We start from the raw sequence: 71,221 nt of genomic DNA, 5'->3' as shown, positions 1-71,221 counted from the left end.
TAAAATGCACGACTGGGTCGCACAAACTTGCTCCTGCATGCTAAGAGTATGTTTAAGAAAGTACTTATATAAGATTTTAAAATATTCCTGTAAAATAAATTTGTCTTCAAACATATAAACGCCATTTGATTTGTCTCAAAAAACTCCTTTGTATATGAAAACCATAGTACTCTCATGAGCCGAAATTTTTAGGGCGACCAGATACCGAGTCGTTGGCGTTAGTATCGAAAGTGGAGAAATTCAGCGGGAGCGAGAAAAAAATATTATTTCCATTCCCATAAGCAGCCAGCAGAATAAGAGAGATAATTAATTTTCGACCCAAAAAGTCTACACTTGTATATGTTTTCACATAAAGAGCTTCCATATGAAAGTTCATGAATTTGTTTTTGTTTTATTTATATCAATGCACTTTATATAACAAACAAAATGGCTTAATATTGTATCTAATAAGGGGATGAAACAAACTTTTGCATGCTTACGTCAGCTGTTTAGGATCTTTTACCCATATTTGTTTTTATATACATTCATAAGTCTGCTTTTACTTGGGTACGATCTTTGTATATGAAAAATGGTTTCTATTATGTATAAAGCTACGATGCGATTCATATAGATTCAACTTGTTCCTTCAAAGCTTTTTTCCTTTAGATAGCTTTATAGTAATTTCATATTAGAAGAACTAGGATGGAAAATAAATAAGATAGAAAAGAGGCAGACCATGAATGTTTAAATTGTAAGGCGATCGCCTATTGGTTGTGTAGTTAGGTAAAACGACCATAGAATAGTTCACTTGGCGTGCTTAGCTTTATGCAGATAGATGGATAAGGACATGTTTATAATGATAATGAAGGAATGTTATTGGTGGCTAGAAGTTACATACTACATTCCTTCTTAAGTTTTCAGCGCAAACATGGAGTTATTACGTTCAGTCTATTTTTTTCACTAAAGTTTTAAAAAACAAGCATACAAACAAGTACAAGAAATTGCTGTTCATGTGTTGCTTACAGTCAGGCTCTTGTGCGTTTTGGATTTTAGTTAAGAAGTGACACGTAAGCAGTAGTTGTAGAAGTTGTACGTAATACCTTTATAAATAGGTACAACGTGTATGCGTTGAAAAAGTGATTCTAATAGAAAATACATATACTCTTTCTGGCCAGTTTCTTTAACTTGTAGGTACTAAGTATTTATTTTTTTATATAGGCGAAGGCCAGTAAATCATGATGTGTGAAACAACCTTAAGCCTAGTACATACTTGTGAACCATCTCGTGAACCCATACAAATTTCAGTTTTTGGTTCACCCGTGAACTTGCTCGTGGAGCTGAGTGGAGAACAAAGTGGAGAGTTTTCGTTCACGGGCAATTCACGTGCAAAATGTACGGGAACTGTTGGTGAAGCTTTGACATTTGGTTTCAGCATTTTAAAGTTTGTGGCTGCTTGCGAGTTGTTCTAAAAAAAAGTTAAAATGGTGTCATATGAAATAGAATACCTATTTGAAGATTGGAGGGTGATACGTACGAAGGATTTATGTCTTCATTAGAGTGTTTTTGAAACGTCAAATGTTCACAACGTGTACTCACAAGTGTGTACCAGTGAGCAATGTCAAAAATTCACTTTCTCCACTCGCGAACGTTCACTTCACGAGGAAGTATGTACTAGGCTTTATTCGTAAAGAATAATATTTCAAAATCACATATACAAAGTTACCAAGATAATATTTCTATAAAATTTTCCAATTTTGTTCTAAAAATATTTTTGGAATGCAGTTGTTTAGTGATTGTAAATATACGTCTTACATTTGAATTTCGTAAAAAATTGTTGACCCGTTTTTGAGATATAGAATTTTGAAAAATAAAAATTCAATATTTTTTTAAAAATCCAAACAATAAAAAATTGCATTTTTGTAAATCAATTATTGTTAAGGCAATATAGGAGCTTATTCAGAAAAAAAATTATTAAAATCAGTTCATAAGTTGCTGAGAAAATTAAAAAACAAAATAACGGTTCTATGAGCAATACAAAAATATGGTTTTCTTATAGAAAGAAACCAAGTTAAAAAATAAAATTTTAGAGAAAATTAAAAAAACATCTATCGGTTTGTTTTTGAGAAAATTCGAATTTTCGGTTTTTGACCAAAAAAATTGTATGGGGGCCACTGTTAGTTTTGATCTTAAAAAAAAAATGAAAAAAACGCCTAACGCGAATTTGCTCAAAACCTTAACTTCCAAGTTTGAACTCAATCGACCCAATGGTTTAGGCTGTAGGAGCGTGGACAGACAGACAAAACCGACCGGACGGAATCGCGGGACCCACTTTTTTCGACTTCTCTAACATCGTAATATCATGTTTGATTAAAATCTCGAGTTCGAAATTTTGCACGAATGCAAAACTTGCCATATAGTTCCAAGTCGCAAGTAAAAATCGGGGGCGGAATCGGTTAAGGTGATAATTGACTATCAAGAGCTTTCCGAAAGTGTTAAATGATTCAACTCAATCGTTTGTGTAAGCGTATATTTCAAAACTACATATGTGTTTAAAAATGACTGTCACACATTTATTGTGATAGCTTTTTAGCTATTACCTTACCTTGATAAAATTCGTTCGTTTTGACTGTCATTTATCAAAAACACCTTAGCTGGTTCCTCCTCTGATTTTGTTTGCTGGGAAATTCTTTTTTTTTAATTCAGGAAAATTGAGATTTAAAGGCTTTTAACAAGCTTTATTTTAAATTGATTAAAATATAGTTTACTTTTGATCTTTTAAGCAACAAACTGTCAAATTCGATTTTATAATGACTAAGACCTCGATGTATTAAACATTTTTAAAAAGATTACGTCCGATATCGATGTATAAGATATGTGACATTTTTTTATTCTTTTCATGCATAGGTAATACATTTTCTGCATCCAAGTTGAATCATCGTTCAATCTGACAATCAAATTGTAAGACTTTCGCCTGAAATCTGACAATCTTGTGAATAGATAATTATTTTTCATCGAAGAACTAGGACCTAGTGACTTACAACATTTTAACATTCATGTGTGCGAGTCATGTCAGGGACGGAGGGGACCTACGCTTTTATGCCAAGTCCGAACGGCTAATTTGAGAATAGTGTGTGCTTAGCTTTAGGAAAAATAATTACATCGAATTCAACTAAATCCGTTCTAGATAGTATTCGAGTAGCTATACAGAATTGGTATTCAAAAAGGCAGAACTAATGTTTTGAATATTTTTAATAAAATATTGCTAATAATACTATTTTGTCATACTTTTTACTTTTTAAAGAGAAACATTAGTTCGGTTTGATTGATTTTCATCTTTTGTCAAATAAATATCATTTATTAAAAATATTTTCTAAAGGTCAAAGGAAGGTAGACTTCATATTATTTCTTAATGAATCTAAAATCAAACAACATAATAATTTAGAACGACCACACTGAATGATATCTCTAAAATGTACCTACCATCCCAAAATTGTTGAAGCTTTCTAGAGATAGAGATAGATAGATATTGTATATTTGAAAAAGCGAACAAAATGATTTAAAAATTGAGTCCACAGATGGAAACAATTGCAAATTGAAATAGGCCACATACAGAATGGTTGGTATATGGAAGCTTCATACTCTACACACCTAGAATACATCCTATGTATTCTATTCCTTAGCATAGCTGTATAGGGTACATCCTCTAAAACATGCATTCAGCTTTAGAGTTAAGCAATTGCGGCGGTCTGTATATGAGCTGAGCAGGAAGCACACATGAGGGTTCGTTATTAGGGTGAAATCGAGTGTTAGGAGTTAGGCTTTGCTATAGATAGAATAGAGTGTTACAAGTAGGTACATACGTAGTTATCGAAACAAGGAAGCTTTCAGACGTTGTTATTGGTTTTGGATTGGAGTATAGGTAAGGTACGTAGGTATACCAATTGCGAGTTTGGTTTGCAGAATTTCCGAATTGGAAATAACCAGACCGCAAAACAAATTTCATTGCAGGATAATTAACTTTTATTGCAATTATTGTTGCAGTTGACTTATGTACATATCAGAAACGTTTATAGTAAATATAGAGAAGAAATGATGATTATTTTAAACAATAACAACAAATTGAAGCTTTGAAGTATCTTAATATAATAATATCAATTTATTTTTGTTTGATGTGAAGACAGATCAATCCAAAAAGTCAAGTCATACACAGTTATACAAGTCGACGGGTGTTCTTGAATCTAAAAGGCTACATATATTTTACTTAAATTATCCTTACAATATCCTTTATTACCAGTACTTCAGCTATTTCATCAAGTTCATACGACCAAGTGCTTTATACACGTATACGTACGAATATGAACTTATCCGAAGCCAAGTAAAAGTAGCTAAGATATACCCTTCCTTTTTACAAATCGTTAGCTTTTAGTGGCTTATTTGTTTGTTTACACGAATTGCCTTCTTCTAACTTCAAGTCTGTAAGGATAATCAGAAGGAAGGATATCACATCATCGTCTCCTCTTTATTGATATAGTGTGTGTGTGTAGAGTAAACAAAATGCAGACAATCGCTACAGCCATCCTGATTTTAAAAACAACTGCGACGAAGAACCATAAAATCAAGTCATTTTGACATCTTTCCTTCGTTATACTCGTACCTAACCTTTAGAAAAACAAAAAAGTTTTTATTTGACCAAAAATGTAACAATGCTTTAGTGAACCGAAGGATTATGCTAATAAATTCTCTGAAGGAACAGATGGTTCTCTATGAGAATAAAAAAAAGTAAATACAAATTTTATTGACATATGCAAAAGGAATCTCATCTGTATGTAAGTTGGTAGTACACAAATGATGCAGTCGAACTTAAACCTTTCCTTAGAGGTATAAAGAGTTTGAATAAGGATGCTGTGGGATTTTTAAGTTTGAAGAAAGTTAACGTTACTTTCTTGATTTTTGGTTGTTTTTTTTTGTTTAGTCTTGTCGGAAAAAATTTGAAGTTGAGACTATACTTATTCCGACAAGAAAGCACGGTGAATGCTTATCTCATCAGTGTACCCTCGAGTCCAATTTTTTCAGTACTGTTAAGTACGGATATTTTTTCTTTTGCTTAACTAACCGAATGTGTAATGCATGGCCACAATCTGTTCTTAGCTTTCTTATCCCAATACGTTTCCATTTCACGTACCACGTATTCTCAGGGACATTAACTTAAATTCTCAGGAATGCAAATGGTTATGCTATAAATTAAATATTACGTAGCTCTTCTAGTGTTTCATTAAAAAGAAATATTAGCAAAATAAGAAAGTAGTATCAGCTGCCAATTTTGTCAATTTTGAACATTTTTGAAGGAAAAGTTCTAAACAAATCTTTGTCTTTAAAAACAAGAGGCTGGGATGCGACCCACACTGATAACTTCCCATCCCGTCTGTCGATTTGTCTTGCTTAAAAGTTTGTCTATATGTATTTTTACCAAATTTGCGCACTATTTTTTGTAGATTTTATTTTTTATGAAAAAAACGGACTGTCGGATTTTTATATAAAAATTACTGAATATTGAAAACAATATTTTCACTAAAATAAAATAAGTTTGAAGCCAATATTTTTAATTTTTGAAAAGCTATTTGAGCCGAAAGTAAATTTTTACCAAGTTTTAGTATTGTTTTTTTTTTAGAGTTTTATTTTTTGTAAAAAAACTGTCAATTTGAATTTTTTAAAAATTTTACCAACTGTTGAAAATAATATTTCTTATAAGATAAAATTAGTTTGAAGCCAATTTTTAAAATTTTTGAAAAGATATTTGAGTCGAAAATCAATTTTTAACAACTTTTGTAAATTTTTTTTTAGGTTTTTAATTGTTTGTACAAAAACTGTCAATTCGATTTTTTTTTAAATTTTACTGAATGTTAACAACAATATTTTTTGAAAGATAAAAGTAGTTTAAAGCCAATATCCACAAGTTTTGAAAGATATTTGAGTCGAAAATCAATTTTTACCAACTTTTATACATTTTTTTTTTGGTTTTTCTTTTTTGTAAAAAAACGTCGATTCGATTTTTCTCAAAATTTGTCCTTATGTTGAAAACAATATTTTTTATAAGTAAAAATTAGTTAGAAGCTTTTATCTCAAAATTTTGAAAAGATATTTGAGTCGAAAATCATTTTTACCAACTTTTGTTAATTTTTTATTCCGTTTTTAATTTTTTGTAAAAAAAACTGGCAATTAGATTTTTATCAAAATTTTACTGAATGTTGACAACAATATTTTTTGAAAGATAATAGTAAATTAAAGCCAATATCTTAAAGCCTTGAAAAGAAATTTAAATCCAAAATCAATTTTTTCCAGCTTTTATTAATTTTTTTTTAAGGTTTTTATTTTTTGTAAAAAAACCGTCAATTCGATTTTTCTCAACATTTTTCGGAATGTTGAAAACAATATTTCTTATAAGATAAAATAAGTATGAAGCCTAAATTTCAAGTTTTTGAAAAGATATTTGAATCGATATTCAATTTTTACCAACTTTGAGTAATTTTTTTTAGATTTTTTTTTATAAAAAAAACTGTCAATTCGATTTTTCTCAAAATTTTATCAGATGTCAAAAACATTATTCTTCGTTGCACAAAATGGTTTTGGAGATGAAATCATATTTTAGTCGTAAAATTTTTGAGGTGACACATTTTTTTTTAGTTAAATGGATTTTTTCAAAAAATATACTTTTTTGATATCACGTTACAATATATTATATACAATTTAATTCAATTCTTTAGCGTTTTTGGTTCGTAAGATATTTAGGGTTAACCAAAATGTTCACCTTTTTTCAAACTGCTGAAACTGAAAACCACCCACGCAATTTTCTTGAGAGCCCTTTCTGTATCTTTCTGCCTTATTATCTGTATAACAAAATTTATTTGAAATCGGTATCTCTTCTGGTTCTTCAGCTATGGACGACGAAAAAAACGTCGCGAACGTACGGACGTACACACGCACGCACAGACATCTTTCTAAAAATCTTTTATTTCGACTCCAGGGACCTTGAAACGGCGAGAAATGTTAAAATTTTCAATTTGTTAAATCGGATCAATTACAATAACTTCCTATGGGAAGTTAGAAATACGAAATGGTGACGTTTAAGCTTCTCAGAATTTATTTTTGAGCTTAAAACACCCAACTATGCATTTCTGCAAGCCAATCATTTATTATTTTATTAATTTTAATTTTTTTTATTAGGAAAAAGAAATTATGAATACCACCATATTTGATTTCGAGGCATACGCTTATTACGTTTATTGCTTTCGTGCAAACACGAAAATTCATTCATAAGGACATATTACGGATAGGTACTTTACATTTAATCATTTTATCTGAAAGTGTAGCCAAATACAAATATTTTATCTTATCCAATTTCCTTTAAGTATCTACAAACTTTAAAATGTCAAAACGGGGTACTAGAAGTTGCTAAAATACAGGATTATGACTATAGCATGAGGTAGGTTAGGTAGCTCAACTACATACATTTGTTTCCTTCTTGATGAATCGCAAACGATAGTTCATGGCTTTTAGGTTAATCGATCCTTTGTCAACAAGAAAAGGATTACATCTTATATGTGCGTGTTTACATGGGATTGAAGAATCCATTTCTCAAACAGAATTAAAATAAAACTATTGTCGTCGTCAGCTGGGTTTGGAAACATGCACGTATACTAAAAGCTAAGCCAAGAATCCAAGTTCCCATTTAAAATGATACAAGTCAAACTTTGGCACACATTTACCACGTTTATGCTTTATTCAATAATGACGAAAGTAATTCACTCTTTCACTCTCTCTCTCTCTAGGGATAGAAAAAGGATTAGGATCCTCCAAGGAACTCCAACACAACTTCCCGATAGCCAATATTTACTTAGCAAAACTTGGAAATACTTAAGTACATATACGAGTAGAGTATGTATCATGTATCATCTTTAGGATGCTTTTCAAATATCAAGTTCATTCGAAGGACTGCCTCTGTCTTGCTTGGGCTGTTGTATACTTTTTGCTTGTTCGACTTCGTTTTTGAACAAAGAGTAAAAGGACGAAACTCAAGAAGCTGCGGATCATAAATTGTACATATTTGTCCTTTGGTAATATTAATCCTCTGACATTGTTATCAATAAGTTTTTGTTAAGAAATTGTACATCATCATCATCATCGTCGTCATCTCATTTTCATCCTCATCCTCATCCTTCGTTGTCCGTGTAAACACTAAACACTCGGTGTTTGATGCACAGAAAAGGGGAAGACCAATAATTTAGCAGGGATGTAGTTTTTTTTTTGTTGTATATTTCATCCCGTTTTTAATGAAAACGGAACACACACATATCGTTATAGCGAGAGGATACGTTTAGAGGGCAGATACAGCTTGCTAAGTTCCGAAGCGGAATCAAGTGGAGATGTCCTTTTCAAGTTAAGAGTTAAATGAAAATGTTAAGTAGCTTTGGGATTTAGGGTCGATGGGTTTTCTTGTTGTTATTATGTTTATTTTTTTATTATTTATATCCTGTTGACTTATCATTGTTGTTGCTCTATAATGCTTTATGTTTATGTATGATGGGTTGTGTCTATACTGATGGTTATTTTGGTTGTGTGCAAGACGCAAGATAAACTGAGTTTGCTGGTGGTGTATGTGCGAGTAGTTGTTTGAAAAAGAGGGTCCTTGAAAGTTTAATTTTGAATTTCAAATTGTGTTGGAAAGTTTTTTTTTCTGTTTTATTTTTAATTCCATTTTTTAATATTTTGCTGTTTTGTCTGGAAGTTGAAGTGATGAGCATTAAAAGTTCATTGGACTAGTTTGAGATGAGTTATAATGATGTGTGTATGTTTTTTTTTGTTGATTTAGAAATAAGCTTAAACTTATAAAAAAATAATTTAGTTGGAACTTGGAAAAACTATACGAAATATTTTGACAGAAAGTTTCGGGGATTTAGGAGACTTCATGTACCTTCTTTTTAGTTGTAGGTGGTATGACGTTTTTCAATTGAAAGTTTGATATCAACTAATTAATTGAAGTGAATTTTTTTTTAAATACATAAACAATTCTGGTAGTGTTATGTGTTTTTTGTTGATTGACAGTACAGAGTACACCTTATCAAATTAAGTTGTTATCACTTTAGAAACATGTTTCTTTCAAGTTGGACAAGAACATGCATTAATTCAATTTCGAGTACATAAGTACCTATCTAATCTTATATCCAGTGAAGTTGTCTTAGCTTTGTATTCTGTACAAATTATACAAATGGGTAATATTTGTCCTACTTTCTTTTTGACAGTTCGCACTCAACGTAACGTATTGACAGCTCACGGAAGTATTGTGTTTTGTTGTACTGTCAAATATCTTCAGTTTAGCCTTTAATTTAACCATTGAATTTTGTATTATCAAAATGCTTGCTCTGTTAAGAAAGTTCATTACGCACTTCTTCCATTGTATGGTCAGTTTAGTCAAACTACTGAGCTGGCTCTTCGGGCTATTGTGACCAAATTTCGTGCCAAATGTACATTGCTCGACAATGGACGATCAACACGCTTATGTTGAATTATCGATTATCGATCGCAGCAATTGGACCTTTTTTACTGAATAATTTTGCAGGTGTGAAACCTTCTTAAATATTGCTGATACAAAAAATGAAGGCGAAAAACCTACCGTCGATTTTGAATGTTGAATGGGCTTTTCAAAAATTGGCTGAAGTTTCACTTATTTATCAAAAACTTGTGTTTAGTGACGAAGTTCCTTTCTGATTGAATGGTTACGTGAACAAGCAAAACTACCCTATTTGGATTCAAGAGCAGGTAGAAGCATAGCAAAAGCTACTAATGCATACCGAAAGAATCATTGGACCGTATTTTTTTTAAAGATGATGCAAATCGTAAAGTTTTTGATAACATGAGCTATTCAGTGCGATGATAATAAACAAAATCAAAGAGCTCGACTTGCATGACAAGTAGTTTCAACAAGACGGTGCCTTCTGTCAAAACAACACGCGTAATAATGGACGAATTGAGATGATTGTTCGTGAACAATTTACAATATTGGCCTCGATCATGCGGCATCGATCATTGAAAAATCACACGTTACTTTCTGTTTCAAAATGCGTCCACAAGGGTTTAGGCTGTGAAATATTTTGTTAGATTTTCACAGGAAATCAGTCATAATATTGAGTATCAACGAAGAAATAATAACAACTTTTAAAAAAGGAGGCTAGGGTGCAACAGTTTTGTATTTGTTTTGTTGGTTTTTGTGTTTTTTAAAAAAAGCCTTATTATGACTCGCGATTCGCAAGAAAAATTTGATAAATGTGACTATTTGGCAATGTCAAAAAAATAGCTAATTCAAATATCGATCTATTACCAATAGCGAACGTTCGCTTTTATCTGTCAGAATCGGTCGAACTGTAATTCTTCGTGACTTGAAGAAATTTAAATTTGAAATCGGTGGTTGTTTTTTTGTTTTATTTTGAGAATAATTTTGGAAAATAAAATAAAATGAGTGGCACTGGAAATAGAAAAAGGTAATGAATGCTTAAAATTAATGAATGCTTAACAATTGCAATAATAATAAAGAATTTTATTTCTATACCTAGCATAAAAAGAACCAACACCAACCAATTTTCAAAGCTGGTTGAAATTATGGAGGCAAACCCCGAAACTGCGAAAGGTATAGGATCTTTCGGATCTTCAAAAAAAAACCAAGCAGAATATTGGGATATGTTTGCCATTGATCTCAACTCCCTAGGGCCTCCTTTACGAGAGGAATAGAGTGGCATAAGGTATGTTAACGAAAAAAAAAATCAGAAAAGCATTTATTAATTTTTTTTTCATAAATGTAGGTTTGGCTTGACTATAAACTAAAATTAAAAAAGAAAATCGTAGACAACAAAAAGGATGTAGTTGCAACTGGTGGAGGGCAGCTTTCTCTATCTCCTTTGGAGCACCCAGTGGACGATCTACTCAGCCTTCAAAAGGCTGTGAATCCTTCAGGAAAAACGTTTGGAATACGTGGTCTTGAAACTGAAGTATTTCAACATATTGAAGAATCAGAAGTTGACGTTCAAGATTGCCATCAGATACATCATTGCAACCTGGAACATTTCATCACAAGAGAAACGTCGAGAACGATAAAATAAAAATACTCAACAAACAAACGAAGACGCAAGAGTAAATTATTGAGACGCAACCAAAAATTCTCGCTGCTTCAACCTCCGTTCATAAGTCGCTTTCGGAGATTGCTCGATATTCTAGGAAGAATTATGACCTTAATAAAGAACATATCGACTTGTTAAAAGCCAGAGAAAGACGGAAGGAAAAAGAGAACCTGGAGGAAAAAAAAAACAACATAAGGATCTGCTGGAAGTGAAATTAAAAAAAAAAACGCAATATCACTTACAATCTTAGAAAGATTAATAGTGAATTCAAAGTTTTGTGCGTTGATTATTATTTTTTATTTTATTTTTTTAATTTAAATTTTTATTTTTATTTATTTCTTTATTTTGTAAGTTATTTCTAAGTATTTTAAAACAAAACTAGACAATTAAAATTAAATACATACTTGAATAAAAAATATACTTTAAAAAAGAAAATTAAGTATCTTTTGAATGATAGTTGTTATAAACTATAAAGCAGACAACATTTCATGTCTTATTCGGTTGCCTTCTGAAGTAATGTTCACCACATCTAACTCAATTGTTTCATTTCCATTCTCCATATGTATGTTTCCTTCTTCTATTATCTCAGGATCTGGAATGTTGTATTTGCGACAGATATTGTGTAGTGCACAACAGACGTTGACTATTTTGATAGCTTTTTTTGAACTGTAGTGCAATTTGCACTCGTTCAGGACTAACCTGAATCTGCTTTTTAAAATTCCAATTGTCTTTTAAACAATGTTCCTTGCCTTTGTTGGCGTTTCTAAACGGAGTTATCAGATAAGGCTGCAGAGGATACCCAGAATCCCCTAATATTTTTGAAAAAAAAAAAAATTGTTCTTAAAGCCCATTCACTTCTTTACCTACGAATGGAATATATTCACACCTAGATATCTTGACCGCTCTCCATTCAACCACCAGCTTTCCAAAAAATCCTTTAATTCACTATGATTCCACATAAAAGAGTCATGTGTTGAACCTGGATATCTGGAATCAATAAATCTTATAATTTCATTATTGTCACAGGCCTTGAAATGAAAAAAGTTTGAGTGAAATAATAAGAATTAATCTCTATGTATCTAACTAACCACCATAGCATTGAAACTATAAAATCCTTTTCTGTTTAAAAATTGATGTTGTTGCTGAACAGGAGCAATTATTCCAATGTGAGTCCCATCTTCATTCTTAAACCTATCTTAAACCTAGACAAAAATGTATAAAACTAGCCTAATTATCCATAACTTACAACTAACTTAATGGTTCCATACGGACACTCTAAGTAATGCCTTTCGGCCCTAAGATCTATTTTACTTCATTTAAATTTTATTTATTTTTGTATTTATTAGAAAAGTTGAAAAAAAAACTAATATCAATATCCTTTTTTTATTTTTACTTACAAACTACTTAACATAAGGTCCTAAAATAAAACTTAAAAGTAACTTAAACTACCTATTCTACCTACAAACTACTTAAAACTAGAACAACCACAGCAGCAAATCTAACTATCTAACATTTTTGTTTTTCATATTTTGTTGTCTTTTTTTATTTTTTTTTTGTATTCCATGTTTTCTTTTTTTTTTATTTGAATGTTGTTTTTTTTAATTTTTTTTTGTATTTTTTGTATTTTTTTTATTATTTTTTTTCTATTTCTTTTGTGTCACCATGCCTATTCTTCTTAAAACTAAACCCTAAAACTATAAAACAAGTATGTAAGCCGGCCAATGCTTAAAACCCCATCCCGACTACCCACTATCAAGTGCCGATTGAAGCCACCAAAACTGGTTCTCCTGCTTTACGCTATCAGTTCGGTCCCGTTCGGACACAGCCCTACTGAACCGAAGGAACTCTGCTCCCCCTTGTGCCATGACGTCCCGATTGTACAGGAGTCGCCTATCCACGGTTCTTCGTCTGACGTGGTAGATTAACGGGACTGCCAATCTATCCTGTATCAGACCGCATTTGTCTAAAAAGAGGAATGCCTCTGGTGGAATAAAGCCGCTCAAGCGTGCACTTTCAAAATACTCGTCGTTCGGATAGAACGCCCCGAAAATTAAATTGTTGGTTGAAAACATAGCTCTTGCAATGTGACCTCGAACAAGTTTTATCACGAAATTGTCAATTCTGTTGATTCGAGCCCCGTTGTATAGGACCTCGTTGGAATAGTAATGCACATAAGAAGATTCGGCTGTTCGATATAAGCCGGTACAGCGTCGTAAACACTGCCGCTCGAACACCCGAAACTTCTCCATCTGGCAAGGGGCAACGTTGAACCACACAGGACAACCATACACGATCATTGGCCGTATGAGGGCCATGTAGCAAATTACCTTCACTCTGGGGTCAAGCCGACTGCTAAAAAACAGCCGTTTCGTCAGAGCGAAGGCTCCTCTGGCCCTGGTCAGAGCAGCATTTATATGTCTGTCGAAATATAAATACTGATCTAACCAGATACCGAGGTATTTCACTACACTTTTGCTCGCTAATGGCTGCCCGTGAAGATCAACGATGACCATCTTGTGCCAATTCTTGCACGTATCCCTCGTGGCCCTAGCCAACGGAGTCCGGAACAGAATTGTCTCCGACTTCTGGACATTTATTTTCAGTTTCCAGTCGTCGCAATATCGCTGAATCTTGTCGAAATCACGCTGCAAGAGAATTCTAATAACCTCAACCTTTCGGGCCGTTCTGTACGCAATTAGATCGTCGGCGTACGCAATTGCCTTTGTAAGACTACCTTTCAGATCGCTGGTGTAAATGCTGAATTCACCGCTCCCTGTTGAAGACCATTTTTAATTCAGAATGTTGTGGTAGAAGTTACAATGCCACTTTTGACAACAAACTTTCTACCGTTAAGCATATCATAAAGTATATACAACAATGGCTTGCTTATGCCAAGCCTGCTCAGTTTTAGGTAAAGACCCTCTAACCATACGGTGTCAAAGGCCTTTTCCAAATCAACCAGAACAGCACCTGTGCATTGTTGTTTTGATTTATTCCATTGGATATCAGAAACGAGTTTAGACGCAGCATGAATTGTGTCATGACCCGCCTTGAACCCGAACTGTTTATCCGGAATTATTTTGTTGTCCGCAGCCCACTTAGTCAGAGCCCTATTAATGATCTTTTCGAAAACTTTGCTGATGCTCGGAAGAAGACTTATCGACCGAAGATTTGACGGGTTGGAGTTGTCCTTTCCCTTTTTCGGGAGAGGATGAACCACAGCGGTCTTCTAATGCACTGGATAATATGCATTATTCAGTGCATTGTTGAAGAGTGTGGTGTAAATGTCTATTGCTTCCGTCGGTAAATGTCTTAGCACAACGTTGGATATACCATCGATACCTGCTGACTTTTTGTTTTTTATTGAGTTGAAGATGAGCTGAAGCTCAACCTTCGTCACTAACAAGGGACTTGGTCCCGTTTGTTCGGCGATTATGGCATTTGCCAAGGAATCGTCATTGAACCGCATGAAACCGCGGTTCTCAGATCACCAATGTGTGATATCATTACGGAGGTAAAAGTGATTAAGTAGGGCTCTGTTTTCCAGGTCGTGGTTGGGGCGAATGCTAACATTCACCTTGTACACTTGCTGGAAGGCAGCTCCCACCGCCTCCACTTTTTCCTTCGGATCTTCAATTATATAAAAGTCATCGTCAAAGATGGCTTCTTCTGGATCTATTTGCGCTGTTATGAGTACGTCTCTGTTTTCTTCGGTTCTTTGGAGTTTCAGACTCGGAAGGTCATTGTCGTTCTTTTTCCTGAATATCTTGTTGATTTTAGGGAACATACTAGGGTCACTAGAATTAACTGACTAGATCTTGCGGTCCCAGTACTTGTTAATTGATAGCCTGTAGTTCTCCTTGATCAACAGATTGACATTTTTATTGACGACTTCAGTGTCCTAACTTCCAAGTCGTGTGGGTCTGTAAGTCGTCTGTACAAGTTTTTAAGTCTTGTCAGCAAGCCACTCTTGTGCCTACGTAGTGCGTCAATAGTCGCGTTTCTATAAGCGTCCATTTGGTCCCGTTCTTTGTACTTCAGAATTGTCCTTTCCATTGTTCGTTTTATTGTTTCGTCCATGTGTTGTAAATGTTGGTCAATTTCTGTATTTGTCAGGTTTCTGTTGTTTGGTGGGGCTATGTCACTCGAACGAAGTTCTCTCGCTAAGGCGTTAGTGAAACGAGGCCACCGCATCTTACTGTAATTATAAGAATGCGTTGCAACGTATTCCTCCAACTCCACGCGTTCGTTCGGAATCTGCATTACAGCAGCCAGTCCGCAGTGATCACTGTCGTACTCGACTGTCTGTAGGCAGTTTCGAGGGTGATTACCCACTTTGTCTGTTACTGCCAGTCTAGTGTCGTACAGCAAAAGGTCCAGAAAGGAGCCGCTTCTTGGACACGATGGCTTTTCGGTAGCCAGCAGGTCGACGCCATATTCAACGCTGTAAAGATTCATCAAATTAAAAAGATGATTACCTCTGGGATTACTATGTTGATTTCCCCAATCTTCATGTTTTGCGTTCAAATCACACAGCCCACTATTCCGGGTAATGTGGCTCTTTCAAAAAGGTAATTTCTTTGACTTGAGTCGAACGTTCGACTCGCGAGTCATAATAGGGCCATTAGTTTTAGAAAAATTAACTAAAAGTTAACAGCAATAATTTGAATATGATGATAAAATAAGACTGATCCCAATATCTGTTTTTGTTGCCGAAATTTTAAGTTTAAATTTTAAATGTACGTTAACAACAACATTTTGCATAGAATGAAATAATTTTGAAGTTAATACCTTCATCTATTCTCGATATATTTGAATCGAACATCAGTTTTCACCAATTTTGCGTAGTATTTTTTGTAGATTCTTATTTTTATGAAAAAAAAAAACTTTCAGTTGGATTTTAAAGAATGTTAAAAACAATATTTTCTGTAAGATAAAATAATTTGATGGCAATATCTTTAATTTTTGAAAAAAAGTTCTTTTTGAAAATCAATTTTAAAGCGATACACAAATAAATTCGTACTATTGTCCTCGAAAATGTGAACCCTGTATTTTTTTGTAATAAGCCAAACTGTCAGAGTTTTTGAAAAAGTTGGCGATTCCATCTTTCTGTCTAACTTTTAATTGCTCTAACATCCTAATACAACGGTTTGATTGACTTGGAAACTAACGTTTTAAACAGATTCGCTTTAGACATCTTTTATTAATGTAAAGACCAAAACTAAATTACAAATTACAATTACTTTGATTAAACATCTAAATTTGGGATTTTTCTAGAAACAACCTAATGGATTTTTATGAAATTTTTAAAAACATTTTTGTTCTTTACTTGGCTTCCTTCAATATAAAAAATATATTTCTGTATTGTATTGATGAGTATCTCTTCATAAAAATCTTAATTTATTTTAAATTTTCTCAGGAACAAGTGTATAATTTTCTATAGAAATTCTTTTAAGTTAAAAATAATATTTTATGATACAAAATTTCTAGTGTTGTTTGATTTTTGGAACTGGTCAATATCTTTATAAAGCACCTCACCGATTTTTAAACAAAAATTAATAAATCCATAAAGATCTTTTGAGGAAAAAAATTGCATTAAAATTTATGAAGATAAAAAATCGATTCAAATATAAAATTCGTAACCTGGTCTTTGAAAATTTCATGAAAAAGATATATGGTGCTAAAACATAGCGGTCCAGTTAATCAACTTATATCAATTTGAATTTTTATCGAAATTCCTTGCTCTTAACAATAAAATAAACAACAATTGATTTCTTTTAAGAAAATACTAGTTTTTGATACTATCAAAATAAAACCTCTTAGTGGAAACTCTTGTAGTTAAATTAACAGAATCTTCGTTCTTCACCATCATACAAACCAATATGTGTGCAGATCGAAATTTTGATGCCCTTGTAGAAAGTGTTTATTAAAACTGCCAACATATTGTTTAAATTTAATAGAGTAGAAATATACAAAATGGAAAAAAAACTACATAACGATAAAGATGAAGATAAAAACTATTTAAGTTCATTAAATTCAACTTTATATGCAAACAACTTGGCAATGAACCCGCCACCTATCCATTTCATACCACACTTGACACCAGAATAGCGAGCGATAAAAGCGTGAAGACAAGTTGCGCTCTCGGCCGCATATTTGCAAAACCCAGACCTTATAAGTTCCATAATATGTACATTATGTGTGAAGCTCAGGAAGAGACGCGATGGAGGGCATGATGGGCTTATACAGGAAGCACATTACCGATATGTGAACTTCTTATAGAAGGAACAGACGGAAAAAACAAATGAAAGGACAAAAACTTAGAATGAAAAATAAAGGAACAAAATAAAAACAACACGAAGAAAACTATATGCATAATTTAGACATAAAATATTCTTTTAGTGCATCCTCATGAATTCACGCTGCGCACCATCATCCTTTCAAGCGTCTTCCTAAATGCACTTGTTTCCAGCGTTAGCGTCAGCGTCAGCTTCAGAGTCAGTGGCAAAGTCAGTTTCAGCGACACACCATGACGATGGAGAGGACGAAGTCATATAGCACACAAGTGCTTCCTTGTCACACACATATTCATTCATTCAACTCCCTGAATGTCCTTTAAATTCACATTACACTCACAAATCAGTAAATGGATCTCATGGTGCAACACTTTCTGCTCTGGGTTCTGGCTCTGGTTCTGGCTGAGGATAAAATGTTAGGTTCTCCCGTTAAGGTACTATTCGGCCCTGTTTGTGTCGCTTCGAGTCGTTTTCTTTCTCCTCTAACTCCTTTTATTTTTTTTTTGTTCTAAACGAGGATCCTTGAAGGAGCCGAGTATAAGACGTTAACGAGTTAAATGAAAAATGAAATTTAATTAACGATAAGCGATAGTGCCAACGGTGACGGATAGCTCCATTGTTGGCTGTTCTGTTGATGTTATACATACGTATGTATAAGTACGGGTTGGCTCTAGCTGAATTGTTGGCTGGTTGGCAGGATTCACTTGGCTGGCATCAGCTTTCTCAGAGAATCGGGGGCACTCTTAAGAGTCTTAAGTGGCAGAGCTTAGATAAATGGCTGATGCAAAGTGTGAAAGTTGGAACCTTAGGGGGGGGGCGAGGAAGGGAGGCTTGGGTTTAAAAGAGATAAATGTACGAGTGTATGCACTTTGAAAAGGGTAAACGACAACGAGTGAACTATTTTAATTTGATGACACTTTTATTCGATCTAAGAAAGAGAAAGGTTACAAGATACGACTATGACTCGTTACTGACGACTCTGGCTGAAGAAATGCGACATGCATTCTGGCTGTGTTGTTGGAAGTATGCTATAACACATAAAATGGACTATTTTATGATGCTATAAAAGCTTTTTTTGAAGTGAGAAGATCTATTACGGATGCTTTAACCTTCAAGAACTACAAGTTTAGATATGTTTGCCTCTTTGAGAAGATACTCTTTTTACTTATTGAGAAAAATAATAACAATTTGACTTTAGGTAAAGTGTTTTCGATTTTGATAACTTGAAGAGTTTTGAACGTTAACATAAACGGAGGCCAATCTAAGCTAAAAAGCATTTCCGGTGCAACAGGAAGTTTAGTCCAAGAAAATTAGATACACATTTTCAGTAGGGGTAACAACTTAATTCAAGCTATGCACTAAGATAAGACTGGTGAAAAGGACATTTTTGTAGACGATGTCTTAAGCATGAAGTGCTTACGATTGAAATCGAAAAAAAAAAAATTAAACTGATATTCCCTGATATGAAAGAAGAATAAACAAAAAGTCATATATTTTTCTGGGTTTTTACATCAAAGTCTTGCGAATAATTAATTTAAGGCGGTCTTAATACTAGTATATGTATAAGAAAGATCAGGGGATCATGCCTAGGAAGGCCTCGAAAAGCATATCGAAGGAAACGTCTTTAAACGCGTACAGTTGTTAAAATATGTACGCTTTGGTGATTGGATCATACTTGAGCGGAGTATTCAAGGTGGGAACGGAAAATATTCCTTTGGTCATCATTTTATTGGTTACGTAGAAAGTATTGACTGATAAAGTTTTTACTCGCTTTCGTGAAAAAGTAATTGGATGACATTTGTTTGTATTAAGATCTAATCAGTTTTTCTAACACCTGACCCAGAAGCTCAAAGTTCAAGACCAAAACTCCGTTTGTTCGCTAAATGGGCTTTGAATCGTTTCCAATTGTGGCCGGACCATTAGTTGCGAGGCGCATTTTTGGTTGAATGGCTCGTATATGGGACGGCACCAACCCAAAAAATATTCACCAGGTGATAATGCATGCATAAAAAGTTACCGTTTGGTGTGGATTTAGGGCCGGTGGCGGCGTATTTGGTGAGTACTTTTTTGAAAACGACGTTAGTGAGGTGGTCACCATCAAAATCGAGCACTATATAACGATGATAGCTAATTTCGTATGGCCCAAATTGAGACACATCGACCTAGACGACAAGTAGTTCCATCAGGATGGCTTTTTTTGTGAACTGGGGTTAAAAAGGAGATTTTTTATCCATGCGGAATTACATTGAGTTAAATATAGATCAATATTTTATTATGTAATTCAAAAAAAGTTCGACAAAGCTGAGTGTAGCACATGTGATTTAAGACAAAAAAAATTATAGCTTTTTTGTCAGGTTGATGAATTTGGACAAAAACATACGGAAAATACATTTAGGTCCAGTCCATTTAGTCAAAAATGTAATAGGGACATAATTTATTGTGGGGAATTATTTGTATTGATACATGGAGAAATATTTTGTATTAGAAAACCAAATTTTAGAGTGGTGATGCCGGGGAAGCACCGACCATCATCTTGAAATAAATATTTTATTTTATTACTCCAAGAAGCATGTTCTTCACAAAATGATCATCAAATTACCTATTATTTAATTCTAAGACTTCTGTTCTTACTTTGAAAATAAGGCCCATTTCAAGAACTGAGAGCTCATTTTTAAGTAGTTTTTCTCACACAGATTAAAAGACAGTTGTCGATAAATACTTCTAGACGAAAATTCAGAGCATCTTGTTAAACATTGTAAAATAAGGCGTCATCTATGTATCAAGCTATGCATTTGTAAGATGACGTTTTTGATTTTTCCGGTTTATCAGTTCGTAGTAAGATTGCAAAATTGAGCGTCACCGGTAGCCCTTGCCAAAACGGATCTTGAGAACACGTTTTTGGATATTTCGATCAGGCCAAGGAACTACTTTGGTTATGCAATCTTGATTTGCCTTTAGATTTTTCAAAAATACTTGTGGAAGTCTGGTTTACACGTGGTGGCATAATTTGGCAAGTTCCTTTCCAGTTCTTCCAATTTCTCCCATCCATATATTTTATTGCTATTGCAAATACAACTTTTAATTGTAGCTTTAAACGTTTTGAATTTTGAAGCAAGATCACCGGCATTGTTAATGAACAAATTAGACCACATGCTATTTAAATTTCAATAATAAATAATCAAGGTATTTGAATTCGTCAACTATACTTCAATACTCGTAGCATCGTCCCCAAAAGTTCCATTTAACCTGTTACGAGATTTGAAAATTATGATTTTCGATATTGAGCTTATAATTTGTAGGTCCCACGTATTACAATACTGTCGAAGCTTGTATATGTAGAGTAAGTGGGTTGCCAGACAAGATACCAATCACCAATCCTTAATCCTCCTGATGTGATTTTCGACATCATTTATAAACAGGGAGACAAATGATATATTAATGACTTGTGAACGTCAATAAGTTCTTAATTTAAAGAAGTCTTTACTTCGTTTTTCATCATAATTGGGGAAGGAAGAATAGGAATCAAATACCTTTGATGTTTTGTTTGGATAATACTCAAAACTATTTTTAAGTGCATTGAGTAACCTTTTAAACTATGAACGTTAAGAACGTATAAATAAAGCCAAAATTCGAATTCTGTCGGATTTTTTATGATATGAAATATGAATATTTAAATTTCTAAGAATTTTTTTTATTTTTCGGTAAAAAAAAAAATTCGAAAAATTTTAAACTACGTACGTTTTTTTCCGGTCACAAACAAAACAATACTTTTATAATGGATTAAGATTTTATAATGAATTCGAATCTCGCCATTAATTTTTTTAAATCACACCAGTTTTTTTTCAATTCCATTTTAAAAGTGATAAAAACAACCAAAAAAGAGTTTTCAATACAAAGTTATTATTCAACATATCCCTCAACAAAAAATTGTATGATGATTTTGTACCAATCTTTATCTCTCACTTAGTTTTTGTAATTTCTCATTAGTTATCAGATGACTTATGTGTCTTCATTTGACTCTATATGGAGTTTTGAAAAACCTTGATGATGACTTATTAGTCTTTATTTAATTTTATCTGATGTTTTGAAAAAGTCGCTTCATGTTTTTAAACTCAAACTCAGAAATACCTAACATTTTATTTAATATATTCCACAAACTTGATGTTATAACCTAAAGACTACGAATTCGTTATAAAATCAAAATTGAAGTAAGATTGTGGATTTGAGAAATCATTCGTTGCAAAAAATATAAACGAAACATTGCACAATAAACTCGAAAATTAAAATTTCTTTTCGTTTTTTGGAGTCTATACGTTCAATTGATATCAAGTGTAAGCAAATTCAGCAAGAGTTGAAACAACAAATCTGACAATCTATGTTTTTCATGCAGATGAATTCATTATATATAATGATATATTTCTTTTAGATGGCCATTGGCATCTTTGAAAAGCACACCAAAAAGTACATGGTCCTAAAAACATTGCAATGGTTGTTTGTGTCCCAAAAAGTGAGAAATGTGCTTAATCGCTGAAGACAGTATTCTTCGAAAAATTGAATAATGTTATATTATGACAGTTCAAATTGCAACTGAGTTTGACAGATGTCAAATGCCAGCACTACCAACTTGAAGCCACGAAATGAATAATCATATACGAGTTTCTAATGATATTTTATTCTTACTTGTTGAAATTGAACCGAATCAAAGTTTTATACAAAACAAATCTTAAAACGTCAGGCCACTTGAACTATAAGAGCTGGAATGTGCAGACTATAATTATGTTGAACATTTTATTGTTTTAAGTGCCCATTTATTGCTTTGTTTACTTAGATAAGTGCGCCGCCACACTTTGTATACGGTGTCTCAAGTATTTATAGATACTTTGTGAGCGTTAAATAAGTATGTACTTATGTTTGTTACCAATTAGCATTTTCTTCTAGAAAGTATATTCTTCCTTAAAACTATACATGCTTTATAATTTGCATTGGAGCTTAATCTTAAGGTGGTTGTGAGAGGGGGTGAAATGCAATTTAATCCAAATTAAAAATCGTTTACACAAGTTTATTCACAGATTAAAAGACTTAAATTATCCATTTTTAACATCTCCAAAGCTTGGACATACAATTTTCCAATAAGAGGTTCCATTTGATATTTCTTAAAAACTTATTTTATACCTGGGCTATTTAAGGTTTTCACAAGCAACCGGTTGGCTATTGTTATTACTATTTTACGATATAACATGTCAGAAAACTTTTCTTACAGAATTGCGAAGTGCAAAGTGTGACCAAATTTTGCACCATTTTTGAATTTAAATTTAACAATATCTATGGGTGGTTAAAGCACTTATCATTTCTTTGTTAGTAATTGTGTACTATGAACTTATTAAGAATCAAAAGATATCAGCTTTAAAAGTGACTGCTGCCCAAAAAGTCGGATATTCAAAGTGAAACCTCTAATTGGAAAGTAAATCGAAGAAATTTATTATATCCGTGTTTCAATGTAGTTACTTCAAAAATAAGAAAATTTGGCAGCCCCATGATAGTACTGGGTCGCCTTTTTGAATTATCTCGTTTTGCTTGAATTTACAAACGGCCGTTGTTTGTTGTTTCCTGACGTACCTACATATATCAAAACACTGCATTTTTGCTGATCATCAAAATAATAATTTGAAGTCCACAATTGGATTGCTTGTCAGAGAGACTTGCAATTTTATTGTTGAAATTATTACAACCAAATGAAGAACATAATTATTGTCTCGCTCGCTTGTGTCATCTTCCTGAGTGTAAGAAAATTGTTTGTTATATCATTTAACTTAAAGAACCAAAACGTAATAATTTGTATACTTCATCAAGGTGACAGATACTAAGGGCTATCGACGAAATGGTGATACTGAAAATAAGCGAATCAGATCATTGTTCAGTAAGTGTTTTGATACCTTCAACCCAATCAATACTCCTACTGTCAATGAAATAAGAAAAGATTCTCGAATGTGCATCGTCAAGGCAAATTCAAGAAGAAAACACGAACTTAATGATTTGGAAAGTAAACATTTCGAAATTCTCAAGGAAATGCAACGTTTCAAGGAGTCTATGAAAGACTGCGAATCGAGCTCAAATCGTTTTCGTCAATCTGATTGTATATCTGATGCTGTAAGAATATTTGATTGATATAATGCAATAAAGTGTTAATTAATTTTTACAATTTCAGATTGAAGTTAATCACAATAGAGTAAATGAAATATCTTCAAGATATGAATACAATACCCAAATTGAAAGGGAAATTCAACGTGAAAAAGTATTTTGCCTAAAGAATGCCGTCGCCAATGGCAAAGCAAGGAGTTCTGCATCATTTTCAGTTCTTGAAAACTGTCTCTCAAGTGTTGGCAGATAAATTATAAATGTAAATGCAACTAAAGTCACTTGATCTTGAAATTTTAAATGATCATCGAAATAAAAAGTTTACATATAATGATTATAACTCTAATAAGTAATGTTTTTTATGTATGTATACTTACTTACTTAAGGTAGCACTAAAGCCCTGTGTGAACTAGGGTCTCACCAAAAAACTGATCCATCTATCTCGATCCATAGCTGGATGTCTCCAGTTTGACGCACTTAGTTGGGTGAGGTCACTCATCACTTGTGCGCGACCTCATCCTCTACTGCGCTGTCCTGTGGGTGTGGATTCGCAGATTTTCCGTCCCGAGAATTGGTTTCCATGCGCTCTACGTGACCCAGCCATCTTCATCGCTGCACAACCAGTACAGCTCGTATTTCCGTCTTCTCCCCCACTACCCTTCTATGCATACAGGACCGTAGATCACACGAAGAATTTTTCTCTGGAAACGACCCAAGGTGCTTTCACCCGTTTTTCTACCAAAAAATGTCCTTCTTAATTCCTTTCAGATTAGACACGTTCCAAGAAAGTGGCCAATATCTTCTCGCTTGCGTGAATTACAAATACTGCAGATGTGATTTAAATCGGGTCTGTGTGGCATATAGTTGAGACGCGAAAGCTCCTCTCTCATCATAAATATGACACCTATTGCACTGCCCGACAAGAAATAATTTGATTCGTTTACATTGTAGTTCAATTTAAAGTAGAATTGCCGTTCTGTTGAGGCCTTTTGTTTTCATCAATGGTTCGAATAGTTTCATAAAGCATTTCCTTTATCTGGATTACGTCTTTTTCTACTACATTGAAAGCATATCCACAATCCGCTGCAAGCTCGCGCCACATCTTTTTATACATAACTGCATACATACATCCAGAGCTGTTTCGGTAACCTTGCATCTTCCATAATCATAATCTTTAAGATGTAGTCTGCATTCACTTTCAACGATGAAATAAAAAGTGTTGGCAAACAGGTTTCGAGATAATATATATGCTTGAGAGTGTTTATTGGTAGAAAGAATGATTTGCTCAAAAAAAAAGTCATTATATTATCTACTATATCATATTTTTTTAGTCCCCACACTTGTGCTCCGTACAAAAACACCGATCTCGCGGTAGCATTAAAAACCCGGTACTTTGCATTCATTGACACATGTTTATTATTAAATATTTTTTTCCAATCAATGCATACAGCGGACTTAGGCAACGCAGCTTTACCTTTAAGATGTCTTTCCATATTCAAGTTAAACATTAAGTATAAGCCCAGGTAAGTGTATAATTATACTACTTCTAAGTGTATTCCGTTGTAGTTCCAGTTATCACACCTCGATACTTTTCCACTACCGTTTTGAAAGATCATCACTTTAGGCTTTACCGTGTTTACATCTAAGATCCATACCTTGCAATATTCTGTTAGTCTGTTTATCATCATTTTTAAGAACGTGGGTAACTCAGTAAACATGACAATATCGTCGGCATACATTATGGCTTTTACCAGCTTGTCACCAAACCTTACTCCACAAGCCAGATATTCAGTCTGGTCATCGAGAAAAAGCACTTAAATTGCAACCTTGTCTTACTCCTCGATTGACTTCTAGTTTCTTTGATATATTTTCTCCATCAAATACGTACACTTCAATCTGTTGAGAGAGCTTTTCCAAAGCTTTTACAAATTTGTAACAAACTCCCTTCGGTCTCTAGTGCCGAATGGTGCCTTAAAGTCTACAAAGCAGTCGTACAGTTTTTTATTGTGACTAATCTTAATCCTCGCAAAATTACAAAAAACAAAAATATTGTCCGACGTGGAATATCCTCTTCGAAAACCCGATTGAAACTCACTCAGCCTCTGGTTCATTTCAACCCATCTTGTGAGCCTATTACAAAGTAGTGATGTGTAAATTTGTATTTATAATTTGTTGGATCCAGACGTTCACCTTTCTTAAAAATTGGCCAAACGTATATATAATGTTAAGAGCTTCGGATAGCTTTTCTTTGAAGAGACTTGAATTGTACTTATAAAATTCACAAGGGATACAGTTAGTACCCGCTGCTTTTCCATCTTTAAGACCATTTAAAACTAGCTCCACTTCAACTTTTGTAATTTTGGAGTCAAAAATTACATTCTGTAAGAAAGGCATAGCGTAACTTGAATATATTGGGTCCACAGTATAATCAAACAGACTTGAGAAGTGCTCGTAAAAAACAATTATGTTAATTTTAATACCAGTTTTTAACAATTCATTTCCGTTGACCTTTCTTGTCAATGCCCAAAATTGTTTAGAATCTGTACCCCCACCCAAGGACATTGCTAAGCTTTCCTCATATTGTCTTTTCTTGTCCAAGTTTTTAACAATTCATTTCCGTTGACCTTTCTTGTCAATGCCCAAAATTCTTTAGAATCTGTACCCCCACCCAAGGACATTGCTAAGCTTTCCTCATATTGTCTTTTCTTGTCCAAGCAACATAGTTTAAATTTTTAATTTTTTCGACATAAGATATTTTTAAACTTTGAATATTAAATTTCCTGACCAACTTGAGCAGACCCATTGATTTTTTTCTTAGTTTTTCACAGCTCATATCATACCATTTATTTTTTCTCTTTAATTAGTTGGTTGGTTGCATTGTTTTTGTTTTTGTTTTTCTGATGTTAACTTTTTAAATAAAAGCTAATAAAATAAAATCAAAACACTCTATATACGAATTTGTTTAAACTTATTTTATGTTTCTTGAATAATCAAATATTTTAACCCAACTCTGACGAACTTCAAGGAAGTCACTAAGGACCTGTACTATTTATTTTATATGTAAACAATTTAACTTTGATTTTACTCATACGCTTAAATAGTGTGAAAATTATCAGTATGATTATTCCTGCACCTGTCCGCTTTTAATGTGTCTTTACAAGAAACCGAAGAAGTGGTTTTGGACAATCTACTCGAGGTTAACCGCTGGGTCAATTTTTATCATAAAATTGTATGAACGAATTTATTCGTACCACTTGTATTTATTCTGGCTTTTTATTCTAATAATAGGATTGTCTTCATAAAATGAAAACGAAATGAAAACATTTAAAAACAGGAACCAAAAAACATTTCCGATATGTTATTGATGTGTTTCTGAAATGTTTTCTTTGGTCTGGGCGCTAGCGAAACATTCCTGAAATGTTTGTTCGGAAAAACTGCAAGATGATAAGATAAGAAACTTGTTACTTCTTTAATAAAATTGGATAAATTAGTGGGAAACTAAGAAGAATTTCAGAAAGTTCCTCAAAGCTTCCAAATTATATTAGAAACATTTCTAAAATGGTTTTTAAACGTATGGGAAATATTTCAATAATGTTTTTTAAACAATGTCTTTGGTGTTTAAATAGCTTTAGGGCTTAATCTACGTGTAAATGGCCGTATATAATTGAGTTCCAGCAAAACCAGTTTAATAGCAAAACTAGATATTGTAAAGTTTTAAGTATTGTGTTTTTCAAAAATTTTATTTATGAATCAATCAAATCAGAAAAATTATCCAGTTTAATAAATTAATTCATGAATTTTATTAAACAGAATCGAGGTAGCGATTAATTCTGTGTGTCCAGAATCCTACAATTGGCTTGCGAGGAAAGAGTGGTGCAAGTAATCAATACAGAGATTGCAGTAATTTATGCTCTAGTTGAACTATACAACTTTTCTTTGAGCGTTTCTATCAACTTAAATTTGTTTCAAAAGCCAAGTATTCTTAATGTTTGAACATATTTATCAAATTAAAGGTTATAAACGCAACGTAAGAAAGTTATGGTTGTTTTTGATGTTTTCAACGTCAATATCTTAAAAAAAAAACGCATTGCAAACTTCATATTGGGGACTGAATATTATTCCCCCCTGCGTGTATTCAGAATGAAAACACTTTTAAAACTCTAAGGGCCATACCTACCTTACGTCTGCCTCAAGTAATTCATTATTTTAAGCCTACATTACAAAATTTAGACTAGATCAATTTTTGGATGAGTGTATGTACTCATACTATTTATTAATAGAATATCGGCTATATTAGCATTTTCAATTTGTCACCGATCTCAACACTGCTTCAAAATTTACAACCTCAATTTCAAATGATTATTATAATATCAAGAGGGTTTACCTTTCTTTTGTTATATGCCATACAAATGGAGTACAATGTTTAAGTACTCATTGTTCCTTAACCTCAAGGCATTGTTAGTGATCGCAATGTAATTTTTTAAAGGTCAACTAAAAGATTTTTTTGACCAGATTGTTTTGGTTTTGTCAGCAAATTCGGCTTCGATGTGAATGAACTGAGTTAATACTTTTTTATTTACACATATGAATGTATTTTCTGTAATTTAAGCCCTCAACTCTGACAGTACAATAATACAAACAATATGATATTTGTTGATGAATATGAACTTTTTAGTGTTTTTCGATTTAACAGTGCCGGAACTTTTTACCAGAGCCTTTGGAACATAGGTAAATGCAAATGAGGAACTGATTTGCTATGAACGTAGTGAGAGAATATTAAAGTACATGTATTAATACATTATCAAGTTAATGGTTTGAATGGAGGAAATCCTAGTAATTAATTGAGTCAGGAACTTGTAATTCAACAGTCAAGAAATAAAGATTTTAGTTTGTAACTGAACCTAACTACAAACCTAAGCCATTAAAATGAATAGAATTAATTTCATTGATGTATATTTTTTACTGTGTAATTGCTACATAATGCATTATTTATAGTATCGACTTGTACTGAGGCCTTGACACATCGAATCAACTCAATCCCACCCTTATTGATTGGCTTAGCAGAAATCTTCTTCATATAAATAATTTATTTTGAAGTTCAGTATAGAAATTGATTCGATTAAGCAACTTTGTATAAATCGATGACATTTACGAGTAGTAATTTTGCAGAAAAGTTACAAACTTAATAGTTGAAGACCTCATACAACAGATCGTTGCTGAATTTTATTAAAAATGAAGTCTATAAATTGGTTGTTTTTAACGTTGAGTGTAAGAAATTTATGATGTGATATTTATAAAACATAATAACTCAAAAACAAAATTTTGTTCAGGTGTTTGTGATTTATTCTAGAAAAACCTCAGCACACAATAAATCTGTCCATGTAGACTGTTACAATGTGTTTATTCCTCTTATTGAACGTGTTTCAAGTGATGCTAAAAAAGCATCAGCAAATTGTGTCAGCATTGCAAATACCGAAAAGGATAGAGAATTGGTAGCCATAAACAATACCCGCTCTGAGCTTTTTACTGAAGTTAAGAGAATCAAGGAAACCCTAGCACATTGTTCCTCACGAAGTGATCATTTGGGATATTTTGAATGTCTTAATGGAATTGTAAGTATCACTAAAAAGTTTGAAAAAAAAATCCCAAAAACTAAAAGTATTAAAATTGATTTCAGATTGAAGTTGACAAGAAAATTGTTGGCGACATAACTTTGAAATCATCATTGTATTCTAATAAAATCAACAAAATTGAAAAGCAGGAATTGGATTGTTTTCGAAATTCAGTTATAAAATTGAAAGATAAGATTTCCACTGGTATTAAGAACTTACATAACTGTTTGTTGTCTGAAGAAGATGCAAGTCCAATGGAGTCTGGTGAAAGATCAAGGCATTCCGAAATGCATCATAGTTCTATTCATCAACAGTCATCTAGTGTTCATTTAACATCAAATGATCCACAAACAACTCCTTATCCCGAATATCGATATGACGATTATGATATTAATAATTATTGAAATTTATTTTATAATAAAAGATCAGTTAAATATTTTGAGTGTCTTATTTTTTGGACTAGATTTGACTGAAATTTTTGTCATTTATTAAAGTGGGATCTAAAGATTGACTTTTGATGTTGGTGTGTCATTCATGAGAGTATAGTATGATACTTTTTTGAGATCCAGAACTCTACTTACGTTTCCTTTAACGTCTGATGGACTTTACATAGGCCGATATACTGATTTCATAGACCTTTCTTCTTGTAAACGGGGTTGTTACGAGTACATTTGCTGATAGAAGAGTGAAAATGAATAAAATTCAATGGGTTATTTTAAAAACTGTGAAAACAAATATTTGTCAGCTCGAACATTTTGAGGACAAGGAATGATATTACATCTAAAATAATTGTATGCATCAAAGAATACGATTTTAACATCTGGTAAAAATGTTTGAAAAATATAAATGACAGTTTTTTACAAAAAAATTGAATATTAAAAGAAATACTACTTAAAGTTAGTAGAAATATATTTCCATTTTGCCAACAGTTGAAGATATTGACGTAAAACTAATCTAGCTGATAAAATTGTTTTCAACATTTATCAAAAATTATAGAAAAAATCTAACGGTCAGATTTTGTATAAGAATCTACAAAACTATTTCAAAAAATTACTAAAAACTGATATGCGGGTCGAATATCTCAAAAATACATGAAGATCCATAAGAAATGTCACCAAGTTCTCTAATCCGACTACGGAGGCATTTACCTTTTGAACATCGTATAAAAGATTCTTTTAAGTGTATTATGTGAACACCTGAAGCCATTTTATGACGAATTAATTGACACTTACCAAGGTGGCTTCAGGCCTGGAAAATTTACCATCGACCAAATCTTCACTTTAAGCCAAACCATGGAGAAGACGACTACAACACTGATATACATCACTTCATCATCGATTTAAAGGCAGTGTCAGGAGGGTAGAGCTATTCCCTGTCATGTCGAGTTTTGGTATTCCTGCGAAGCTGATACACCTGCTCGATGGTCCGTCAAAATTGGTATATTCTCAACACACCAGAGTATTACAACTGTTTCAATATTGTTTTTGAGATATACTTCCATCGAAGAGCGTCGTTTCGTAAAACAGTTTTGGTCAGAACATGATAATTGAGTAGATGCCAATATTGTTTTCAATACTGGAGACAGCATAGATCGAGTTAGCTATGGGGATGTATAAATTGAGCCCCAGGAACACCCCGCGCAGTAGAGCCAGCTAAAGTAGATACTTGCCATACACCTCTTTCACACGAGACGATTCCGTCCGTACGGTTAAAATCCGTACGATTTTTTCCGTACGAACTTTGTTTTCACACATAACGTATTTTTCCCGTGAATCGTCTACGTTTAGTTATATTTTAAATATTTTTCTTTAGTACAAGTGACCACAAAAACGGACGGCAGACGAATATAAATCGTCTTTTGTAAGTTCGCGTAGTCACGTACGCCACTGATAAGACGGCGGCGATGGCATGGTATCCGTAAAATCGTCCGTACGAAAAAAAAGCGTCTTCATCCAGTGTGAAAGCTTTAGTTAATTTTATTAGTTTACTGTTAATGGCTCACGGATAAAACCGTACGGACGAAACAGTCTCGTGTGAAAGAGACCATAAAGTTACCGATTGACTTTCGCTGGTCTCGTCTTGGTTTCGGTAACGTGGTTTTTCACGTGAGTAAATTGAATTGTAGTCTCGTTAGTTGTTGTTTGGACTAGAACTCGTTTTTTAAAGTGTGCTTAACCTTAAATCTAAATATTCATAAAAATCAAGAAATAAATCAAAACATATGGAACAGATACTTAGTTGCTTATTTTCTAACACAGTTTATAGTTAGTTCCAATATAGACCAAAAAGACATATAATCCTGAAATATATATTAAAGTGCGTGTACACGAAATAAGCACGAAACAAAAAAGCATTTCTGAAATGTTAAGTCTACTTGACCAAAGTAACATTATACACAAATCGGAATAAACATTTCAGAATTGTTTTTAAAGCGTCCATAAAAAAAATAGTCAAAAACATATCTGCAAAGTTTCTGAAATGTTTTCTAAACCAACTTCCTTAAATGTTTCCTTTGTGTTTACACATCTTAACATTTCCGGAGTTAAACTAAATTTAGAAAATGTTGGTTTTTCATCCAGAATGTTGCAAACGAAAATTATTTATTTTTTTTTACAAAAAATCTTAATTAAGCCATTTTAATTTTGAAATTGAAAATAAATTCTATTTTAAGGGCTTAAACTTTAAGACCCAAGGAGACATAGGAGATTGACAAATTTTGGTAAAAAATATGCAGTATCGATAGACAGAATCGATGGACCCACTTTTTTGATTTCTCTATCATCGTAATGTCAAGTTTGATTAAAATTGCGATGGTATCGATGGACGACAGTGTCGATAGACGACACCAAGAATTTTTTTGTGTTGTAGCTTCACTACAAATATTTAGTTTTCTTGAGTCTTTTAAGATCTCAAATTCATTTTCCATGAGATTATAAACGGATAGAGTAAGATTCATTTGTTTAAAAAGATTCTAATGCCATAACGAAATATTATATCTTTTCAACTACTTCCAACGAACTCGCAAACACAAACACAAATTTAATGATGATGAAAAACCAGCATCATGTTGAGCATTTTTGGTAAACAATAATTTGTTGACTTATGTTTTTTTGTGATACATGTAGACGACCATTTTTTTTTGTAAATCATAATAAAGTTCACTCGCAAATGAAACAAACATTTTAAATGAAATTGACACCTTTAGTTTGCAAACTCATCACATTAAAAGAATGGATTTTTTAATTGCTCAAATGGGTCGCACGTTTTTGCTTTTATATCGTTGAAAGCATTAGAATAACTCAAAAAAAGGCATACAAATAATACTCAAAAACAGTGATGAAGTAACAAATTTGAAATCATGTAGGCGGTTTCCTTGAAATTCAATTTTATGCAAACTGACTGATTTCGCAGAAGTGCATTTTGTCCCTATAATATTCGAAGACCTTGTTGATAGTTTCAGGCTGTTCTTAAATCTTTTCATTATTGTTGGCATAACATTGATTCGTCACTATTTCCGCTCAAAAAAGTCTAAAAGGGTTAAACCTCATCAGTTCGTCAAATTGACATTGCTAAGACGGCTGATAGCACGATTTGGGAATTTACAAATCCAACGATGACCGAAACGTCCAAAACGAATTGCTATAAACGCAACTTGCAAATTGTCAATTCGAACGTGAATAATCCGACATCATTGGGCAGAATTCTCCTCAGGCTAGTTCGTAAAAATGTTGAGCTTTTAAAATCAATGATATTTTCGAAATATCACAAAATTAAAAAAAAAAAGAAAAATATATGTATTGTTTATTATAATCATAATAAGTTTGATCATATGCTTGAGTCCGATTTTTTTACGAATGCGAAATCTGCCTTAAAATGAAAACAAATATCCCAATTTTTTCAAATCATTTGACATCAACAGCAAAAAACCCAACAAACTTTAATCAGGGGTGGACTCAATGTTTTAGTTCTTATAAGGGCTCACTTATAAAGTAAATTTCTTTAAGAGGCTTGTATATTAATAGGTTAGCTATATTCGCGAAGCTGTATATAATTAGCACATACTTAAAGGGCTTTGAAGACCTTTAATTTGCCAGAGACACAGCAGCGTGAGCTGTGGGGACTTCAAAATGAGACATTGGTTGATATTGATTTTGAATTCTTGAACATTGCAATGAAAGAAAAATTGTTAAGATTTTAGTTTTTTCGTGACTTCAGTCAAAACAGCCAAAGCCAGTTAACTACAATTTTTAACTCAATCTTAAAACTTGTGATTTGACTTAAACTTTTACAATAAAAGTTAGATGTCGTTTTTAGATGATTTAAAAAAATTAAATAGGACTGCTGTCTCTTTGACTTTTTTCTACAGCAATTTAAAATTACATTCAAATGACTGATTTTAAATCATTTTAATGGATTTATAAAGTTAAGAAGTCTTGAAGTTAAATTGACTTTAAGTAATTGATTACAAATTTCTTTTAAATTCAAAGTAAGTGAAAGTCACAGAAAAACTTAAGTCTTTACAATTCCAAAGTGACATGGGAACATAGGAACATGGGGATGTATTGCACATTCACAAAACACGGCAGAAGAACGATTATTTGCACTTTTGGTAATATTTCGTACTTAAAATTTCCAAAAGATTGGTTGTAATTTAATGTAATTCACATGTGCTGTGTGGGTTAGAATTTAATGAGCTTATCGTATTTTTTCCATGCAGTTCGCCATCCGCAAAGAGACCTTCGGCACTACGCCAACTACAGAGGCATCAGTCTCCTAAAATTCAAGTATAAGATCCTTTCTGCCGTTTTATGAACGTCTAAAGCCAATTGTCGAAATTCTGATAGATACATATCAGTGTGGCTTTAGATGAGGAAAGTCGAGAATTGACCAATTATTTACTTTATAGCAGATCTTTATCGATTTAAAGGCTGAATATATTATATAGATAAGAACTTTACAGTGCAATGTTTTGTTTTCGTCATTACTATCAAACTTGTCCGCTGCTCTATATCAAAGCCATACAAGATCTCAACTATGTTTTTTATGTCAAAAAAGGTTTTAGTCAAGGCGATGCACTGTCTTTCGGATGATATTGATTGGAAGATCAAAGCTAACGTCAGTGGTTCATTTTTTACCACTGCGACGGAAGTGGAGAGATGGATTGAGTATTCATTCAAGGTAAGGCCAAGAAACAGTACTGAACGACGATATCTTTGACAAAACGTCACAATGGACAGCTTCAATTTTGAAGTTAATTGAGGACTTTGTCCTCTACCTAGGCACCGCTATATAAATTAAGACAACGGCATGAGCGCTGAAATCAAGCTAAGAATATCTCTTCCAAATCGCTTCTTCTTTCGACTTAGTAGTATAGTCCTATTTCGAGCATCTTATGTCCCTTTCTTTTAGACAACCTTCTCCCGGTTCTAATTTATAACACTGAGGCCTTGTTAAAGAGACATTTTCAAAGAAAAATGAAACGTCTTAAACATTCTTAGGGTGATTTTTGGTGCCGTCTGCATAGATGGAGAATGGAGAGAAAGATACAACGATAAATTGTGCGGTCTATACAGCGACAATGATCGAAAGATTTAAAGTCCAACGACTTAAATGGCTGGGTCATGTATACATAATGGACATCAACGCTTCAGCCCGGAAGGTCTTCGAATCCAAATAAGAACGGCGGCTCAGTAGAGGAAGACCGCGACTCAGTTATCACACTAATGTGGGAGAGGACATCAACTAACTTACGGACCGATCTGGCTGGAGATGCACATTGGATGAGGCCCAGGATGAGGGCTAAGTTCCACATCCGAAGAGAAGCGACGTGAATCTATAAATGAATTTGAAATACTTATAATACTTTAATTTAAAATTAAGTTCGAATATTTTCAGTATCTAAATTAATTTAATCAAAAAAACTAAAAAACGCATGAGTTTTTGATACCTGCCCTTCGTTAAAATTATTTTTAAAAGCTGAAAGGTGTTTCCAAATCTGATTCTTCTAATTTTTCATCAAGGTGGTTATAAAATTCATGTCATAAAGGCAATGAATTTTTAACATTCGGACAATAGCCACCAAACAAAACCAATGCTTTGCGCCACCTTTGTTCCGCTCGTTGACTTCGTTACTTTGTGTTTGTATTTACAAAACTATCTCATCATAAGGAATTGAATATGAAATATTAAAAAAAAAACATTATAAGCACATAATATTGGATTAATGCATTTTTGCAGCAGTACTCAGACAGACCTTATGAAGTTCAATTCTATTCGCTCGAAAAAAATTCCAGTTCAAAATATAAAAACATGAATTTTGTTTTATGGCTGATACTTTCATTATTATGTGTAAGATGTTTTTCAAAGTGCATAAAATTAAATAAATTCTGTGAAATTGTTTATAATTTAAGGTATCAGTTGGTGCTTATAAGAATGAAGGAGACGAACCAATTCGACCGAATAGTTCTGTTTATTTGGATTGTTTTGATCCATTTATTCCGTGGATTAATCGTTTAACTACAGAAGCCAAGGAAACATCTGCAGCTTGTGTTGCTTCTGCAGATGCCCAAAAAGAAAGAGAATTGGTCTCGATAAATCGCACCCGTTCGGAGCTAGGCTCCGAAGTGAAGAGAATCAAAGAAACACTTTCCGCTTGTTCAGTACAAAAAGATCACTTTGGGTATTTTGAATGTCTGAAAGGAATTGTGAGTATAGCCTGCATCCACTTTCCCTAACTTAAAATAAGTTTTAAATATTCCAAAAATTCTGAACGATTTCAGCTTGAGACTGATAGAAAAATAGTTGGCGACATTACAATGAAATCATCAAAGTATTCTAATAAAATTAAGGAAATCGAAGAACAACAAATTAAATGCTTCCGAAACGCAGTTTTTAAAATTAAAGAGAAAAGTTCAAGTGCAATTCATAGTTTGCAGACTTGTCTAACATCTTCTGGAGAAAATCTTGGGGGAAATGATTTAAGTTCAACAACCAGAATCGAACGGACTACAGAACCGTTTTTCCATTTAAGAGATAAAGGGTATAATAGGATATACCTTAAAAAATAGAAGAACTTAAAAAAATTTGACAACTTTTTTCACGGCGTTTTAATGAAGCCTTATGTTAAAGCTTTTAAGATAATAACTTTGTATTCGTAGGCATTATGGTTGTCTAGAATACATTGCTTATGGACATCAAATTAAAGTCAACAAAAATCGATCTATATTTGTTAGTTAGCTAGCAAAGTTTTCTTGTGTAGGTACAATAAAATAAGTTTGAATCTTATTTCAAAATCCTTCTATTACGTCAGGTTTTTGTCAATTTTAAAATAAAAAAATCTTGAATTCGTTGGTCTTTTTGTTTCAATAATATCAGTCAGGGTTCTGGGTTCAATCCCTGCCTGTGCCACCTTAATTTAAAATAAAAAATAATTTTCGCGGGTACTGCCTCTTGCGAGCCAGCCCGTTGAGAACCAGGGCCTAGTGACTTACAACTCTCAACCATTCCTGTGTGCTAGTAATATTGTCAGGAATGGAGGTGACCTACAGTTTATATGCCGAATCCGAACGGCTAATTTTTGAGCATTTCCATCTTTAAATCTTCTCACACTTTGATCTTCCAATTATTGGCTTATCTGAGTAATGGGACAGATCATTGAAAGGCTGTGCCTCTAGTGTTGAAGATTGAGATTCTTTCCAGAACGTTGTTGAAAAAATCGAAGGACAGTACATTGCACCCTGTCTAAAACTTTTTTTGACACCAAAGCTTCAGAGAGGTCTTTTCCGATCTTGTTAGAGCTCCATGCATTCGGTATTTGTTTTTTCAGACTATTTGCAGCATTTTTAAATATAGAACTTTGACCAACTAGAAGTTTGAAATACAGAATTCTAAGTATAAAGGATTTTTTTCTTACAAAATTTTAAAATCAAAAATATGACAAATAAAGTATTTTGACACCAACCTGTTAAAAATACTTACCAACACAATTTGTTTCTGACAGTTTCGTTTTTCTCAATATTTGCCATCCAAAATATTTAAACACTTCTTATTTTGAATCATGGCAAAACTCCTTGAATTAAATGATTAACTGCTAAATAATTTATTGTTAATTAAACGTTAACGTACTTATAACACCTATTTAATAGAAATGAAATGCTTAAAATTAACTAAAGTTTAAAGTATAATACTTAAGAAATCAAATTGACATTTCAAAATGTTATTCTGAACTGTCTTGAATAGTAACACCTTGCTGCTGTTTGAGCAACTGTCACTTTTTTAATTGCCATCTTTTGACGTTTGATCAACTCCATCACTAAAATAAAACGATATACTCCTTAAACAGTGCATTAAGATTGTAAAAATTGACCACAAAAATGGTGAATATTTTCCGGGACAGTTCACAGCTTTGCGAATTTCTTGAAGAGGTAAAAAAAATTGACACCGACCAATTAAAAACATTTATGCGAAAAAGATGATCCACAATCGATTTGAGACCTTAAAGATGAAAATTCTTGGAAATATCGAGAATTTTGAATTGGGCATGGGATAAAAAAGATATGAAAACACTCAATAAATGGAAAGATAAACAGATAAACCAAATCTATTGTCTTGAAGAAAGTGACAAATACCATAGGTATTGAAATCCCCAAACCACGTGTTTTTGCCATTAAATAAGATTAAGCAACATCTCCATTGAGTAAAGAAACTTCCTGGAAATAATTTCGATAAAAATCCATTTCCTAATGGAAATGCTTTGATATCTGAAACTCGATTATAGGTACTTGTTAATATGTTGATATTGATAACATACGAGTATATAATAATATAATTTATGAGATCTTGAAGAGTCTTGCAAACATTCTAATCTTATAATTACAATTAACTTTGAAGTGACCACTTCAAGACTTCAGGTTGGACCCGAAATGATCAGTAGACCTGAGCAACTATAAATAGCTTCGCATTTCCTTGAACTTTCATCAGTTTTGAGTATCATTCAATAGCAAACGTCAAAACGTAAAAAAACAACTTAACAACAATGAAGTGCAGTATTGTTTTGGCTACCATTGCCTGTGTCCTCAGTGTAAGAACTTTTATTTCTTCACATAAAAACAACAATATACTTTAATAAACAAATTTTTCCTATTAAAATATATAAAGGTCACATCGGCATCCTTAAACCATCACAAGGTGGAAAAAGCTCATTCTGATGTCATGTCCTATGTTGCCGAAAACATGGGCGCTGTCCCCATGATGAGATCGAATAGGGACCACTTGGATTGCTACAATGGATTCATTCCAATGATTAACATGTTGGCACAAAAGGCCAAGGATGAATCAAACGCTTGTGTTGCTAATGCCATGCATGAAAAGGACGCTCAAGCAAATACAATCGACCGTAGCCAAGTTGAAGCTGAAGTGAAAAAGATCACCGATTCATTGCATGATTGTTCAGTTCTTGACGGTTTGGATTACTTCGTTTGCTTGCAAGATAATGTATAGTCTACCATTTTTTACTATCACATTACGAGATTAATAACTTTTATTTCTTATCCTTAAAGGCCGAAGCCAACAGGCAAATCATGGAAACCATCAAAAACATGTCGAAGAAGATTATTGAAGACAATGCTACCGCAGTTACTCGCATCCACGATAATGAGGACAGCTGTATCATGAACGCAGTTGATAATGCCAAGAACAAGAGTGATGCTGCTTTCGTTCAGCTTAAGTCTTGCATTAGAGGCGAGGCAACATTTGAAGCTCCACAATAAATCAACAAATAATATAATTTAATAGTTGATTTCGAAATCTGTTCTTCTAAAAGAATTATCCAGATTTGTTTTGAATAAAAAAGCATACAAATAAAGTTCACATGTTTCATTCAATTTAAACGCTGATCATAGCAAATATAGTATTTCGAAGGTAGCAAATATGGAAAACACGTTCTTTCTGACAATTGAATTGTCAGATTATTAACTGATTCAATGTGACATCCCCGAAGAAAAAAAAACACATGGATCTAGGTTCAAAAATGATAAGCCAATACTTTAAATAAATTGTTTACCGAATTCTCATTTCATTTTGTGCGGTTCGAATCATTTTTGAATAAATACGTCCAAATGATTCCGCCAGCCGTTAATGACTTTTTCTGAATGCATTGACAGCTCTTGCAAGGCTTCTGGCAACTATTTACTTCAAGTTCGGCAGTTTTGCTTGGTAACGTCTCGATTGAACAGAAATAAACTTAGTTTCTGAAAAACATAAAATGTTTGGTAAGGAAGTGGATCTTCGGCCAACTTTTCAAGAGCTCATTCACCAAAAATTTGGCTATGTGATTTATTTTTTTATTGAATTCGTTTAACAAACTAACGTTAGAACTTAAGACTAATATTACATTTATTTTAAGATTAATAGATTTACAAAGCTAAAGTGAAGTATTGAAAAAATTTACTTTAAATGTGTACTTTTAAAATCATCGCTTACGGAATATACCAAAAAGTAATACTTGTTGTAAACTAGTTCGATCTGGTTGATAAAGGACATAAAGGATCTTGTCTTCTAGGACTTGAATGGCTATAAATAAAGTTTAATTGCTTCAAAATTGATGGTGATATGACTGACCCATTGATAAATTTCGTAATAAAGTACAGCTGAATGTACTCTCTGTGCGATGGAAAATTTATGAGCGTGAGCTTATGATTGTACGGTGGAAGTTCGAATCTATTGGACTATGGGAAGAAACGTAGGCAGAAGCCTTTTTGTACTCCTTCTATTCTGTTTATATGGACTAAGTAAAGGGGAGCTCATATTAAGCAGCCACATTCCAATATTGGTCTTATAAATGTTATATAAAGAAGTTTAAGAATACAAGGGTTGCGAAAATTATGTGAAAACCGTTTGCGTTTTTAATAATATAGTCATAATGATTTGTAAAAGTTAATTTTTTAGGAGTAAGCAGTAGTCAAGTAAGTTCGAAAATTTTAATGTCATCAGCGTAAATTGCAACAGATAAGTGTTTTATAATAGAAGGTAAGTCGTTAACGTACAAAATAAAAAGTAATGGTCCTAAGTGGCTACCTTGTGGTACGCCAGAGTTGGTATAAAACATGATGATTGCTCATTCCTTAAAACTACACTGTATGATCTATTATATAAGTACATATGACGTGACCCAACTAACAAATGTATTTTAAATTAAATTTTTTTTTGTATTTTTTCGTCAAGATCTCAAAAATGTTCTTTGTTTTCTATGTCTTTTTTTTTGAAAAATACTCAACATTTCGGTTTCATTTTTAGGAAAGTTAAAGTGTTCACTTGTCAACTGTCCAAAAATGACAGTTTTAAGACTGACAGCTACCCAAAATGTGGGCAGTTCAAAATGAAACTTCTTATTCGGAAAAGCTTTATTCGAATTAAGTCGTCCATGTATTCGATTTTTTTAAAGGCTGGATTGAAGTTCATTTTTAGCTCTGTTAAAAAATTTTAAAATGAAGAAAACTTAGCAAAATTCTTTTTAAACCATTTTTCCATTTTCAAAGCTTCAAAAAATTAGTAAAGATTCGTGAGAAACAAAAACTAAATAAAGCCACTACATAATTTTGGCAGTTGAACCATTTTCGAAATTGTTCTTTATTCTAAAAAAAAAGTTGTTTTCTTGTACAAGAGTTAATCTTAAAGGTTTTGTCAATTAATCGCAATAGGCAGTGTCCTTGAAATAGACGCCAAGGGTACTTCTGGTGAATATTTTTTAGCCTTATATTATTGAGTTTCTTCAAAGAAATGTTTCTAGAAAAACTAGTTTTAAGTGGGTTTCAAGTTTTGAGTATTTCATAAATTTGAGTTAAATGTCAGTAAAATTAAAATTATTTTTTTTTCTCTTTTTGAATTTATGGAAAGCCTTAAACATGAAAAGTCGTTTAAATGCTAACTATAAAATAGTTTTGAAGAAACTCAATAATATATAAGCTAACGATTAGTTTCCAAGTTAACTGAATTAAATTTGAAAACAAAATTACAAAAACTTGAGACCGATATCTATGCATGTATATGATATTAGGATGATTTCATTTGAACCATTGAGGACGTTTGAAATGGTCAAGAGGCTTCAGTTCTTTAGTCAATTACAGCATGAAAGCGTGGTAATTCAAGTCTTTCTGCATAATGTTCATCAGCGATGAGCGTGAGAGGTATAATTGTTGGGCACGACGACTAGTTGAAGTGGACGGCTTCTTAGCAACGCTTTCGCAAGTAACAGGAGAAATATTTTCTGCTGTAGGAGCTTTACTTGTTTTTTCAAAGCTTCTAAAGAAACGGATTTTTGTACGTTTGTTCCGATCGCAATCACATTTAAACGATTAAATTAATCGAAAAAGTCATGAATTGCTCGACATGCATTTTGATTTGAACGCCCATTTTTATAATAAGCCTGAATAAGCTAAGTTTTAAATTGAATTAGTCTGAAATTGAAAAATGTCAAATAAAATGCAAAAAAAAAACTTCACGTTTAGGTATTATTTACTTTCAAAATCAGCCCTTAAAATTTAATCGCTCTTTACAATGCGTAAAATCATCGATAAGGTTTTTGAAAATTGATGTAAGATAATGAGCTACTACAAAGCTGGTCAATTTGCAATGTTTGTTCTTAGTACTAAGGCCACATAATATAGAAAACAGTTGATTTTGTTAATTTAATAAGCTTTTGGAATTTCCATCAGACTTAAGACTAAGTCGGCTTGGGTCTTATACCTGACATTACCCAATAATCTTTTGAAAAGATTTTTGTAAAACTTTTAGATTAAAGATTCTTTTGGTCCCTAAAAGGGGTGTCGAAACTATAAGGCGTCATATTCGCGGTCGGCTCGAAAAAAGAAAAGTCGCCGGCCACATCGCTATTAAGTTCTTTTAGTTAATTAAAAAATGCAATTAATTAATATCCTATATATGTATACATGAGATGAGTGGGCAGTGTATATACGTGATATTTTCTTCTACGTTTTATCTTTAAATCACTTTACCACAAGAGGCCACTTCATCAAGACCCACCTCGTAAAAATAAATATATTCACCAAAATTTATAAAAGATTGCGTGCATCGAAAAACTCACTTCAGTTATCTTGGAGACTTCAAGGTTTTTCCTTTAAATCTGCGGAAGCAATGAAGAGTAAAATTTTTTTGTCTGTCATCGCCTGTGTCCTGATAAGTGTAAGCAAACTTTTATAGATCCTTTTTTATTTTTATAAATCGTTCTTCAATGCTTTTAACCAACTCAGGACACCTTGGCATTCAAATACCATCAAAAAGCTGATAACGCACATTCTGATCTTATGTACTATGTTCAACAAAACATGGATACAGTTCCCATGATGAGAGGATTGACCTATCATCTAGAGTGTTACAACGGATTTTTGCCATTGATTAACTCACTTGCCACCAAGGCCAGAGATGTTTCAAATGGTTGTGTGATTACGGCCAATTTCGAAAGAGATCAAGAATTGGCAGAGTTGAAAAACTCGCGCTTAATTGTTGCTGCTGAAGTTGACAAAATTACCAAATCATTGATCGATTGCTCAGACATGGCCGGTTTGGATTACTTCTTGTGTTTGGAAAATAATGTATGTACAATCTTTATCTACATTTTGAAATCCTTGTTTGATATTTTATATTTTGTTCCTATAGGCTGAAACTAATAGAAAACTAATGGAAACCATCAAGGAGAGTTCGAAGGGACTATTGTCTAAATACAATGCAATGTCTAAACAAATCGATCATAAGGAACAAAGTTGTATAATGAGGGCAGTTGATATTGGCAAGGCTGAAACTAACCAGGCCTTTGTTGATCTTAAGTCCTGTATTCGAGATGGACCAGTTATTCTAACTCAAATTGGTGATGAAGAAATAGAATCAGCCAGCACTTAACCAACATTGTTAAATAGCATGGGCAGAAATGTTTCATATTTGCACAATATATTTTTAATAAACGTTTATATGACAAAAAAAAAATTTAAGTAAATTATTCTATTAACTTCCAGTGTTAATTACAGTTAATTTGAAAAGGCTTTCCAATAAGGTCGAGGTAGAAATGGAGGTTTTGTTTTATTTGGAGGGATCTTTATTTAAATAAAGAAAAAAACTATTGTACGGATTTTAAAATAAGAAGTTTTATTTTGAAGAGCTTTCTATTTGGATAACTGTTAGAAATTGTTAACATTCACTATAAAAATACAATTTTGAAAGTTGTACAGGATACAAATGTAGCCCTTATTTTCGTCAAGTTGATAAATTTGGAGAAGAACCAGATCAAAATATTGGAATGCAATGCATTTAATCAAAAAGTTCATAAAGCTATATTTTTTGGTAGGGAATTTTTCGAATTGTCATAAGACTAGAAAACAAAAATAAGTTTTTGATCATCGAATATTGTTAAGACAATATAAGAGCTTGTGCAGAAAAATTAGTATTAATTATTTAAATCTACTTATTAGTTCTTGAGAAAATTTAAAAGAAAATTATGATTCTATGCGTGGTACCCTTCTACAAAAAAATATTGAAAGAAGTCAAATTAAGACAAAAAAAATAATTTTCGATTTTTGACTAACAAATTTGCCCTAAAAAAAATAACTTGAATCGGCTTGAGCCCCTAAGTTCCAAATTAGAAATTTGTTTAGGGCAGAATCGACTTCTCTGCTATTCTTATGTTCAAAATTTTGTACAAATGCAATACTTGCCATACAGTTTAAATCACTTGCAAGTAACAAATTGAACGGGTGGTTAAAGCAGTTTGACAAAAAACTTTAAATTAGTTTGATCCCAATATCTTTCTAACCAAAAACGCTGGCGACTTCAATTAAAGTTCAAACTATAAAACTGATTTCGACTTATCTCAAAAATAAATTAAAAAAGTTGAATTAATGAATATTGACTCCATTTTATGTAGAATAAAAACTTTCATAAATGCTACTAAAATTTAAAAAAATTGTTTTTCGACCAAAAATGTCAAGAACATAAAAAGATATTAAATTCAAACTTATTTTTATATATAAAACATTGTTGCTAATTATTAGTCATCTCACACAAAATACATACAATTTTAATAAATATTTGTAAACAATTTAGAAAAATCGACAGACGGGTATGGATGGGAAGCCTTTTTTTGTATAACCACCACCAACTGGGAAGGCTGTCTACTACTTGAGTTATCTTAATCTAAATGAAGTTGATTCTATCCTTTAAACGGAAGAAATTATTTTAAACTAAAAAAACAAAACAAAAAAGAGGCTGATAACTTCCCATCCGTCTGTCGATTTGTCTTGCTTAAAAGTTTGTCTATTTGTAGTCGTATTAATTTTTACTAAATTTGCGTACTATTTTTTGTAGATTTTATTTTTTCTGAAAAAACGGACTGTTGGATTTTTTTATAAAAATTACTGAATATCAAAAACAATATTTTCTGTGAAATAAAATAAGTTTGAAGCCAATATTTTTAATTTTTGAAAAGCTATTTGAGTCGAAAATAAATTTTTACCAAGTTTTAGTATTGTTTTTTTTTTAGAGTTTTATTTTTTGTAAAAAAACTGTCAATTCGAATTTTTTTCAAAATTTTATCGAATGTTGAAAACAATATTTCCTATAAAATAAAATTAGTTTGAAGCCAATATCTCAAAGTTTTGAAAAGATATTTGAGTCGAAAATCATTTTTTACCAACTTTTATTAATTTTTTTTAATTTTTTATTTGATGTAAAAAACTGTCAATTCGATTTTTCTCAACATTTTTCAGAATGTTAAAAACAATATTTCTTATAAGATAAAAAAAGTTTGAAGTCTTAATTTCAAGTTTTTGAAAAGCTATTTGAGTCGAAAGTAAATTTTTACTAACTTTGAGTAATGTTTTTTTAGATTTTTATTTTTATAAAAAAACTGTCAATTTGATTTTTCTCAAAATTTTATCAGATGTCAAAAACATTATTTTTTGCTGCACAAAATGGTTTTGGAGATGAAATCATATTTTAGTCGTAAAATTTTGTAGGTGACAATATTTTTTTTCAGTTTTTTGGATTTATAGAAAAAACCGTTAAATGGATTTTTTTCAAAAAATATACTTCTTTGATATCACGTTACATTATATTACATAAAATTTTATTCAAGTCTCTAGCGTTTTTGGTTCGTAAGATATTTATTGTTAACCAAAATTTGAACCTTTTTTTCAAACTGCTATGGTAAAAAAACCACCAACGCAATTTTCTTGAGAGCAAAATCTGCATCTTTCTACCTTATTATCAATGTAACAAAATTTGTTTGAATTCGATATCTCTTCTGGTTCTCGAGCTATGGACGATGAAAAAAACGTCGCAAACGTACGTACACACGCACGCACAGACATCTTTCTAAAAATCTTTTATTTTGACTGTAGGGACCTTGAAACGTCGAGAAATGTCAAAATACTATTTGACAAATCGGATCCATTACAATAACTTGGTATGGGAAGGTAATAACAGTATTGAAAATGATTTTATTTTTCAAAAAAGTTTAAAGGTGTGTCAAAGGAGCATTTTTGACACATTTCAGAAAACTGGATTCATAAATGGCAAATTAGGAAACATCTTAGAAATATTTTTCAAAGCGTCCACACCAAAATAAAATCAAATACGAAATTTGGATGCAGTGTTTCGGAAATGCTCTATCAAATAAGGAACATTTCAGAACCGTTTTTTTTTTAGTAATTTTTCTGTATCAACTGAAAGTGACTTAATAGTTTTTAAACGAACCTTTCTTTGTAATTATAAATATCATATTTTAATAATGACACATGGAACTAGTATTCAAAAGCTGTTTGTTTTTTAAATTTTAATACACAATGTGAAGAGATAGAAAATCCAAAAAATAAGCAGGATAGTACGTTTAAGTATCCTCCTAAATTGCCTTAAATTGTTGACCATTTTACAAATTAAAAAAACAGCTTCGTCATATTATATTGCGATTTCCTAACAATGTTTTTTTTTTATTCAGGAAGTTCGTATCTTATCATTTAATTAATTTAATTAAAGAGTCCACTTTAATATGTAAATATTCTCTTTAATTTATCTAACAAAAAAAAGGTAAATAAGTTATAAAAAGGTTAGAATTTGTATTGTGTAGTTCACTAACCAGTCAATAACTTTGTTTTAATTTTTCTGAACGGTTAATTTTTTTTGACGAACATGAATTTCAATATCATTATTTTCTTCATTACCACCTGTTTTCTAAGTGTAAGGACTTTCAAGAACATTTGTCAAACGAAACTTGTTACATTGTTTGTGTTTTTCTTGTCAATTTAGACCAGTTTGGCTTCCATCAGAAATCAAAAAGTTAACAGAGTACATACGGAAGTTATGTCATATGTTCAGGAAAAAATGGGGAACAATAGCTTCATAAGAGCGAGAGGATATTCTGCCCACCTTGAATGTTATAATGGATTTATTCCACTGATCAATTATTTGGCAGCTAACGCTAAAGAAGCTTCATATTATTGTGTTAGTGACGCTGAAAAACAAAAAGATCAGGACTTGGCTGCCCTTCTGATGGAACGCCGTAAAATTGAACAAGAAGCTGTTGACAAAATTACCAAATCATTGACTGATTGTTCGGAAAGAGAGGGATTGTACTACTTTGAGTGTCTGGCCGAAAATGTAAAGATTTTCAAATAACACAATTTAATGGATTATTGTACACTTCTTTTCCTCTTTTTCAAGGCTGATCTGAATATGCAACTCATGGAATTCATCAGAGACAAATCAAGAGAACTCATTTCAAAGTATCAACAGAAGTTTGCTGAAATCAATGCAAACGAAGAAGATTGTCTTATGAATACCATTGAGATGGCTAAGATTGCAAGTGACAATGCATTTGATGACCTGAAATCTTGCCTGAATGGTGGGCCAGCAATTGAATCAGTTGATTCTTCAATACAAATTCCCTATGATATTTAGGAATTGAGCACAAATTTAAATAAAATGGTATGAAGGTAAAAAAATGAAGTAAAACCATTTTTTTTTGTTAAATTAATTTTTAGAAGAAATGTCAAAATAATAAAAGGTAATTTATCCTCCAAAAGAAGATTGAAGAAAAGAACCCTAGAACTTTATCTCATAATCGTTTTCTCTAATCTCAAAAGCACTAATATTTAACTGAACGAAACTTATGTCTCACTGACATTAACGACATTTCTTTGGCAGCTTAAAAACACACACATTGCTTAAGAGGACGTTTATTTATGCTTACATAACATTTAGAGGGGGATTGTCTTGTGTCGTGAAACAGTTTCTTGAAAGCTGTGTTTTTTTTTAATGGGTTCATACATAGTTCTGATTTTTTTATAATCGTCGTTTACTGTATCATACAAAGAATGATAGGTTATTGTTAAGTTTAGCAAACAAAGTATACAGATTCCGATAAGGGACTGAGAGGAATCTGGATTTGAGACTTTGAAGGTATCCCGTAGTCATTGAAAATTATCTACGATAGAAACAGCTTTAAAATTACTTCAACCAAGAACTGGTTGATCAATAGATTTCAAACTTTTTATTTTGTAGCGAAAAAAGTCCCCACAATGAAACTCACAGCACTATTAGTCACAAAGTCAATATCTCTTTCTTGACACAATTCTATATAAATATTTAATCAAAAGCACTTAACACTGAGAGTTGACCACTCGATAAAAAACAGCTCATTCAAAATCTATATAAAAACGTTGATTTATTAAAGTTCCATTAGTTCCGTAATTGAGTTTCTTTCAATATTGTTCTTTTCTACAGAAATAACTTTAAAAAACAAAAACAATGAGGTTTAATATTACATTACTTATCTTCGGCTTGTGCAGTATCCTCAGTGTAAACATACCCTTATTGTTCATTCATATTCCTGGCATTTAGTTAATTTTTTGTTTCTTCCGAATTGAAAATTAAGGTTATTGGTGTGGCATCGGGATCTAAGAAAAATAAGATCGACAAAGTGAATTCTGAAATATTTTCTTATGTTTACCAAAAAATTGGAAGTATACGCTTGATGAGAGGAGGAAATGTCGAGTGTTACAATGAATTCATCCCCTTAATTAATAATTTAGCCACCAAGGCCAGAGATAACTCAAAAATTTGCGTGAATAATGCTAGCGAGGAAAAAGATAAGGAATTAATCGCTACTAATAGCCGCCGTGCTGAAGTGGAAATTGAAGTTGCAAAAATTACAAAATACTATGCCGACTGTTCGGTACATAATGTGGGACTTGACTATTTCAACTGTCTATCCGGAAATGTATGGTTTGAAAATTACCCGAGATTTAATAATTTATGTTTTCGTTTTCTTTTCCAATTAGGCTGATTATAGTATAAGAAATATGGAAAATACAACTGCTAAAGTAAGGGAAATTCTCAGGGATTATTATGAGCATATTGATGAAATCGAACAGGCCGAAAAAAATTGTCTCAATGGTTCTGTTGAAAAAGCTAAATCTGATACGGACAAGGCCTTTGATGATTTAAAGATATGTCTGATTTCAACTTAAGATTGAAGAAGGAAAAGAAACTTTTTTTGTAATTTACATGAATAGTAATTTTTACTTATATTATAAAGCTGGAAAGTTTGTTTGTTTGTTTGTTTATTTGTTTGCTTGTTTGAACGCACTTATCTCAGGAATTACTGATCCGAGTTAAAAAATTGTATCATTGTTAAAAAGATCATTTATTGTTATTAACATCACCTGCTACTTTTCAAAAAAAAAAAAACCTCAATTAATTTTTTTTCCATTAGAAATGTTTGAACATTGATATATGATTACAGCTGGTTGTCATTTTTTTAGTATTTAATCTGCTTTTCCAAATCAACTTGGTACTTGTAGTTTAAAGCTCGTTATGTTTTTTTTAGGGCTCATGGGGTTCCTGTCAAATTTGTTATTTTAAGTGGATTTTTTATGATAACCCTTCACAAGTCTTTCTCACCACCTCTACTTTGAATATATCAGTACCAGAAATGCTAAAGAAATACCAATTCTTATCACCTCAACATCCCTACGTCTATCAAAATTAATTTTTTAATGAAAATTCCTCCACCTCCGCTCTAGACAGTTTTGAGGTACCAAAAGCGGTCTGCAGATTTCAGGGGATGGCTTGAAACACCAATTAAAGTTTTGAAATACCAAGGCCAGTCTTGAAATATCACGGGTGGCCTAATAAAATCATGGGATTTCTGACGGTCCCTGGTAGATCTTGAGGGCCCAATAAATATCAAAACAAGCTTGGGTTCAAGGAAGGTCTTTAAATTAAATAAAGGTATGAAACTTTTGGGGAAGTCTTGAACAAATAAAAAGAAGTCTGTGGAAATCAAAGGGGCTCTTGAAATATCAAGGGATGTCTGGAAATTCCAAGTGAAGTATTGAAGTTGCAAGAGTGGTCTTGTAATATCAAGTTAGGACTAAAGATTTGTTGGGAGATCTTTGTTATAGAAAAGGCCTACAAGTACCAAAGAAGGTCTTTAAATACTACACCAGGTCTAGAGATTCAAAGGGAAGTATTAAAATATCATCGGTGGGTGTGAGGATTGCAATACTATCTGTATTGACCGATATTTTAAAATACCAACAAAGGTGATAACATTTTCAAGAAGGTCTTAAAATATCAAGGGATGTGAAAAGATTTCAAGAGAGGTTTTGAAATATCAGGGTATCCCTAGAGGTTGTGAAATATCAAGGGAAAGTTTTGAAAAAAGAAGAAGTAGCAATAAATATTAAACCAGATTTGGCGATTTTAAAAAAGGTCTTTATTTTTTGGATATCTAGAAAAATCAAGTACAATCTTGAGATTGGTAATAAAATGTAAATCAGTCTAATAATTTTCAAAACTGGTCTCAAAATTTGTTAGAAAACTAAAGATTTTCAGGATGACATTTAAAGAATTTCATAATTCATTTCATATGTCATCCAATAAGTTGAATTTGTGTTCTGTTGATATAGGATAGACCTTAAATAAATTTAGGCATTTAACTTAAGACCACAAACCTTAAAACCCACTCAAAATATTTATTAAATATTCATTTCATACATGCTGCATATTGATGTAGAATCCCTTCAATACCATTTCATATCAAAATCGATAATTCAAAAAATATCGAAACTATCATAAATAGCATACTTCCCTCAATAAGTTACTTGTGAATTGTATAAGCTGCCATCACAGTCAACGTTGATGATGACAATTCAATCGATCAGGAAATTTTAAAATTCAACACGAGACACAAACATTCAGAGTTCACCAGATGGCTTCAAAAGGAAGAGAAACATAGAGTGCTCGCCGGGCCGGCTGGCACCAATTTTCTGATCATCCTCTTCTGCTCTGGTGTTGTTTCCCATCACTAACCTAACCATCAGTACAAAATCTGCATACAAAAGAATTAAAAAAAACGAAAAGAAAAATAAGCACACGATCGCCTTGGACTGCCTGTCAATAGCTTCTTTATGTCTTCATGGTCGAATGACCATTTTAGCATAGATTCATCGTCAAGCTTATATGCAGTTTTCCAGACTTACAATCAGCAGTGTAAGTGTGCTCTGCTGTGCATGTTCTATGATTTGAGCATGGATCCATCACTATTTTTTTCAACGGCCAACAAATATTCACTGTCTGATGATTAAAGTCGTTCCAGCACCGAGCCAGCCAGCATAAGGAATAGAATAAGATTTTAAGGCTAGATTTGTAGAATCTGACGTTTTATTTGTGATTATTGCCTTTGGTGTTGACTTCAATTATACCAAGGCTAAGCTGAAACAGTGTTTTTCTTTGCGATGGATGGCCCAGACGAGAGATTTGTGATAAACAACTAAAGTGTGCCCGCGTTAAGTGGCTACTGGTACATAAGACAGAAATTACATTAATGGTCACAAATTTTGACATTTCAATAATATGAGTCTTCCGTTTCCAAATGGCTCTGAGAAATGTCACAAACATTTTGTTAACGTTATTTTCAAATTTGTTGCCAGAGATTTCATTGAAAACCTAAAATAAATGTTTCTTTTGATTAAGGATCGGTTTCCACTGAGCAACTAAGTTACTGGCAACTTAAATTTAAGTTGCTGTTTCTGTTTCTGTAGTTGAAAACGTTTTGAACAAATTTTTTTAAAATTTTAATGCTTTAACTATTATAAACAATAACTAAATGGCGACACCACCAAACAAATATTGTTTCCAAAAATATATTATTAATGGATCAATAAATGATTTATAACTTGTACATTCCATTTTAAATGATACCAAAACTAAGTTATTCATTCAGGTGTGAAAAAATATCTCAGTCCAGATCAGTTAATTGGTCTTCGTATTTATAGCTTAAAAACTGCTATCTAAAAATTGCATTATTTTGTCTAGAACAGGTGGTTCGGTACTTTGTCTATATTGCAAGTAAAGGCATTTAATAAAAGAGTTTAAAATAGCTCCTGCCAGAGCCAAAGCCAGGCACATGCATAAAATTACACGTTTCCAAAGATCAACATAATACCTGTATGTGGTTGTGGTAGGATGCCAGGTTTAAGTAAAACCAGTGGTATTATTAAACAACCCCCTTAAGGTGATTAGAAATTTATCAGGCTTAATTCATGATCATTACATGCAGTAATTTAACACTTTATGTGATCAATATTTGTGATCTTTAATGGTTAGCTATTAGGCGCTTGGATGATAGCGTGAAACAGATGCCAGAACTTATAAGAGACCATAAGACCTTGAATATCGAATGAATGCGATATTAAATTTAGCCTAGGACTTTTATTTTCTATTAAATTGTTGAGATAATAAAGAAACTTATAAGTTACATCAACTGCTACAGTTGTAGAACGATATTATCATTTCTTCGAAAATCTCCATGACTAACTCGAAAATTTTCGGTTGTCGAGGGCTTACTTAACGTTACGAATTCTATCTTTTAGGCCTTGGACTGAGTGTGGATCATTTGTATATAAACTTATTTTTCAGGTTTTTAGTGAATGCCAGAAGGTGTTAAATTATAAGACACCTCTGAATACATTTCATTTTCTAATAAGTTAAGGTCCAAACACATCGCGCACCATAAGACTTTAACAAATTTTGGCCATGTTGTCGATGAAGAAGCTATTGAACAACCAACAATTCTATCTAAAACAAGTTCTTGTGCGAGGAAGAAGTGTCATGTTGTTTGTGGAGGGCATGATTTCAAAGAACAAGGAGGAACTGTCAAATTATAGTTTTCTCTTAAACTAAAAGCTCCAGCTCTTTTGAAATTTACGCTTGTCATAACAGCTCAAATTGCTTAAGTCAGTTCTACTATTGCTTTCCAAATAGGCGCTTTATAAACGACCGAGGAGTACTTAAGCTTTGTGTATCGTTCTATTTAAATTAATGATGTCAATTGTCAAATGTCAGATGGTGACAGCTTTAAAAGTGACAGCTGTTCTAAATAGCGCAAAACTCAAAGTGAAACCTGAATACCTCAGATTATGATGTCCTTTCAGTGTTTACATATTTGACGTTACCCTTACCCCGTTTCCTTGAACTATTACTTAATATAGAACAAACCTTATATTTAGGTATGTTTGATTTTCATCAAGCTTAAGTCTAATGAACGTACCTAAAGTCTTCATTGATTGCAGTTTCCTGTTGATAAATTTTACTCGTCGATTTGCATACGAAGGAATGCAGACCACTTAAGATTATAATTCAAATAAGAAACTATGCGTTGTTCGGCAATATGGCAGCAGTAGCAAGAAGCGAGTTGAAGTTGTAAGTTGTTATGTTGTTAGCACGCCATCAACATTATAATGTAGTAGGTACGTAACATACAACATTTCAAAATAAGCGGCTTATCATAATTGTTTACGATTAGGCTTAGTTGTGCAGCTATGTTATATATTCGTATAATATATATAGCTTTACAAAGCTAAATTGAGAAAACAATGCACAATTAATTTAGTCGCACACGCTAGATGAGGACTAAGAGGACGTCTAACAAGACTTTTAGGTCACGAAAGGCAAACCACACATATAATGAATGAATTTAGGGGCGCTTAATGTACTCATATATTGGTCAGCAAGTATAAACGTAATCAGAAACTAATCAAGTGCCTATATCCTATAATGTCCCTTATCCCTATTTTCTTAAAAGTTAATACATTAAGGTTCATTAACTTTTACGTATGCATAAAGGTTGTTGTCCTAATAGCTTTATCTTATCTAAGGTACACAACCAATAAATCTAAATGTTCCTTAATTTTTATGTACTTTGTTCAATAATTATTTGTCATACTTTTCGGCTTGAATCAATATCATCATCATCCAATTGAATTGATTGCCATGGTAGACATCATTGTTCGATGTCAGAATTTTTTTTAGTTCTGTTTGCATACAATTCTGCAGAACGAAGTTGGAAAATGATAAAAAGTAAAATAATAATTATGATTAATACTTTAAGGCAGGCCAAATTAAATTAAGTAGGCAAATTTTAAAAGACAGAAATTTAACATCTCCTTAAGTACCTCAAATGTTTAAATTCATCAAAAGAATTAATTTAACCTGTAGAGGTTCTGAGTTTCAAAGGATTTAAAGCTCAAACATTTATTTTGAACAGAGGATAACCTTAGCGATATTCATATGAATGATACCGATTTGCTTCTAAGCTCAGTGTAAACAATCTCCATTACTTTAATCCCAACAACTCAATTACAAATATGGCACCTAACATTTTCACATTACAAAATAAAAAAGAGAAGTTATATTGGAAAACTTCACGAATGTGTGGGCCATTCGTGTTCTGGATCAAGGATTAGTCGCTTTATGTAATCGTATAAAATTCTGGATATTTTAATATTGCGTACATTGTAGGGTAACTTCAGGAAGAGTGTGCATCATGAAACTTGTGTTCTACTCTACTACTAATAGAACGACTGCGTTCTATTCTGCTAAGCTGAAATTTGGATGAGTGCATGAACGCCTTGAGTGCACATTGAAGTTAAAGAAATGTCTTGGTATAAGCAAGCTTCTATTGCGGACATGGGAACAACTACATATGATTTTTAAAGGTACTGAACTCTGTAGAACTTCCTTTACCAACAAAGGAAAATGTATAACCTGCAGTTATTTTATAAAAGTGAAACCACACGAGCAATTGGGTTTAATCAAATCATGTTTCTAAACAAGCCATATCTATTGTTATTCAATTATAGGTTTTCTTGATTACTTTACTTCATGAATTCTATGTTAAAAGTGTGGAATCGATTGTGTAGACGTAGAGAATTGACAAAGAGCTTTAATTTCATGTAGACTTAAAGAAACAAATTTCGTGTCCTATAAATAACGAGATCACTTTTAGTACCTCTTTGAGAAACAAAAAGGTCTAGGAACTTGTTAATCTGTGATAATTTCGTTTCTTATATGGGGCTTATACATTTTTTAAGATAGGAGGACTGTTGCAAATGATAATTCTTATTGTAAACTAAAAAAATGTAGATTTTAATTTTCGTAATGATACACTTTTTTAAATTTATTTTCACACAGCTCCAAGCAACACCGTGTGAAGGAAGTAGTTGGTACTTTGCTAAGTTCTGTAGATAAACAAGTCAAAAGGTTTAAAGAACACTTTTCCTAGGTTTTGAACCGAGTGTTACAAACAACGTGTAGCCGATGCCATCTGAAGGGCTCGAACAAACTAATTGCTGAATCCGCACCGCACCTCCTAGTATGGATAAGATCGTTACCGCAATCGAAAAACTTCAGAGCAATAAATCGGTAGGACTTGATGGAATTCCCACAGAGCTTTTACAAGCAGCTCCAACGTCATCAAGAGAACTGCTTTGTTCGTTCATAAACAAAGCGTGCACCACCAAAAGCTTCCCCGATGAGTGGAAGAAGGGTATGATCGTCCAGCTTCAAAAAAAGAAGATTTTACAATGTGCGAAAACTGGAGAGGAATTAGCGTTCTACCTGCATGCCGTTGCGAAAATAGTAGCATAAATCATTCTGGAACGCATCATCGACTTCAAAAAGCCTTTAATATCGTCAATGGGGAGTACATCTGGTTAGCTTTGCGGAAGAAAGGCATTCCAGAAAACTAATGGCTATTATGGAAGCCACATATAATTTATGCAAGTGTCACGTTCTGCACTATGGTAGGTTGTCAGATGATTTGAAAGCGGAGTCACACAGGGGTGTATTCTGTTGCCAATATTGTTTTTGCTGGTGATAAGCGATATACTGCACGCAGCTTAGCCAGGTAGCGGAGGGATCCAATGGATTTTGACATACTATTTAAAGCATTTAGACAACACGGACAATGTTTTCTTACTCTCTCATAGGACCATTGATCTCTATCAAATGAACACAAGTGTGGAGAGAGAAGCAGAAATCGTGGTGCTGAAAATTAATTCCGGAAAAAAAAGGTTTACCATCGAACCCGACCATCCTTTCAAATAAATATTTCCTCGCAACCGGTGGAGAAAGTGGAGAGCTATCATAACCTTAGAAGTATCATTTCCATCGAAGGCGGAACCAACAAGAAATCATATTCGGAGGGACAACTCTATCAGCTTGAAAACAAAGCTACGACTGTTTCGCACAAATGTTGAAAGCACAGGACAGGAATCAGCATCACTAGGCAAGAGTTGGAGGGAGTTAAAACAAATCTCCAGAAACCGTACACGGTGGCGCATACTCGTAGTAGAGGCTCTATGCCCCTTAAGGGGTCACCAAAGTACTTAACAGGTCCTAAGTAAGTAAAGTTTCGAAAGTTTATGTAAGAAGTACGTGAAATTGGTAAGCTAGTGAAAAACCCCCAGGATCCCCCTCAGCACCTCACTGCTCTGTACGGCTTTGGGAACGTTATTGTCGAAGAGCCAAGCCACAGAGAGTTACAGTTTGACATCATTGAACCATTCTTTTTCGTATGTGAAAAATGTTTTCTTGAACCTCTGGTTCGGGCTGAATTGCGTGCCAGAGTATTGCAAAATGGATCTTAGTCTTGGCTTTTGCAATTAGAGTTTTTTTTGGGAAACCCGAATGTTAAACGGAAAGCTCGTGAAGAACAAGAACTAGTGACTTACAACTTCAGGAATAGAGGGGACCAACAAGGCTGAATATAAGGCTGAATCCGAAAGGCTTATTTAAGATAGAATTTTACATTTCTAGGCAGCACTATTGGAAAAAAAATATTTGTGGCACAGCCGGTGATTAAACTCAGACTTTTTTATGACAGCCTTATGCACTAACCATCACGATACGAGCACTACAAGAAATGCATGTTTTGAATAAATTTTGTTAATTTCATTGCATTTTTTTAAAAGAAACTCTTATATAGACCACGTCTATTAATTAAGACATTTCCAAATGCAAGCACGACTTACTAAAGATAAATTTAAAAGTTTTAGGTTTATCCACTAAAAATAAATCTATTCTCAAACAGGAAGCCTTAAATATTCGCCATTCCAGAGGCCGAGGAACTATACTCGTTCAAAAAAAAACCTGAGAGTAAATTCCTTCAATCCGCACATCCAGACATCGTTTATGTTCGTATGTTTCTATATAAGCACGTAGACTTGCATCCAGGACAAAGAATCATAAATCATAAAATGAAATTTCCTTCCGCTGCTGCCGTCCGCCATCATATTCAACTTCATATTTTGCAGCAACCATATCGCATATAAGGACTCCGGACACTAAGAACATGAATTATCGCGTGACATTACCTCATCTCAGCCAGCAGGGGGCGTTCGCGGGCGTGAGTTCTCGCATATAGTTGTCCTTTCGAGTTGTCCTTCTACAGCCTCGACGTTAGTTGGTTTTTCTTAACCATTGGTCAATGTTATATGAACATTCATGTGTGGTTAAAATGGTGGCTGGTGGTCCGGTCTTTTCGCTGTCGGTACGGTCGGTGCCTTGAATCTAAACGCGGGTAATTTACCCGTTATCGCATTCAAAAGTACAAAAAAATGCAGTATGTCATGAATTCATCAGAGCATAAAACAAACACAGGAAGTTAAGGGTAAAAGCTCTTGGAATGTGCACCATAACTTTGAAATATCTTTCCTAAGTAAGTATGAACAGCACACATAAGCACATCGGAATAAAAAGAAAATTTATTTAGGTGGTAGAGAACAACGAAGTTTACGTATTGGCAATGTTTTGATAAAACAAATTCATTTTTCATAAATATCTCTTAAATTATAATTTTTTAGATAACTTCTAATTGTTTGATAATTTGGCTATATTACAACTAAATACAAGGGTTTAGTTGACTTGAATTAAGGGTGAAATTTACCTAAAGTTAGTAACCAAAAACACTCAATTACATAGGTGGGAAGCTTTTGTACGTTTAACTCTTCAAAATATGAATATACATACATATGTAAAAACCATTTGACTTGGCAATGACAAAACAAAGACAGCTCTTTGAGTCCTTGCTTTTCCCTGTTTTCAAATTATGATTTTTAAATTTTTTTTATAGAAAACGTTTTGAGCTAAAGTTTTGTTGACAGCTTACGTATTTTTCGTTATCCATTTAAAGGTTTCAAAAGTATACAGCTGGAATTCGACAACTGTCAAACTCTGTTATTAAACCAATTTTTTTGTTCACTTCAAAGCCTGATATTTACGAAAATGGATCGCATGCAAAATGTTAAAACCTACTACAAAAATGGTTATTCTGCCACAGCCACAAATAGTGCTTTTAGAGAAGGTTATAGTTTACATAATCTTTTTTTACATAATCTTTTTTGCAAAATTTTGAAGAAATTTGAAGATACTGGATTGGGTACAAATATTTGTTCATCATCGTTTTGCTCGTACCACTGAAAATAAAGCTGCTGTTAATGAAAGAGTTAACGAAGACCCGAATTTTTCAATTCCTAGTTGCTCAGGAATTAGTAAAACAACTGAAGCCATATGACCAGTTACAACGTGCGTCGTAGATACGATGAATGGGTGTTTGGACAACAGGCGGTGTCCGTCGATTTATTGAACAAAATTTGCTTCAGCGACAGAGCACATTTCTCACTTGGTAAGAGTCTGGGATGCGACCCACACTGATAACTTTCCATCCCGTCTGTCGATTTGTCTTGCTTCAAAGTTTGTCTATATGTACTCCTATCAATTTTTACCAAATTTGCGTTCTATTTTTGATTTCATTTTTTATGAAAAAACGGACTGTTAGATTTTTATATAAAAATTACTGAATATTGAAAACAATATTTTTTCTGAAATAAAAAAAGTTTTAAACCAATAGTTTTAATTTTTGAAAAACTATTTGAGTCGAAAGTAAATTTTTACGAAGTTTTAGTATTGTTTTTTTTATTGTATTTTTTTTTTTGTAAAAAAACTGACAATTCGATTTTTTCAAAATTTGATCGAATTTTGAAAACAATATTTAGTAAAAAAATAGTTTGAAGCCAATATTTAAAAATTTTGAAGAGATATTTTTCGTCCTAATGTTTAAAGCAATATTCCTTATAAGAAAAAATTAAATACAAGCTATTATCTAAAAGTTTTTTTAAAGATATTTGAGTCGAAAATCATTTTTTACCAACTTTTGTTAATTTTTTTTTCGGTTTTTATTTTTTTGTAAGAAAAATGTCATTTCGATTTTTTTCAAACTTTAACTGAATGTTGACAACAATATTTTTTGAAAGATAAAAGTAAATTAAGCCAATATCTCAAAGTTTTGAAAAAATTTTTGAGTCGAAAATCAATTTTTACCAACTTTTATACATTTTTTTTTAGGTTTTTTATTTTTTTTAAAAAAAACTGTTAATTCGATTTTGCTCAACATTTTTCGGAATGTTGAAAAGAATATTTCTTATAAAATAAAATAAGTTTAAAGCCTAAATTTCAAGTTTTTGAAAAGATATTTTAATCGATATTCAATTTTTAAGAACTTTGAGCTATGTTTTTTGTTTAAATTTTTATTTTTATAAAAAAAAACTGTCAATTAGATTTTTCTCAAAATTGTTTTAGAGATGAATTCATATTTCAGTTGTAAAATTTTAGAGGTGACAATTTTTTTTTCAGTTTTATTGATTTTAAAAAAAACCGTTATATTGATTTTTTTTCAAAAAATATACCTGTTTGGTATCATGTTACAATATATTATATAAAATTTAATTCAAGTCTCTAGCGTTTTTGGTTTGTAAGATATTTAGGGTTAACCAAAATTTTCACATTTTTTTCAAACTGCTATGGTAAAAAAACCACCCACGCAATTTTGTTGAGAGCCCTTTCTGCATCTTTCTGCCTTATTATCTGGACAAAAAAAACTTCGCGAACGTTCGGATGTACGTACGGACGTACAAACGTACGTACACACGCACGCACAGACATCTTTCTAAAAATCTTTTATTTAGACTCTAGGGCCCTTGAAACGTCGAGAAATGTTATAATTTCAATTTGACAAATCGGACCCATTAAAATAACTTCCTATGGGAAGCTAAAAATTGTCATATTTGGGGTTCTGAGAATCGTCAAAAAATCACTGTTTGGCGGGCTTTTTGGCTCAGAGGTATGATTTTAGGACCTTACGTATTCAAAAACGACGATATGGAATTCAGCGTTATGGTCATACGATAACCACCCTTTTTTGTATGTTATTGAAGAATAAGACTTGGAGAATATGTGGTTTCAACAAGACGTTGCCACATACTTCACAACTCGAGTGAATATGGCTTTATTGTAACAGACTCTTCCTGGCCGCGTAATCTCTCGTCGAGGCGATATAAACTACGCTTTACTTTTTTTGTGGGGCTAGGTAGGAGACGGTGCTAATGCCGATAAGCCTTTAACTCCTGAGTACTTACAAACCAACATTCGTCAAATTATGATTAATATGTGTCCGAAAGTGGTCGAAAATTACCTCAAAAGAATCGATGCTTCCAACAATTCGTGTGGTGGCCGTTTAAATGATAAAGCGTTTCACACATAGTTTCAACGTTCAAACTTTATTATAAAAAAGAAACATCATGTGAAAAAATATTGAATATGTGTTTTATTAACTTCCCATAGGAAGTTATTGTAATGGGTCCGATTTGTCAAATTGAAAATTTTGAAATTTCTCGACGTTTCAAGGTCCCTAGAGTCGAAATAAAAGATTTTTAGAAAGATGTCTGTGCGTGCGTGTGTACGTACGTTCGTACGTCCGTACGTCCGTACGTCCGTACGTTCGCGACGTTTTTTGCGTCGTCCATAGCTCAAGAACTAGAAGAGACATCGACTTCAAATAAAGTTTGTTATACAGATAATAAGGCAGAAAGATGCAGAAAGGGCTCTCAAGAAAATTGCGTGGGTGGTTTTTTTACCATAGCAGTATTAAAAAAAGGTGAACATTTTGGTTAACCCTAAATATCTTACGAACCAAAAATGCTAGAGACTTGAATTAAATTTTATATAGTAAACTGAAACATGATCTCAAAGAGGTATATTTTTTGAAAAAAATCTATGTAACGGTTTTTTTTCTAAATCAAAAAAAACTGAAAAAAAAAATTTGTCACCTCCTAAATTTAACGACTTACATATGATTCCATCTCCAAAACAATTTTAAGCAACGGAGAATAATGTTTTTGAAATCTGATAAAATTTTGAGAAAAATCGAATTTACAGTTTTTTATAAAAAATAAAAATCTAAGAAAAACATTACTCAAAGTTCGTAAAAATTAAATATCGATTCAAATATCTTTTCAAAACCTTAAAATTTAGGCTTTAAGCTTATTTCATCTTATATGAAATATTTTTTTCAACATTTAGTAAAATTTTGAGAAAAATTGAATTGACAGTTTTTCTTACAAAAATTAAATATCTAAAAAAAAATCAATAAAAGTTGGTAAAAATTGATTTTCGACTCAAATATCTTTTCAAAACTTTGAGATATTGGCTTTAATTCACTTTTATCTTCCAAAAAATATTGTTTTCAACATTCAGTAAAATTTTGAGAAAAATCGAATTGACAGTTTTTTTTATAAAAAATTAAAAACCGAGCAAAAATTAACAAAAGTTGGTAAAAATTGAATATGGATTCAAATATCTTTTCAAAAACTTGAAAGTTAGACTTTAAACTTATTTTATCTTATAAGAAATATTGTTTTAAGCATTCTGAAAGATGTTGAGAAAAATCGAATTGACAGTTTTTTTTTTTAAATAAAAACCTTAAAAAAAATTTATAAAAGTTGGTAAAAATTGATTTTCGACTCAAATATCTTTTCAAAAATTGTAGATATTGGCTTCAAACTAATTTTATCTTATAGAAAATATTGTATTCAACATTCGATAGAATTTTGAAGAAAATCGAATGGACGGTTTTTTTACAAAAAAAAAAAACTCTAAAAAAAACAATACTAAAACTTGGTAAAAATTTACTTTCGACTCAAATAGCTTTTCAAAAATTAAAAATATTGGCTTCAAACTTATTTTATTTTACAGAAAATATTGTTTTCGATATTCAGTGATTTTTATATAAAAATCCAACAGTCCGTTTTTTCATAAAAAATAAAATCTACAAAAAAAAGTACGCAAATTTGACAAACTTTTAAGCAAGCAAAATCGACAGACGGGATGGGAAGTTTTCAGTGTGGGTCGCATCCCAGCCTCTTTTTTACGTTTACTTTGGAAACAGTAAAGTGGATAACCCTATATTAAAGAAAAAGTAAATAAACTATGTAGTTACCAAACAAACTTTAATAGCTTATAAAAGTATAAAGAAGCTCTTCATTTCAATTAGAAAAATTATTCGCATTGAATTAGAAAAATTATTCGCATTGATTAGATAAACGGGGTAGAAGTTTAGAGAGGCGGATAAAATGTCAATTCCGACATTTCTAACACAATTCAATTGTCAAAAAATCACTCTGAAACTACTTACAACTCATGCAACGGATTCTGTAATCGATATGAATGTTTATTGTTGCAGAACAAGTTGTTGAAAATTTTTAAAGATTGCAATGTTTATAAAACTTTCAATATACTATTTTCTTAGAATTAAACTAACTACATAACTACAAAACGTGAACGAACTACATGTGTACAGTAGATTTCTGAGTATATCTTATTTGACTATATTACTTTAAATTTGTAAAAGACTCACTTATTTATTAAAAATGTTGCTTGTAATTGTTGCAGTAGTATTTTGTTACATTTTCTTACAGCAATCACCTGCAAAGGATATTATAAAATTAAACTTTAACTTAACTAAATATTATTCTGTTCAACATTATTAAATCTAACTTCAAAAATCTTTTAATTGAAGATCATGTCTGCACATGAGTTTTTGTTTCTTTACTATTGCATCGTTCTTGAACATACACATAAAGTTTTCAAAAAGAAGCAATTTAATTGGTTGAGTGGCTAAATGGGAGAATTTGTTTGGTTTTGTTCGATTTTAAACACACTAAAGTCCTCTGCAGGTTGATAGCAAACATAAATATCAGCCTAAGATTCTCATCTTTGTTATTAAATATTTTTAATATTTACCCTAGAATTTGAAATAATTTTAACTGATTTTACATAGTTTTACAAGCCGAAAAACATCTCAAGAGTGTTTCTGCAGTCAAGTGGGATGGCAATTCTAGGATTCAATAATTGTTTGTTAATAAATATGAATCCCCAATCATTTTTGAATTGTGTCGTTGAACTATTGTTGCGGTAAATTTAAGCACAACAAGTTTCACCTCCCTTGTTGCTAACCACCCTTAACGAATTCTTACTGCAACCCCAAAATTTCTAGAAGAGTTTAGTAGAAACCTGGACCATCAGCCAGTGAGCTGCTCTCCTAGCATTTTGGGAAAGCAAATTTAACAGGTATCACCAAAGTGTGCGAAAGGATTCCACACCAATGAACTGTGCGACGGTTGAGCCACATATTGGTTGAACAAGATCATCAAGGCATGAAGACGATACCCATGCCCAACATTGTGTGTAGGAAAGTCACACCAACTTTAACTTAGTATGGCCGAGGGCCCATCATAAAGTATTAACGATAGAAAAATCACTCCAAGAATATCTTAATAACTTTTATTTTAACTATAGGCTTGGCTACCGACTTCCTTCAAGACGACATAAGTAGTTTTTCCTCAACCAAAATCTAGCGCGTGTAGGTACTCGGTAATGCGAGGAATTCCACACGATTTGTCCAGAAATTCTTGGCTGGAATGGGTTCGAAAGTGAAGAACTGAACTCACTCATTGAGCTACTGGGTGATCGCATCACCCCTTTAAAAAGATCGCGTGCGATGAAAGATACCTGGCTTCTCGGTCCAATCTTACGGATGGAGGAAGTTGCGGGACTGAGACAGATCGATCACCACGCAAAAGATCCGAGAGGATTGCCTGAGGTCAAGCACGCCATGAGGATGGCCACTTTTTTTGATTTCGCCCAAAGCCTTTTGACGAAAGAAAAATTGTGTGAAGGAATTTTAGTTTGAAAAGACCTACATAAAGTAATTTTGTTTCGTACGATAGTTTTTCTTTAAGTTTCTATTGAGTTAAAGATTTTGTTTTGTTCTGCCGTGGAGAAAAGTTGAGGAAGGATTACGATAGCTGTTGGAGGAAGTCAAAAAGAAGCTAAGTATAGTGTTTTCTGTTGTTTCCAAGAATATTGCTTTTTCTGGTGTTCTTCATTTGTTTCAAATTCGTCATTTTGACATTCGAGTCGAAGTATTTATTTCCTCAATAATTTTATTCAAGTGATTTCTTTTATCGGTTTTTATTACTATATCCATCATTAGAAGAATACCATTAAGCTTTTCCGATAAGGCTAAATATTTGGGCCTCATTTTATACAAAAAACTAAATTGGAAGGCAAATATTGATGAAAGAGTAAAAAGGCTACTGTAGCGCATTTTACTTGTAAAAAGGCCATAGGATCAAAATGGGGCTTCTCCCCAAAAATAACCCACTGGCTATGCACTTTGGTAATCAGACCGATACTCATTTATGGAGCTGTCGTATGGTGGACCGCACTGAACAAGATTGTAAATCTAAACAAGCTCTTCAAAGTCCAGCGGTCAGCAGGAATGTGCATCACAGGAGCACTTCGCTCAACACCAACAGCAGCACTGGAAGTGCTTTTAAACCTAACACCACTTGACATCTTCTCTAAAAAGGTGGCTGCCAACTGATGTGTAAGGCTAAGAGCCACCTCTCAATGGACCAGTAACAATACCGGACATAGGTACTACTATTCTAGACTATTTCAGATCTATTACAGATCGCTTAGACCATACCACTCCAAAAATGGTATTCGGCAAAAGCTTCTATTTGTCCATCCCTTCAAGATCCTCCTGGGAAGAAGAGAGACCCCTTGGAAAACGATGCGGTACACTTCTATACTGACGGTTCAAAGGCCGATCACGGATTTGGAAGTGGTATCTATTCAGAACACCTGAATCTCAGTCTATCAAAGAAAACGTTATATCTTGTAAGGATATACGAAACTTCTCAGACAGCCAAGCCGCTCTTAAATCTCTCGCGTCTGTCTCCACAAAATCTCAAACAGTCCACGATTGTCGATCATCTCTGAATGAGATGACGGAACAGTTTAACATTCACCTCATTTGGGTGCCGGGCCACAGAGACATTCCGGGAAATTGCAAATCCGATGAGTTCGCCAAAAACGGAACACTTCTGCCTTATGTTAGACAAAAACATAACATAGGAACACCACTTGCTACATACAAATATCTTCTCAAGCAATTTGCTCTAGAAACAACAAATGCTAGATGGTCACAAAGTACCACTATCAAATATGGTCAAGTATTGACTTAAAACGGTCAAAAAGCTTGATATCACTGAGCAGACAAAGTATAAGCTCTACAATTGGAGTAATAACGGGACACTGCCTCATAGTAAGACATGCTCTGAGGCTAAGGGTCTACACAAATGCCTTCTGTAGAAGCTGCATGGACGAGGAGGAAGAGGAAACAGTCCAACACCTTCTATGTACATGTCCAGCACTCTCCTTTAGAAGGAATTACTTTCTCGGTAATCCCTTCTTCGATAACACCGGTGAACTGGCAACGATTGACACAAAACGTCTCTCTAACTTTATTAAAAGCACAAAATGGTTTGTTTAAATTCATTACTCTCCCATGAGTAACCTCATTAGTGGTATCACAATGGACCCTTGAGGTCTACGTGCGTCAATGACATCTGGACAGCCACTCCAACCTAACCTAACTAACCAAACCATCATTTTCTTTTGCAAAACATTTATCGAGAATTGACCTTCCGTCAATCTTAATAATTCAATTTGTATTTTTCTCTTTTATAAAAGATCCTGATTTTTAATCCCGTTTTTGGCCGAGGTTTTCCAGGCAATAAAACTAAATTTAAATTTCCTTTCTGGAAAATAAACCCTTTCTTTAATTTCATAAGTTTATTTAAAGATACATTTTTTAGCTGCTGGTTTTGGTAAACTTCTAGTAAAAAGTTTCCTGGCGCCCACTATAATCAATACAACTTGGAGAAATTCACCTCGTCGTATTTCGATATCATTTTAATATCAATTTTATTGATCACCTTGATTAATAAAATATTCACCTCGTCGGAACCCCCCCTTAAGCTGAGCTACCGTGCTGGCAATACTTTTATTGCTACCTGTGGTGAATTCTTTAACTTGTTTGTCATATCGACTGACGTTTCTCGTAAAGAGTCATAATAACTCTAGCGGCACATCGGCGGTGTGCAATTTCGATTTTGTTTAGTTTTAAATAATTTAAAAAAAAAAGGAATTTAATTCGCGTTCGATCTTCGACAATATTGGATTCCAAAATCCAATATTGTTTAAAAATAATCGTATATATATTCATTCCGTCGGGTCGGTATTAAGGTGGAAAAATTTGCAACACTATGTAAAAAGAACTTAAAACTTGGGTTTAAGATTCCTCCGTTCATTTGGGGTCACCTTTTGCAGGAACATGCAAGATTCAGACGATAGCTTTAAAATTTCACTTTTATTGTAAACTCATAGAACTTAGCCAAAGAATTCAAACTATGCACATTTGTGGACAATTTTCACATTCCGTTATCGAAAGTATCACTTACTATAATAATTCATCTAATTTATCAAATCTTTAACCACTCGTTTCATACTACAACCTCTTCTCTGTATAGTATACCTAACTTATACTGGTTATCATCTAACCTATCATTCTGGCGCCATCACAACGGCATGAATGCCAATTGCATTGATTATTCACATAACGCTGGACTCATTTACACCTTTTAAAGAAATTTTATATTCATGTTTGCGCAGTTTCGGATGCAAATCTGATCTAAAAGAAGAGATTTATCACTACTTTCTCTTTAAATTGGTTTGTATTTGGATAGTCCACCTCACTTCGTATCTTTACTTACTTTGGATTAAAAGTATGTTTATCCAGGATAAGTCGGTGTTATAAGCATTGAGTGTGTTTTTTTCTGTCAAATGGCAGGTTGCAATTGAAATGACTTGACAAAGTGGTCGTGATTATAGACGACACAGTTTGATTTAAAAATTAAACAAGTTTTGCGAATGAGCAACAAATTTCTCTGAATCAAGAAGCTATAGCGATGGTCATGGTGATGATGGTGACATTTTTCTTTTAATTAAATAAGACATAGGTGAGACAAACACAATCAGGTGTATTTGATATATGGTGTCACGACAGAAATTTAATAAATAGGTGGATTAAAATTCAATTAAAATGTATTGTTACTTGATTTAATTTTTTTAATGATAGAAAAGGGTGGCCCTAAATTAACTCAATATTTCAATTTTCCATTATCCTTTTTAAGTTTTTCCAACTTATAAATACAAATCTCCTGAAGAAAAAACAAACATTTTTGATTAAACTTTTTTTATAAGCTTTAATGGAGCAATAAAAAAAAACTTAGACAGATTAAGACGTGTGGTTTTCAATCTAGCAATACTTTTTTTCGGAGTAAGTCCTTTTGACAGTTTTATAATTATTAACTACCCGCAGGAAGTTATTGTAATGGGTCTGATTTGTCAAATTGAAAATTTTGACATTTCTCGACGTTTCAAGGTCCCTAGAGTCGAAATAATAGATTTTTAGAAAGATGTCTGTGCGTGCGTGTGTACTTACGTTCGTATGTCCGTATGTCCGTACGTCCGTAAGTTCGCGACGATTTTTTCGTCGTCCATCTCAAGAACCAGAAGAGATATTGATTTTAAATAAATTGTGTTATACAGATAATAAAACTGAGAGTTGTAAGTCGCTAGGCCTTAGTTCTCCACGGGCTGTTGTGACAACTTAATATTTTTTTTTCAACCCAACAGCTCAAATTTGCTCACCAGTTTAACTTCCTGACCGTAAGGGTATTCCAAGGCTGTTAAATGTCTACTATTTTTAGTGTGAAGTTTATCAATTTCACACGTTGTTGAAGCCTGATATATTGGGATTGGGACACATTTTGGGACATCCAATTTCTGGTGATATTAGCGTCCGATTTCATTTCAACCTCTAAGAATCACAACTCCTCTATTAACCAACTGGTTTTAAGATGAACAAATATTTATAAGAGAAGGTTTATTCCAGTGCTTAAACCGACTTTAAAAATTCCACCGCTCTTATCATTAAACAAAACACCGAAGGCGTATAATAATTCTTTTCCTCTATTCAAGAGCAATTATCAAAAAGAATGCATTTAAATTTGCCACACGAACTGGACATTTACGAAATAAACTGAACCAAATCTTGATCGGATTGTAGTTGGCTAGCGACAGCGACCAGGGTTTGTCGTCCTCTCGATTGAACAAAACTTACACTCCTAGATACATTAAAGGTTGTAGAGTATACAACAGGTAAGGTATAGGTAGCCAGGTACTCTAGAAATGCAAATTTATTTTTCTGTGGTATTATTTTCCTATACCCGATTTTGTACCGTCCGCGTCGTCTACCATCGCTGGTCGGAGTAGTTCCGCTTCTTTTTTCAAATAACGTGTGGTTTTGTGTTGTTTTTGTTTTATCTGCAGGCAACCGTTAAACAACAAGAAATGACGACATTTTTTGCACTGGTGTAACATTTGATAACAATCAAAACAGGAACATTGGGAAAGAGAAAATAATATGTGGTGAATACCTTACCTTCAACTCGAAGGAGGCAACACGTGTGCATAGTTGCAGCAAGATCTTATCTTATGTTCGTATTAAAGTAAAGAAGTTTAAGCGAAATTTATTTGAGGAAGTGACTTCTTCGGTTTTGAAATGAGTAATATTATAGGAATAAATGTTTATGGCTAAACAGTTACGGGGGATGAACATAACAATAATTTTGTAAGGATAAGGAAGTCCTTAAGGATATATAAGGAATAAACATATAGAAAGGGGACAATGTGATAAAATGCCTCAATGAATTTTGTTGAAAATATAAATGATTCATAAAATATTCATAACAGCTAGTTAATATTGACTTAACGTTTGGTTTATAATCGAGTCGCACATAATTGCTTCTAGTCGTTGTGGAGCATCCCTAATTATCACAAACTTATCCACCTGAAAGCTTTAAGAATGATGAGTCTATGTAAAGGCTGGGCCAAACAAAAGTTTCTTTTTAAAGAAATGAAGAAAAATTAAAAACATTATTGGATTCAGTTTATTATAGCTTTATAAGTAAAAGTAAACATTTCCATAAAATAAAAGAACAAATGGTAGACATGTGCATTCAAGAGGACACAAGCGTCCACAGGTTTTTTTCTTAAAACCAACCTCTGTCTATCAACTCCTACTCTCACCTCCACGTGGTGAACATCGGGTGCCTAGTACCTCAACTGGAGATTGGGTTCCAACCCCAGTGGAAAGTTGTTGGGGGCAGCAAACGAGAGAGGTGGGGAGAGGTGTTTCCACTAAGGCACCTCTCCTTATCCAGACGGCAGCGGAGGAATTCCCGAGATGGAATCAACGGTGGCGTCTACAGTTCCAGTAAGGTTGAACTACTTAGTGAACACCTTATAGGGCTTCTTCGACTTATTCGGAGCCCAGGCCTGTAAGGAGCGGTTTTATCCGGCTCCCCATCCTTGGAGTTATACTTAGGATCTGGCCCTCCAGGTTGGGGGTTGTGCGTCGGGGTGACTTCCTGGCCACGTAAAAGCTTTCAAAGTTGCGAAGCACCAACAAGCCTCGGATACGGACGGATTTACTGTTGACAACCAACGCAAACGAATAAAGGACAACGAACTTCGGATATGCACGTGGAATGTTAGGTCCCTTAACAGACCACGTGCGGCCGAAGAATTAGCGGAGGCCCTAGAACGATATAAAGCAGATATCACCGCCATCCAGGAAATACGATGGGATGGGCCGGGCAAAAAGAGGATGAAAAACTGCGATATTTACTATGGTGACTGCTACCACGAAAACCAACAGCGCTTATTTGGATGCGGATTCGTCATTGGAGCCAGACTTAGGCAAGAAGTCTTGAGCTATAGGTGCATCAATGAGCGCCTCATGACCATACGCATCAAGGCTAAATTCGGCAACATTAGCCTGATATGCGCGCACGCCCCCACAGAAGAGAAAGACGACAACACCAAAGATATGTTCTTCGAGCTCTTAGACAAAACATATGAGCAGTGCCCTAGCTACGATATTAAAATAGTCCTGGGCGATTTTAATGCCAAGCTAGGAAGGGAAGACATCTTTGGTGGCATAATCGGGAAGAACAGCCTGCACGACAACACTTCCGACAATGGATTCAGGCTCATAGATTTTGCTGCGGGGCGAAACGTCATGGTAGCCAGTTTTCCACACCTCAACATCCACAAAGGAACTTGGACTTCTCCAGATCAATCTACCGTCAACCAGATTGACCATATTGCGATCGACGCCAGACACGCTTCCAGCATTATGGATGTACGAACTTTCCGAGGAGCTAACATCGACTCGGACCACTACCTCGTTGTAGCCAGGGTAGCACTTCGGATTTCCAGACCCAAGGCAAAACAGGGAGGTGCTGGGAGAAGATACAACGTCGAACGGCTACAATCGCCAGAGATCGCCAAATCCTTTTCCGACCGAGTGACAAGTAACCTCTCTCGAAGTTCTTTGCCGCCAACACAATGTATCGAAAACCAGTGGCAACATTGCCAAGATGCAATCAGAGAAGCCGCCTCTGATGTGCTGGGTTTCAAACAGCCACCAACAAGGAACCCCTGGTTTGATGAGGAATGTCGGCAGGCAAATGCAGCCAAACAACAGGCACGCAAAGCGGCGCTGCATAAAAGGACGAGAGCTGGAAGAAGGAAAAAGAGAGGGCATGAGGAGCGTGCGGTCGAAGATGTTGAGAGGTATAAAAGCAGGAATGAGGTTCGAAAGTTTTATGAACAGGTGAAACGAAATTCACAGGTACATAAACCTAGAACCGAAGGCTGCAAAGACGAAAGTGGAAACATCATAGTGGAACCGCAGTCAATGCTGAGGATATGGAAGGACCACTTCTGCAGACTGTATAACGGCGACGAAGAACTGAATTCCGCTGTCAGGCAGGATGATCCATTCAATATAGACGACGAAAGCCAACAATCCCGTCCTCCCGACTTAGACGAAGTAAAGATTGCCATATCTAAGTTGAAGTCTAATAAAGCCGCTGGGGCAGATGGCTTGAATGCCGAGCTCTTTAAAGCAGCTGGAGATAAGTTGGTTAGGAGCATGCACCAACTTATCTGTAAGATATGGTCGGAAGAAAACATGCCCGATGAATGGAACCTCAGTATTGTTTGCCCGATCCTGAAAAAAGGAGACCCTCTAAACTGCACCAACTATAGAGGAATAAGTCTACTTAACATCGCCTATAAAATCTTCTCTGCCATAATATGTGAACGTTTAGTGTGGTTTTAGACCAGGAAAGTCCACAGTCGATCAAATATTCACATTACGGCAGATCCTGGAAAAAACTCAAGAGCACCAAATCGACACCCACCATCTTTTCATCGATTTCAAAGCCGCATATGACAGCATCTACAGGGACGAGCTGTATAGAGCCATGTCTAGTTTTGGCATCCCTGCCAAACTCGTCCGTTTGTGCAAGAT

At 33.3% G+C, this 71,221-nt stretch overlaps 7 protein-coding genes across 7 annotated transcripts; all 7 read left to right on the top strand.

Moving 5' to 3' along the window:
* The first annotated feature begins 23,120 nt into the window (after window positions 1-23,120).
* Window positions 23,121-23,881, top strand: LOC129952882 (uncharacterized). Its single transcript, XM_056065807.1, has 3 exons — window positions 23,121-23,220; window positions 23,291-23,587; window positions 23,646-23,881. Exons 1-3 carry the CDS (start codon window positions 23,173-23,175, stop codon window positions 23,826-23,828), a joined length of 528 nt encoding a protein of 175 aa, XP_055921782.1. The 5' UTR covers window positions 23,121-23,172; the 3' UTR covers window positions 23,829-23,881.
* Window positions 23,882-28,690: 4,809 nt separating this feature from the next.
* Window positions 28,691-29,620, top strand: LOC129952563 (protein TsetseEP-like). The gene is made up of 3 exons (XM_056065198.1): window positions 28,691-28,843; window positions 28,906-29,187; window positions 29,253-29,620. Exons 1-3 carry the CDS (start codon window positions 28,808-28,810, stop codon window positions 29,589-29,591), a joined length of 657 nt encoding a protein of 218 aa, XP_055921173.1. The 5' UTR covers window positions 28,691-28,807; the 3' UTR covers window positions 29,592-29,620.
* A 5,802-nt stretch (window positions 29,621-35,422) lies between these two features.
* LOC129951897 (uncharacterized) lies at window positions 35,423-36,513 on the top strand. Its single transcript, XM_056064253.1, has 3 exons — window positions 35,423-35,535; window positions 35,598-35,891; window positions 35,967-36,513. Exons 1-3 carry the CDS (start codon window positions 35,497-35,499, stop codon window positions 36,252-36,254), a joined length of 621 nt encoding a protein of 206 aa, XP_055920228.1. The 5' UTR covers window positions 35,423-35,496; the 3' UTR covers window positions 36,255-36,513.
* Window positions 36,514-38,126: 1,613 nt separating this feature from the next.
* Window positions 38,127-39,049, top strand: LOC129951938 (protein TsetseEP-like). Its single transcript, XM_056064306.1, has 3 exons — window positions 38,127-38,266; window positions 38,344-38,679; window positions 38,745-39,049. Exons 1-3 carry the CDS (start codon window positions 38,222-38,224, stop codon window positions 38,952-38,954), a joined length of 591 nt encoding a protein of 196 aa, XP_055920281.1. The 5' UTR covers window positions 38,127-38,221; the 3' UTR covers window positions 38,955-39,049.
* Window positions 39,050-42,233: 3,184 nt separating this feature from the next.
* LOC129952520 (uncharacterized) lies at window positions 42,234-43,250 on the top strand. Its single transcript, XM_056065131.1, has 3 exons — window positions 42,234-42,384; window positions 42,453-42,794; window positions 42,859-43,250. Exons 1-3 carry the CDS (start codon window positions 42,337-42,339, stop codon window positions 43,096-43,098), a joined length of 630 nt encoding a protein of 209 aa, XP_055921106.1. The 5' UTR covers window positions 42,234-42,336; the 3' UTR covers window positions 43,099-43,250.
* Window positions 43,251-46,281: 3,031 nt separating this feature from the next.
* On the top strand, window positions 46,282-47,206 carry LOC129952413 (protein TsetseEP-like). The gene is made up of 3 exons (XM_056064976.1): window positions 46,282-46,425; window positions 46,495-46,845; window positions 46,909-47,206. The coding sequence occupies exons 1-3, from the start codon at window positions 46,378-46,380 to the stop codon at window positions 47,143-47,145; spliced, it is 636 nt and encodes a 211-aa protein (XP_055920951.1). The 5' UTR covers window positions 46,282-46,377; the 3' UTR covers window positions 47,146-47,206.
* Window positions 47,207-47,883: 677 nt separating this feature from the next.
* Window positions 47,884-48,783, top strand: LOC129951677 (protein TsetseEP-like). Its single transcript, XM_056063940.1, has 3 exons — window positions 47,884-48,045; window positions 48,122-48,466; window positions 48,528-48,783. Exons 1-3 carry the CDS (start codon window positions 47,995-47,997, stop codon window positions 48,714-48,716), a joined length of 585 nt encoding a protein of 194 aa, XP_055919915.1. The 5' UTR covers window positions 47,884-47,994; the 3' UTR covers window positions 48,717-48,783.
* Window positions 48,784-71,221: the final 22,438 nt, after the last annotated feature.

The sequence above is a fragment of the Eupeodes corollae genome, chromosome 3 (genome assembly GCF_945859685.1).
Source record: "Eupeodes corollae chromosome 3, idEupCoro1.1, whole genome shotgun sequence".
NCBI classification, from domain to species: Eukaryota; Metazoa; Arthropoda; class Insecta; order Diptera; family Syrphidae; genus Eupeodes; species Eupeodes corollae.
The sequence above is the reverse complement of the archived record's forward strand: the minus strand, read 5'-3'. Positions and strand labels throughout refer to the sequence as shown.

Bases quoted from the DNA above. Each gene is read 5' to 3' on its own strand.
- LOC129951897 (XM_056064253.1), top strand. From the start codon at position 35,497: ATGAATTTTGTTTTATGGCTGATACTTTCATTATTATGT. The intron at 35,536-35,597 runs GTAAGATGTTTT...TTATAATTTAAG, and splicing joins TGATACTTTCATTATTATGT to GTATCAGTTGGTGCTTATAA. The intron at 35,892-35,966 runs GTGAGTATAGCC...GAACGATTTCAG, and splicing joins TTGAATGTCTGAAAGGAATT to CTTGAGACTGATAGAAAAAT.
- LOC129952563 (XM_056065198.1), top strand. From the start codon at position 28,808: ATGAAGTCTATAAATTGGTTGTTTTTAACGTTGAGT. The intron at 28,844-28,905 runs GTAAGAAATTTA...AATTTTGTTCAG, and splicing joins GGTTGTTTTTAACGTTGAGT to GTGTTTGTGATTTATTCTAG. The intron at 29,188-29,252 runs GTAAGTATCACT...AATTGATTTCAG, and splicing joins TTGAATGTCTTAATGGAATT to ATTGAAGTTGACAAGAAAAT.
- LOC129951677 (XM_056063940.1), top strand. From the start codon at position 47,995: ATGAGGTTTAATATTACATTACTTATCTTCGGCTTGTGCAGTATCCTC. The intron at 48,046-48,121 runs GTAAACATACCC...TTGAAAATTAAG, and splicing joins GCTTGTGCAGTATCCTCAGT to GTTATTGGTGTGGCATCGGG. The intron at 48,467-48,527 runs GTATGGTTTGAA...TTTTCCAATTAG, and splicing joins TCAACTGTCTATCCGGAAAT to GCTGATTATAGTATAAGAAA.
- LOC129952882 (XM_056065807.1), top strand. From the start codon at position 23,173: ATGAAGAACATAATTATTGTCTCGCTCGCTTGTGTCATCTTCCTGAGT. The intron at 23,221-23,290 runs GTAAGAAAATTG...TACTTCATCAAG, and splicing joins CTTGTGTCATCTTCCTGAGT to GTGACAGATACTAAGGGCTA. The intron at 23,588-23,645 runs GTAAGAATATTT...TTACAATTTCAG, and splicing joins CTGATTGTATATCTGATGCT to ATTGAAGTTAATCACAATAG.
- LOC129952520 (XM_056065131.1), top strand. From the start codon at position 42,337: ATGAAGAGTAAAATTTTTTTGTCTGTCATCGCCTGTGTCCTGATAAGT. The intron at 42,385-42,452 runs GTAAGCAAACTT...TAACCAACTCAG, and splicing joins TCGCCTGTGTCCTGATAAGT to GACACCTTGGCATTCAAATA. The intron at 42,795-42,858 runs GTATGTACAATC...TTGTTCCTATAG, and splicing joins TCTTGTGTTTGGAAAATAAT to GCTGAAACTAATAGAAAACT.
- LOC129951938 (XM_056064306.1), top strand. From the start codon at position 38,222: ATGAAGTGCAGTATTGTTTTGGCTACCATTGCCTGTGTCCTCAGT. The intron at 38,267-38,343 runs GTAAGAACTTTT...AAATATATAAAG, and splicing joins CCATTGCCTGTGTCCTCAGT to GTCACATCGGCATCCTTAAA. The intron at 38,680-38,744 runs GTATAGTCTACC...TTATCCTTAAAG, and splicing joins TCGTTTGCTTGCAAGATAAT to GCCGAAGCCAACAGGCAAAT.
- LOC129952413 (XM_056064976.1), top strand. From the start codon at position 46,378: ATGAATTTCAATATCATTATTTTCTTCATTACCACCTGTTTTCTAAGT. The intron at 46,426-46,494 runs GTAAGGACTTTC...TTGTCAATTTAG, and splicing joins TTACCACCTGTTTTCTAAGT to ACCAGTTTGGCTTCCATCAG. The intron at 46,846-46,908 runs GTAAAGATTTTC...CTCTTTTTCAAG, and splicing joins TTGAGTGTCTGGCCGAAAAT to GCTGATCTGAATATGCAACT.